We start from the raw sequence: 72,089 nt of genomic DNA on the forward strand, positions 1-72,089 counted from the left end.
GGGGGAGGGGCGGGGGAGGGGCGGGGGTCGCTGACCTAAGGTCACAAGATTCTACGACATACAGAGTGATGGATGGAATCTTAAGATCGCATCGCCGTCAGGAGAGTAGGTGTCAGGTACAGACACACATTGGTCTGTCACTATCAGGCAGGTTTTTGTCTGTGTCACCACCAGACTTTGTCTCACCACAAGTCAGGCTTTTGTTCGTGCCACCACCAGTGACTTTGTATCACCACAAGAAATTCTTAAACACAAATGACCGTCCAGAAACATCACAAACGTCCGCTTAAAAATGAGGCTGAAAAAAAAACTTTTTTTTTTGTGGTGCAACATCCGCTGTTTCATGTCAACTATCTAGAAACTGAAAAGAAAATTCCGTTAGTTTCCATCAGCTGTGCTCGAATTTGTTTTTCTCTAAACCCGGTCAAATAAATCAAACAAAAAAAAAACTGGCGTCTGTTTTTGGCCGGGCTAATCAAGGATAGCCTTGACTAACCAATGTAGTCAGCCTTAATCCCAGCGCCACTGGGCTAATCTGCGGGCAGCCCACGTCCGCTCATCCCCGCCCTGAGCGGTCGTGTGATCGTGACCACAAGTGATACACGGCGGACCCACGGGCCCGCTGATTTACCGCCCTACGCCCCAGCGGGTGGCACGGAAATCCCCGATATGATCGTACATCTGCCTGCTTGAGTCCTGGGACGAGGGAAAACCACGCTAATACACAGACAGACGACTGGGTGGTTCTATCTACACAATCCGGCTAATCTGACCCCCCACCCCCTCACCCCCACCCCCCGACTCATGTGGACTAATGGTCTACGTCAGAGCTTACCGCCGGTCATTAACCAGATCATATTTTTGTCCACCTCGGCTAGGTTGTTGTGTCCAGATCTCAGCGGCCGTTAAAGCCATTGATTACTCAATCAGGCCAAAAAGCCATGTGCTGTGGGGGGGGGGGGGGTGAGACGAGGGGGGGGGGGACTACTCCAGGGACGCGCCGGGATAGTACGTTGATTTAGTTTTATCCAATCAGATCTGTGCACGCTGTAGTTAACATACCCAGAGTTGGTAAACAAGATCAAAATAGCTGGGACATGTGGGGGACAGGGGTCAAGAGGGGTTAATTTTAGAAGGTGGGTGGGGGACAGGGGTCAGGAGGGGTTAATGCAGATGGGTGGGGGACAGGGGTCAAGAGGGGTTAATTTAGAAGGTGGGTGGGGGACAGGGGTCAAGAGGGGTTCATTCAGAAGGTGGGTGGGGGACAGGGGTCAAGAGGGGTTAATTTAGAAGGTGGGTGGGGGACAGGGGTCAAGAGGGGTTAATTTAGAAGGTGGGTGGGGGACAGGGGTCAAGAGGGGTTAATTTAGAAGGTGGGTGGGGGACAGGGGGGTTAATTCAGAAGGTGGGTGGGGGACAGGGGGGTTAATTCAGAAGGTGGGTGGGGGACAGGGGGTTAATTCAGAAGGTGGGTGGGGGACAGGGGGATTAATGCAGAAGGTGGGTGGGGGACAGGGGGATTAATGCAGAAGGTGGGTGGGGGACAGGGGGATTAATGCAGAAAGTGGGTGGGGGACAGGGGGATTAATGCAGAAGGTGGGTGGGGGACAGGGATCAATGGGGGGGGGGGGGGAATTCAGAAGGTGGGGACAGGGGCCAAGAGGGGTTAATGCAGGTGGGTGTTGAGTTATGGTTACAGATATTTCTAGTGTTGAAACCAGTCGGGTGGGATAGGTTTATCTACTCCAGTACTGTTACAGAATTCACAACTCGTTGTTTGACTTGAACGGTGGCAAAAACTGAGCAGAAGTAATTGTATACGTATGGAGGGGAATACAGGTGAGTGTAATGATAGGACTTTGTAGAGCTACTTCACTAATCTAAACATTAAACTTTGCCCAGTAGACCGTACACCAAACACCCGTCTCGTCACTCGACCAAACACCACCCCACCAACCCCCACCCCACCAACCCCCACCCCACCAACCCCCACCCCACCAACCCCCACCCCACCAACCCCCACCCCACCAACCCCCACCCCACCAACCCCCACCCCACCAACCCCCACCCCACCAACCCCCACCCCACCAACCCCCACCCCACCAACCACCACCCCACCAACCACCACCCCAGCACAGAACGTTTGCCACTGTGCATCAATCAGACACTAGGCCACGGAGGGTGTGAGGACGTAGTGAGCAGGTGTCACATGTTGATTACCCCACCTGTTCCATCAACGACTGCCGGCTTTGTGTTCTTTTATCTCCGTCAACAGACCGCTCACAGCTTCCGCCGTTCATTGGCTAGCTTTTACTGGCTACCTTCATCGTAGCTTCGTGCTGCTACGTTAGTGGTAGCCTTATTTTACCAACTTGATGGTAACTTCATAACAGCTACATCGATAGTAGCCCTATTTTATTTCTTTAACGGTAACGTCCTGTACCTAAATGGTAGCTTTATTTTATTTCCTTTACGGTAACTTCATAACTGCTAACTAAATGGTAGCTTCAATTTGCCATCTTATTAATAACTACATAACAACGATCTACAAAATAAAACTTATACCGTAAACACTGTTATAAATGCAATCGCGAGAAAAGCCATCAAAACAAAACCTAACTATCAAAACTCTATCAAACCAAAACAAATGGGCTTTACTTAAAGGCTGAGCAGGAACAATAAACACTTTTAAAACAAAAACCTACAACCATAAACTGATGCTGGCTGAAATGTGTGGCTAGCTGCAGTGTGTGGCTAGCTGCAGTGTGTGGCTAGCTGCAGTGTGTGGCTAGCTGCAATGTGTGGCTAGCTGCAATGTGTGGCTAGCTGCAATGTGTGGCTAGCTGCAGTGTGTGGCTAGCTGCAGTGTGTGGCTAGCTGCAATGTGTGGCTAGCTGCAATGTGTGGCTAGCTGCAGTGTGTGGCTAACTGCAGTGTGTGGCTAGCTGCAGTGTGTGGCTAGCTGCAATGTGTGGCTAGCTGCAATGTGTGGCTAGCTGCAATGTGTGGCTAGCTGCAATGTGTGGCTAGCTGCAATGTGTGGCTAGCTGCAGTGTGTGGCTAACTGCAGTGTGTGGCTAGCTGCAGTGTGTGGCTAGCTGCAGTGTGTGGCTAGCTGCAGTGTGTGGCTAGCTGCAATGTGTGGCTAGCTGCAATGTGTGGCTAGCTGCAATGTGTGGCTAGCTGCAGTGTGTGGCTAGCTGCAGGTGTGGCTAGCTGCAGTGTGTGGCTAGCTGCAGTGTGTGGCTAGCTGCAGTGTGTGGCTAGCTGCAATGTGTGGCTAGCTGCAATGTGTGGCTAGCTGCAATGTGTGGCTAGCTGCAATGTGTGGCTAGCTGCAATGTGTGGCTAGCTGCAATGTGTGGCTAGCTGCAATGTGTGGCTAGCTGCAATGTGTGGCTAGCTGCAATGTGTGGCTAGCTGCAGTGTGTGGCTAGCTGCAATGTGTGGCTAGCTGCAGTGTGTGGCTAGCTGCAATGTGTGGCTAGCTGCAATGTGTGGCTAGCTGCAGTGTGTGGCTAGCTGCAGTGTGTGGCTAGCTGCAGTGTGTGGCTAGCTGCAGTGTGTGGCTAGCTGCAATGTGTGGCTAGCTGCAATGTGTGGCTAGCTGCAATGTGTGGCTAGCTGCAGTGTGTGGCTAGCTGCAGTGTGTGGCTAGCTGCAGTGTGTGGCTAGCTGCAATGTGTGGCTAGCTGCAATGTGTGGCTAGCTGCAATGTGTGGCTAGCTGCAATGTGTGGCTAGCTGCAGTGTGTGGCTAGCTGCAATGTGTGGCTAGCTGCAATGTGTGGCTAGCTGCAATGTGTGGCTAGCTGCAATGTGTGGCCAACACTCAGACAATCTACATGCTGATGACGTCACGTGTCCAGCCTTTCAAGCCCCCGACAACTCCTTATAAATATTAAAACCACAGCTCACATATCAGAAGACATACACAGCTACAGATTGAGGTTTAATAGACGAAACAAGCTCGGGATCAAATCATACTTAAATATTGACAGCGATAAGCTGGACTCAAAAATAAAGAGCATTTTAAGACCGCCTACGTTGAAGGAAACTTCTAGATTGATTAATGAAACCACTTTAGATAGATTAATGAAACCACTAGATAGATTAATGAAACTATTTCTAGATAGATTAATAAAACCATTTCAGGGGGATTAATGAAACCACTTCTAGATAGATTGAGATAACCACTTCTAGATAGAATAATGTAACCACCTCTAGATAGATTAATGAAAACACTTTAGATGGATTATTGAAACCACTTTAGATAGATTAATGAAAACACTTTAGATGGATTATTGAAACCACTTTAGATAGATTAATGAAACCACTTTAGATAGATTAATGAAACCACTTTAGATGGATTAATGAAACCACTTTCGATGATTAATGAAACAACTTCTAGACAGATTAATGAAACCACTTCTAGAGAGATTCATGAAACCCCTTTAGATAGATTAATGAAACCACTTCTAGATGGCTTAATTACACCACTTCTAGAGACATTAATTAAACCACTTCTTGACCGATTCATCAAACAGCCAGTAGTTTTGAACCCGCCAAGCCGTCATTTTGTACAATAATACCCTTGTACAAGACTTTTAGACCACCGCGCAAACAAAATACACGTTGCACACACGTTTTTTTTTCCTTTGATGGTACATTGACCATTTGTGGGATTAATTAATTCACTTCTAGGCGGATTAATTAAACGATTACTATAGTGATTTATAACACCTCTATTACTAAAGTAATAAATGAAGCCACCTCTAGATTAAGAGACAACATAAAGAGAGAACCATGAGACCACGCTACCATCCCAAAGCGTCATTTGAAAAAAACGAATTACCTTCTCTAGACCTGCAGCCCCACATTATACTTCAGTTGGCGGACCATGTCGTTGGAACCAAGCCTCAAGTCATTAATTCATGCAACTGTTTACTCTTTCATTACCCGTTTTCCTGGACTTAATCCAATAATCTCCTACTGATGTTTTTAATCTTCATGTAACTGAAGTTATTGTACAATGTTTAAAGAACCGTGCATGGGTTGTAGGTTGCCCTCCCCCCATCTACACCCGCCCCTAAATAAACATGTAAACGACCAGAGAAACAACGGGACTATGAAGTTAATCTATTTAATTTGGGATAATCTACTTAATTACACTGGGATACTGCTAATTGAATAAACTAATAGGTTGTTGTAATTGAATAGGGAGTGGACAGGTTCTTCTCATTATTCTGAAGCAGTGGTGATATGTGTCAGGGCATTGTTCGTACCTGTGACAAGGCATTGGTCATGTGGCAGGGCATTGGTCATGTGGCAGGGCATTGGTCATGTGGCAGGGCATTGGTCATGTGGCAGGGCATTGGTCATGTGGCAGGGCATCAGCTATACAGACATCAGCTATACAGCCAGGCATCAAACCAGCCAGCCAGCTAGCCATCAGCTGGTGCAGTAATTTTCCCCGTTTAAACCGACAAGAAACGCCGTATTGTGTCCAACATCCTTTCACCCTCCGTCTGGCCTGTCTATGTCTATAGCAGCGATCACTTCCCTTTCTCACAGAGGAACCATTTTGTGTCTCTCGCTGTGGCATCTTTTGAAGTTCTGCGTCCATCACAGTACAATCGTCTGTCACCACCCTACCCACACTCACGTGCGTTTACAGCACATTTAGTCTCAGTTGCTTTTGGGGGAGTTGTCGAATGGTATTTCGCTGTAAGATGTGCTTTGGTTGAGGGCTCTTTTGTGTGGTTTGGTTAAGGGCTCCTTTGTGTGGTTTGTGGTAGAGGGCGCTAGTGTGTGGTTTGTGGTTTGGTTGAAGGCTCCTTTGTGTGGTTTGTGGTAGAGGGCGCTAGTGTGTGGTTTGTGGTTTGGTTGAAGGCTCCTTTGTGTGGTTTGTGGTTGAAGGCTCCTTTGTGTGGTTTGTGGTTGAAGTCGCTATAGTGTGGTTTGTGGTTGAAGGCGCTATAGTGTGGTTTGTGGTTGAAGGCTCCTTTGTGTGGTTTGTGGTTGAAGGCGCAATAGTGTGGTTTGTGGTTTGGTTGAAGGCTCCTTTGTGTGGTTTGTGGTTGAAGGCTCCTTTGTGTGGTTTGTGGTTGAAGGCGCAATAGTGTGGTTTGTGGTTTGGTTGAAGGCTCCTTTGTGTGGTTTGTGGTTGAAGGCGCTATAGTGTGGTTTGGTTGAAGGCTCCTTTGTGTGGTTTGTGGTTGAAGTCGCTATAGTGTGGTTCGTGTCACTTACTGTGTGGGTACTATGTAATACTACATACCTCCAGTACTCTCTTGAGTATCGTGTATTTGGGTATTAATTCTAAGGGCCCTATATCTATCCATAGACGGTCTCCATATTGTCACAGGACTCTTAGACAAGTTAGACACTGATTCTAAACGGGGTAACTACGGAAGACCGTTTGGGTCAAGTGTTGGGCCTACTGTCTTTGTCACTTTTCAGCCAACACTTTTTATAATTGCTTTACTAGATTTCTATATCTCGAAACGTATAGAAGATTTTCGTAAAATATATTCTCAGACAAAGCTCACGTAGATATAAAGAGCCTCAAGGTTTCTTTCATGTATCGCTTCGGAGGGGGGGGGGGGGGCTGGGGCTAAGTGCGTCACATAAAACCTCACATCAGTACTAGAACCCGCACAAACTTCACATCAGCACTAACCCCCTCCCACACACACACACACACACAAACCTCACATTAGCACTAGACCCCCACACAAACCTCTTTAAACTTCAATGACTCCCCCCATCGTATACCACGAAATGTAATTCAATCTGCCGTCTTAATTAGCTGGAGCCAGCAATCAGCCAGCACGTGAAATGACCAGGTCCACGTGCTAAAACCCGCTCCTGTGGCTCGCATGTCCACGTTTTGATGGCCTTTACCCCTGAGTAAAAGCCATGTTTACACCTATCATAAACAGCCCCGGTTTTACGCCTACCCGGCGCTTGATTGCCTGATAAATCCAGGTTTCATCCAGCCAATCAAATCCTTTAAACGCATCAAGTTACACATTTGATATTCCGTCACATCTCCCCCCCCCCCCCCCCATCCATGTCAAACGAGGTGCTTTAAATAACTTTAAATATGCTTGTGTCCTACATATCCTAGATGTTTTTTGTCCGACATTTCTTCGCCTTTATACTAGCTTACAGTGCAGTCGTCTAAAACCCCATTTACTTATGGTGGTCAAGTGGGCCATCTAAAACCCCATTTACTTGTGGTGGTCAAGTGGGCCATCTAAAATCCCCATTTACTTGTGGTGGTCAAGTGGGCCATCTAAAACCCCATTTACTTGTGGTGACTCCAGCGGCCCTGTTGTGGCTCTGTTGAGCCGTCGTCAAATCCCTTTGACAACCTCCTCAGTAATCTGTTCCTTGCAACGCCGGGCGGGGGAGACAACCCAGTCAACCCACTTTCCTCCCGTAGATTGATAACGGCGCTCAAGTAGTCAGGCGCTATTTACACGTACCCCGCTACACGGAGTTTTCTTCTATACGGAGTCCACCACCAGACTAGAGACATACGCAATCAACAACAACATAGAGACATACACAAGCAACATCATCAACTTACGTACCCAATCATCATCATCAACATACAGACATACGCAATCATCATCAACATACAGACATACACAAGCAACATCATCAATATACGTACACAATCATCATCATCAACATACAGACATACGCAATCAACATCAACATACAGACATACACAAGCAACATCATTAATAAAAGTACACAATCATCATTATCATCAATATACAGACATACATTATCAGCATCAGCATCAACATACAGACCATACTCAACATCATCATCAACATACAGACCTACATACTCAACATCATCATCAACATATAGACATATATGTATCCAACATACGCAGTTAATTTAAGTACCAGCATACACGCATACAACATCATAAAGGCATACAAGCAATCAACACACAGCACGCACAAAATAAAAACACACACGCGTCAAACAAACAAGTGTACACGCACTGAATAAGCATGAATTTTTACACTCGTATTTGCACGCACTAGGGGCAAAATGATGTATACACATAAAAAAAAATACAAAATTAAATTTGGTCTATTTTGATCTTTCGTCGTTAAACAGAGGTCAGGGCCGTTGGACATGCTCAACAGACGAGGCAATAGGGAAACGTTTACAGTTAGGGGTGTACACAACACGGGGCATTGGATTTCTTCTCGATCTTTCCGGCGCCCTGAGTACTATAGGCCAGACATGAGAATTGGGTAAGGAATGTGATTTCTGGATACTTGTATACTTCTGGCTATGATAGTAGGGTCAGAAATATACAAAATTAAACGAAATATCGTTTATCGAGTTTGAAACATACAATTTTGATCCCAATGTCGACATTAAACCCTCATCTAACAACCAACACAGATACATAACACCCAGACATAACACACACATAACACACACATAACACACAGACGTTACACAGACATAACACACAGACACAACACACAGACACAACACACAGACACAACACACAGACACAACACACAGACGAAGCAAACACATTTTTCTACTTCCTCTCTAAACGTTTTTTAACTTTAATAAACTCGTGTTTTATTGCAGCTTTTAAAAGACAAAAACATGAGGAGAATATCGTCATGACGCTTGTGATTGAAAAAATGTTACGCCCTCGCTTGTTGGTTTGTTTTGTTTGTGTTGTGAATGTCGCGATGTGAGTTGAAGCTACACGGTGACGTGCGATCTTAAATCTTCAGCAACAGGAGCCTGCTGTGGAAATATACTGGGGTGGAGGGTGGGGGGGGGGGGGATTAGAGTGACAGCAATATCACGATAAAATAATTACAACAAGACGGTTGGTTTTAAAGTGTACACTGGAGTAGGCCTATATATATATATATATATATATATATATATATATATATATATATATATATATATATATATATATCACTGACTGCTGCCGCTCAAGCAACCCTCACGTGACACCATCCCACACACCACCCGACACTCCAACCCGTGACACCATCCCACACACCACCCGACACTCTAACCCGTGACACCATCCCACACACCACCCGACACTCCAACCCGTGACATCATCCCACACACCACCCGACACTCCAACCCGTGACACCATCCCACACACCACCCGACACTCCAACCCGTGACACCATCCCACACACCACCCGACACTCCAACCCGTGACACCATCCCACACACCACCCGACACTCCAACCCGTGACACCATCCCACACACCACCCGACACTCCAACCCGTGACATCATCCACACACCACCCGACACTCCAACCCGTGACACCATCCCACACACCACCCGACACTCCAACCCGTGACACCATCCCACACACCACCCGACACTCCAACCCGTGACACCATACCACACACCACCCGACACTCCAACCCGTGACACCATCCCACACACCACCCGACACTCCAACCCGTGACACCATCCCACACACCACCCGACACTCCAACCCGTGACACCAACCCACACACCACCCGACACTCCAACCCGTGACACCATCCCACACACCACCCGACACTCCAACCCGTGACACCAACCCACACACCACCCGACACTCCAATGGTCGAGAAAAAAAAACGAGAGCGGACAGCGCTCTTGTGAGTCGGGTATCAAATAAAGTTCACTGAGAGACACACACCATTCCAATCTATTAAAACACCAGTATCAGACAGAAAACCTTAGACAATGAAGTAAAAACGGGGACGGTGTTAGAAAAAAGTGACCTGATATAGATATCTACCGAGGCAAGATGGCGGATTTTGTTGATGTACTTTAGCAGCGCATTAGCCTATTAAATGTATTTAAATGTATTTATGTTAGTTGGCCGAAAACAAAGATGAGGCTTTACTGCACGTCATCAAGTCTTGCAATAAATAGCAGCTATTGTTTCTTACAGTTGATCAAGTAGCAAGAATTGTTCCTTTCAAGTCAATTAGTAGCAAGAATTTATTCTCTCAAGTCGTAATAGTAGCAAGAATTTATTCTCTAAAGTCAATTAGTAGCAATAATTGTTCCTCTCAAGTCAATTGATTCTCTCGAGTCAATTAGTAGCAAGAATTGATTCTCTCAAGTCAACAAGTAGCAAGAATTGATTCTCTCAAGTCAATTAGTAGCAAGAATTGATTCTCTCAAGTCAATTAGTAGCAAGAATTGATTCTCTCAAGTCAACAAGTAGCAAGAATTGATTCTCTCAAGTCAATAAGTAGCAAGAATTGATTCTCTCAAGTCAACAAGTAGCAAGAATTGATTCTCTCAAGTCAATTAGTAGCAAGAATTGATTCTCTCAAGTCAACAAGTAGCAAGAATTGATTCTCTCAAGTCAATTAGTAGCAAGAATTGATTCTCTCAAGTCAATTAGTAGCAAGAATTGATTCTCTCAAGTCAACAAGTAGCAAGAATTGATTCTCTCAAGTCAACAAGTAGCAAGAATTGATTCTCTCAAGTCAACAAGTAGCAAGAATTGATTCTCTTAAGTCAACAAGTAGCAAGAATTTATTCTCTAACGTCAATTAGTAGCAAGAATTGATCCTCTCAAGTCAATTAGTAGCAAGAATTGATTCTCTCAAGTCAATTAGTTGCAAGAATTGTTCCTCTCAAGTCAATTTGTAGCAAGATTTGATTCTCTCAAGTCAACAAGTAGAAAGAATTGATTATCTCAAGTCAATTAGTAGCAAGAATTGATTCTCTCAAGTCAACAAGTAGCAAGAATTGTTCCTTGCAAGTCAAGAAATAGCAGGCATTGTTTCTTACAGTCGATCGAATAGCAAGAATTGTTTTTGCAAGTTAACAAATAGTGTAAAGCGATATCCTTATCAGAAGCTGGTTATTTAAAGCTATAGCGTGAATCATGTGATGGTGGCGGTGAAGCCATGTATGTGATATGTAATACCATGTATGTGATATGTAATACTATGTATGTGATATGTAATACTATGTATGTGATATGTAATGCCATGTATGTAAAATGTAAGCTACGCGACAGAGGTGTTAGTTACGGCCACCTGTATAGAGACTGGTACAATTCATATGGCCATCGACAAGGGGCCCAGGTTGAATTATCCCGTGAGTATTTCAAGTGAGTGATACGGTATTTCACGTGAGTGATACGACGATTACTGTACTACGCCAGGTGACGCGTCGCTTTACCAATTGTACGGTGGGACCTCTCGAACATCAAGACAATCTGTGTATCGGGCTGCCATTATATAAAAAAAAAAGTAAAGCACCCTTTCGAACCTGACGATCCACGGAGTTGGTGAAGTAGAGTTCGACTGTTTCAGTGACCTCGGCAATGAAGGGATATTATGGTCAGCACTATACCCAGCCGCCGTTATTTTTCCTAAACAAAATTGGGTACCCATAAGAGCTGGGTGGGCTCGGGGAAAAACGAGACTTTTAGGTTTGAGAAGAACCCGAGATTTTCAGGTTAGCAGGCGAAGACTCTACCATTCGACCAGTCCCCCCAGAAATTATGTACACACTCTATCAGGTTGTGAATTGGGACAGTACCGATCCTAAAAAAAACAACCTCTGCTGTGTACGGGCTGGGTCTAGTTTAATGTTTTCTGGTATGTTCGTAGCTTTAAAACAATTGGAACGCCAGCATTTAAAAAAAACAATGTCTGCGTCAATGTAACAAATCCTCGCATGTTGCCTTGGCTGGCTACCTCCAACAAACAAAAAAAAACCCACCATCGAGACTGATAGATCTAGCTGCTAGCTGAGCTTGTCATTCCTGGCTTGTAAGTTCAAACAGCCATGCCATTTCTTATCAATTCGCTGTTGTTTTTACCTACACCCCTGCTGAGGTACCCACACTTTAACAAGGGCAGCAACTGTTGTTGGCAACTGTTGGCGACGCACGAGCGACAACTCTTGACGCTCGTCATTTCTGCGCCGTTTGAAAATTTTAAAACGGTTTCTTTGCTTGATGGGTTTTACTGTAAATCTTCGTCTATTTCTGGCTAACATTTGCCGAAAAATACATATTTTTCTCATGTTTATGTGAGTTTTCTGTAACATAATCTACACTATTTCTTTCTAGTTGATATGAGATTTCTATAACATGATTAACACAATTTCTCTCTAATTATCATGAGGTTTTTGTAACGTGGTTACACCATTTCTCTTAAGTTTATATGAGATTTATGATACAAGATTTACACCATTAGTCTCTAGTTTATATGAAATTTATGATACAAGATTTACACCATTTCTCTCTAGTTTATATGAGATTTATGATACAAGATTTACACCATTTCTCTCTAGTTGATATTTATGATACAAGATTTACACCATTTCTCTCTAGTTGATATGAGATTTCTAACATAAAACTTTCACAACCTGCAAAGCTTCAGAAAACAAAGGGAATGAACTTGAGACGAACAAAGGGGACGAACCGCTTTGTCTTACCGTTTCTGTGTCAGACAAAGAGACTACAATTAAAATCGAGATGTAGACCGGCTCTAATGACACTATTGTCTGAGAGAGTACATTAACCCCCCCCCCCCACCCACCGACCCCCCCCCCCCCCCCCCCACACACACACACAGACAGACATAGGTACAAAACAGATGCATTCTATCGCTCAGTCCCCCAGGTGTAACGCTAACCAATCATCATCCATCTCACAACCCAAGCAGCCAATCAAGAGCGTGCTTACATCAGCAAGTACTCCCTGCTGAAGACGTCAACAACAACAAAAAAACGAACCCCTGAGTTTGACGAAGCTACTTACTGGAATAATAATGAAAGGGGGGGGGGGGGGGGGGTGTAGGGGTGAAAAAGTAAGGGGGGGGGGGGGGGCATGCCCACTAGAACAACTGACTATAAGTTACACATTAGGACCTGGTAAGCGAAATCTTTCTCGCTGGTCTAAAGAGTTAAGACTAACAACACGGTTCTAATGCGGGTCAGGGGATATTTTTTTTTTAGCATAAAAAATGTACTTGGTAACAACTAGTAATCTAACAAAAGGTATTATAAATCTTACGGGATTAAACACAAACGTGTTAATTTAAATGTTGTCACTTCTATTAACTTAACCAACTCTAATGGAATTAAATACATACTTGTCTATTTCATTTGTGGTTGAATTATTTTTAAAGTGTCACTTTTATTCACTTAACCAATTTTAATGAAATCAAATACAAACTTGTCATTTTAATTGGTTGTCAAATTATTTTTAATTTTGTCATTTCACTCCCTGAACCAACGACATGGAGCAGTGCTTGAAGCTGTACAGGGGGTAATTGGTTGTTTTTACTGGAGCCGGAGTCGAAGCTGGTAAAAAAAAACGTCTACAGCTGCAAGCTCAAGTAAAGAGAAATCATCCAACTTTTGCGTGAAGCTGTCTGTTTGTTTTTTATAAAGATGATCCATTTTTAGATTTCTTTAAAAATTTTATGAGTATTTCATCACAAAAAGTAGCGCCCATTTCTTGATGACTCTTTCATGTTTTGAAACTAGCAGACATATCCTTTCACTAAACATTCTGTTTGTTTGTTTTCTGTTTAAGCAGACTACAACTTTATTTTTAACGGCAATATTTAGAGATTACACTTACATCTTACAAGTGTTACTCGAGTAAACTGCGTGAGGCGGTTAAAGTAATGCCAGTAAAAAGTGGGGATAACGTCGGGCTGAGAAACGTCTATCTACCGCCACATCAAACAGCTCCATCCAACAGAGTTGTGTCAGGAGGACTTACATACAGGGAGTAAAACATTACTCTCATCTCTACTTGTTAACACTATTAATGATTGCGGGGGGGGGGGTCGTTTTTTTTTTAATCCTTCACCTGGATCTGTATACCTGGTCTTCATGAGAATTTATTTAACAAAGAAATTTTGTTTCTGAACTATTTGTACTCGGTCGAATTTAATACCATTTAATTACAAAGTATAATAATATAAAATAAATAATAATTATTAGTGTATGTTTACTCATGCTTACTCATTCTCTTCAGAATTCCACAATATTTCAGAGTCCGATTGCAAAATAATTATCATTAAAAAAGTTTTAAAAAACCCACGTTTTCTGATTGAACTAAAGGGTAGAAAATAAATGCTATACATCACAATAATGCAAGCGATCACTCTACTATAAGCTATGAAAAACGTGGGGCGCCGAAGTTAAAGTTTTTTATCGGTCATTGTTAATATAAGATGTAAAAGTTATATTACTATTGATTAAATAATACTATTGACTTTTATTAGGGAGCTTGTAGAGAGTCAACAGTATTAGAAACTGTAAGAAAATCACTGCGCCCCACGTTTTGCATCGCAGTTGTTACGTTCCGGTTGTTTGTACACAAACACCGCGTGACCACTACTGAGTAAGCCAAAAGAGGGAGAGTACCGAACCTTGTTTTCATCAAATTACAATTACTGGGTTATGTCCCCTTTTCCCACGTTTTTTGTACAAATATATAGAGGGTCTAAAATGATCAATAAAATGTTTCCATGGATCAATTTAGTAATAATAACAATTGAATATTCTATTGTCATCGGAAACAAAGCTTCCCTGAAAATTTCAGCGCGCTAGCTAACTGGGAAGTGCCCGAAATTTCGATCGCAAGATTTGATTGGAGAACCAAACAAACAAACAAACAAACAAACAAACAAACAAACAGACGCGAAAGCAAGTTAAAGAAAACATGGGGAAAAAGTTAAAAAGCTATTTTTATATTTTTTAATTACTTAATAGCCTTTATCCACAATAAGTATGTAGCAATGACCTGTGTTACGTATACTATTCAATCAATTCCTTTTGAGAATAATATAAATGTAAATAAAATACTTCGGCTTGCTTTATAGAATCATGGTCTATTAATTCAATAACATTCAACTCAAAATTAACCATCGAATACTCTAGTTGAATACGAGCTTCACATCAGCTGTACAATATGATTCATTGAAACAACGCGTCTTGTAAATGAAAAACACGACAAATACAAAGAAACATTGCAAAATAATACACATTTAAAAGGTGTTTTATACGAGCATTTGGAAGAAGAAATAAAAAAATATATGTATAACAACACAGCCAATCAACAACACGGATAAAAATAAAAATAATGTTTATAAAAATTAAAATAAAAACAAACAAGAACACCAGAAATGTGTCCATGACGTAGCTCTAAACATACGGGTTCCAGCCCCGTGATAGCACTTCCCCAACCCTGCCTATATTACAATCTGACCAATCAAAGGTGTGTAAAACCAACCTAGTAGATTATCGTACTTCTACTGAAGCTGCCTGCAACAAAAGTAGAGCCCACAAAACATGATAGCACTTCCCCTGCCTACATTACAATCTGACCAATCAAAGGTGCGTAAAACCAACCTAGTAGATTATCGTACTTCTACTGAAGCTGCCTGCAGCTAAAGTAGTGCCCACAAAACATGATAGCACTTCCCCAACCCTGCCTACATTACAATCTGACCAAAGTAGTAGATTTTCTACTGAAGCTGCCTGCAACTAAAGTAGTGCCCACAAAACACTATGTACGTAAAAACAGTATATGGGAACATATTCGTGATTCTTGCCAACAGATGTGACTGTTGTTTCTATGACGGGAGTATGTGGAGGGAGGAGAGTAGGATTTCGAACAAACGGGAGTGAGAATCTAGCGGAACTGACGTCATGTATCAGATAAACAGAGCCGGTTGGGATGCTTTAAAACCATCTCCCACATTGGTTTATTTATTGTGAACAAAGCGTCCGCTGTAAACGATACAAAACTTCACCAAAAGCGACACCTTCTGGGCATGTTTTGATTGATCAAAAAATGTGCTCAAATACCCAGGAATCCACGTGTCAAACTCTATTTGTTTTAGTGATACAAATATAAAAAAAATCTACAAATACAAAACTAAAAAAACAACATATTGCAGAGGGTGAACAGAGAACACCAGAGAAGTATTTGTGTGTGTTTCATTTGGACGCAACATGGCGCACTGACATATCGGCAGGCAGTTGGTGAAAACTGAACCTGGACTCGACAGAAGATACAAGTGTATTTGTTTAGGTACAGTAAGGTAAGGAAGATCTAAAGATATATGGTGACCATCAGGTAGAATATATATATATATATATATATATATATATATATATATATATATATATATATATATATATATATATATACACACACACACACACGGTAAAAAATCAAAATGACATAGTGGGTAAATGTATTTATATATTGTCAAATACTTGTAGTAATATTTATACCAGATACTATAAAGTTAAGCAAAAAGTACATGACACACTCTTATGTTAGTAGAATCAAATTCTAGTCATTAGTCATAGTCAAAAGCCTGGTTTAATTACAATGTTTATTTTTTTTATAGAACTTTGAAGTCAGTTTCCAGTTTGATGAGTTGTACATGCAACATCAAGAAATTTTTAAAATAACATACAGAGCATTTAAAGAAAAATCATGTTGTATATAGAAGCTAAAACTGTACTATAGAAAAGCTAGGGGAGGGCCGAACAATTTCGGTGGTATCGTACACAGTGTCGCCCCTAACATGAGTACTGGGGTGGAAGGGGAACAATGACAGGCATGAAATTGATGCTTGAAAAGCTAACAGTAAAAAGCACTAGGTAATATTGCCAGCCCGTCTAGGGAACAGTGCGCACCAACTCGCACTTTGTGCGGCATAAAGCTCGCACTTTGCGCGGCATAAAGCCCCCATTGACGAGCGGCGTTTGTTGTGTTGGGGTAACTTTTGCTTTGGCGTCATGACGGGAAATAGGAGAAATGTTGGGTTTTTTTGGTTCAGTTTTTTTTTACTTGTAGAACTATCACTAAAGTTTTAGAGTAATAAACTGGAGCGACAGGGGAATAGTGTCTCAATATTTGAAGGAGGGGAGGGTGGAGAGGGGAGAAGAGAGAAGAGAGAAACTAAAATGTAGTCTGAAGTAAGGGAGCTGGGTGGCGCGCTACGTGTAAGATGGATGTGTTGGGAGAGACGTGGAGAGACAGATACACGATCCGGGGTAGTTAAGGTTCCACATCGACAACAACATGACACACGTCTACGCCAGGAGACTAACTAGGCTGGGTGTATGTTCCAATAGAGTCGAGTACCGTCTACTACAGCGGAATCGTTCAACATAGACATACACAATAGTGCACATCAGTCGGGTTGGTAACCTGCAGCTTGTAATAAGGCATACAATTATAGTCTACTACAGCGGAATCGTTCAACATAGACATACACAATAGTGCACATCTGTCGGGTTGGTAGCCTACAACTTCCTAAGTGCTTGCACTACAGACCACCCCCCCCCTCCTCCTTACACACACACCCTTAAAGTACTTAAGTATTTAATTTGATAGTTAGACAGCACCATCAAAATTTAATTATCTTCATAATTCAGTGGTATTTGTGATATCTCAGAATATTGAATAGAGAGAATCCACTCAGGTCATAATAAAAATTGTCGACCTACGCCGCAGTATCTTGTTACAGTACAAGAGAAGGGGAAGGGGGGGGGGGGGTCTTTTTAACATACACACATACACATACACACACAAACAGAAACACACATACAGCTCTAACAAGAGAAAGGTGGTCTTTTTTTACACACACACACACACACACACACACACACACACACACAAACAAACAAACACACGTATGGCTATAGTTGTAACAAAACGAAGAACAAAATCGACCCCTCATTTTGCCAGAAGTTGAAAATAAAAATTCAAAACAAATTTCCGAGCTTATTGATCTAAAACAAAACTATTTTTTCCTCAACGAAAAAAAAAATGGCTAAGCTAAAATTAATTTTAAAACTAAAAAGAAACGAGTTTTTTTTTCCAAAGTAATTTGAAGGGGAGAAAGTATTTTTTATTACTGCACTAATCGACAAAACTCATTAGAACTACAGCGGATGATTGCGTAATGAGCTGACAGCCTCGTAAGTCATGCCACACGCACACAAGGATAGATTGTTGTAGATCTAAATATAATAACCAAATACTTGGCAACTGATTCAGGCATCGCTGCTAGAATCGGGCTCAATTATTTTTTGTTATAGTCAAGCGATGAAGACATGGAAATCAAGAGATGTTTACAACTGGTGTATTGGTCTTACATCAAGTGGTAATCTGCTTACAACAGGTATATTAGTCTAACATCCAGTGGTAATCCGTCAACAACAGGTAAATGATGTGTGGTTTAGAAGTGGTAAAGTGGGATTTGTAATTTACAACAAATAAACGGGGATTTGTTGATTAGGTAAATTATGATTTATTTAGAGTTCGTATTGATTTGTTATTTATAGCAGGGTAATTTATTATTCACTGCAGGTATTTAGTGATTTGTTATTTACAATAGGTAAAAACTGATGTATTTTCATCAGATAATTATTTGTGGTTTACAAAAAGTGAATAGTAATTTATGTAAAACAGGTAAAGAATTATTTGTTGTTCACAACAGGTAAATAATAATTTATTTACAACAGGTAAAAAACGTGCAAGGATGACAGTAATTTACACCAGGTAAATATGGGTCCTGATTTACGAGTTGTCTGATTGCAACCAGGTAGAGGTCGATCTAAGGTAGGCAAGCAGTGGTCTACGAGAGGACAGTAAGTACTGCTTTACAACAAGGAGATAGACTCGGCATCGATTTACATCAAGTAAATATATCCCTACAGCAGGTAACTAGATTTACACCAGATATTAGTCAGGATGTCCAGTTTGTATCACGGACAGGTAAACCTGCCGATGTATCAGGTAAGTTTACCTGTCTGTTTGTGTCAGAGCAACAGGCCCACAAAAGGCATCTTCCGTGCGCACTAGCGCGCTGATGAAAAGATGGCGCATAATGAAAGGGACGTGGAACACAAAAAAACCAGCCCAAGCCTTATTATATACGGCTTGCTACAGAAGGACATTGTCATCAAGGATCCTTGTTAGTTTTCTTATTTAAAGCGGCCGCGAGATTTTTTTTAAATGAGATTATTAGCTTTGCCATCAATTTTAAAGATCTCTTTTATCGATTGGGTGTTTAAAAAATAACTTTAAAAAAAAAGTTGTTTCATCTTTTGTTTCGTTATATTCCCAACAAAGTTTCAAACTTAATTGGAATTTAAAAACGCGCGGATTATTAAGGCATGCCACCCACATGGGAAGGGAAGTAACTGCTTTTGAATGGCTTATTACTTCCCTTGGCTAAAGATGGAGTACATTTAATGACTTATTTAAATTAAGTTTTCATCTGATAATAGCTGATTATTTTTCTAAGCAAAAGTAAGCTTGTGGTCAAGAGTTGATGTGAGTTTAGTCTTAATTAATTTTGTTGGAAAATATGTAGTTAATTAGTTATAGGATCGAGTCAATAGCATTTCCGCAATAAGGTGATTTTTAGAAGGGGGGGGGGGGGGTCCGCAGAGATGGTTAATGACTTATGAGGAGTGTAAATAGAAATTTCTTAAGGGAATGAAGTTTGGTGACTAAGGGATTAAGGGGATCAAGTTTGGTGATTTAGAAGAACTTAAGGGAATGAAGGTTGGTGACTAAGGGATTAAGGGAATGAAGATTGGTGACTAAGGGATTAAGGGAATGAAGGTTGGTGACTTAGAAGGACTTAAGGGAATGAAGGTTGGTGACTTAGGGATTAAGGGAATTAAGGTTGGTGTCTTAGGGATTAAGGAATGAAGTTTGGTGACTTAGAAGGACTGAATAAAATGAAGGTTGGTGTCTTAGGGATTAAAAGAATGAAGGTTGGTGATTTATAAGGACTTAAGTGAATGAAGATTGGTGACTTAGGGATTAAGGGAATTAAGTTTGGTGATTTAGGGATTAAGGGAATGAAGATTGGTGATTTAGAAGGACTTAAGGGAATGAAGGTTGGTGTCCTACAGACAGGACATACCTGTATGTTGTTCCCTTGATTGCTAAGTCCCAAAGAGAAGAAAGGACTATGTCCTAGGGACATAAGAGGGTGATGTCATAGAGAATGAAGAGGGTGGTGGGCTAGAAACAGAAGAGGATGGTGGGCTAGAAACAGAAGAGGATGATGTCCCTAAGAGAGGAAAGGACTAATGTCCTAGAGAGAGGAAAGGACTAATGTCCAAGAGACAGAAGAGGATGATGTCCTAAAGAGAGGAAAGGACTATGTCCTAGAAAGAGAGAAGAGGGTGATGTCCTACCTCCAGAAGATGTGCAGCCACGGGCCTCCACAGGACCTCAACACGTCCGAGGTTGACCAGTCCACTCTCCAACAGCTTGGCCACGGCAAAAAGCGAGGGCTCCTGCAGAAGGACACCAGCAAATTAATACCACACGTCAATCAACATCAGGCCCTCACCACAAAAAGTCATGTGACCTTTCCTCACAAAAATTACACCCAATTTAATTAACCCCGGCATCTATTTTCTTTTGTTTTTAAGCTCCCTGGTTTTTTTTTTAGCTCCCGTTTTTAGCTCCCTGTTTTTAAATACCGCCATAGACGATCAGAAGGAACAACCCGTTAATTAAATAGTTCATTATTCTTGACAAAGAGGTGTATTGCGTCCCTTTATGAGTATTGCGTCCCTTTCTGAAATAAGTTTTAATGAACAATGAATAAAACCTTAGCTTGGGACACGCTTATGGGTCTATTTGTGCAATCGTTATCAAATCTAAAGGGGTAGGGAGGTAGGAATTCTCTACTATCGTTATAAACTCTCCTTTATGATAATGTTGTATTGTATCAAAGTGAGCAAGATTTGATTTGATGATTCTCCCATAGCCTACATTAAATTTTGTTCTCAATGCACTCGTCAATTGTGTTAAAGCCTCATCCAACAAACAGATTACAGACACAATGTATCGACTGAGATACTTGAGCCTCGACAGTTTTTGGATGTTCTAATGAGTGTAATGCACTCCAGAACTAATTACAGTCTGCACTCTATAGATGAAACACACGTGATATAAAGTGTGTATACACTTTATATAAAGGGTGGGTGGGCCGTCACGAGTCACGACTGCCCGGGGTATCAACACTGGGGGTGGGGGCGGGCTTCGTTTGATGGAGAATCGGAGAACATTGTAACAATAGTCGAACAGAGTACACTGTAATGGCAGTGAGGTTTTGTACACAATAATGGCAGTCATATATTGTACACAATAATGGCAGTCATGTCTTGTACACAATAAAGACAGTCAAGTCTTGTACACAATACAGACAGTCATATCATGTATTCGATAATGGTAGTAGGGTCTTGGACACAATAATGGTAGTCATTTTATATACGCAATAATCAGTCACAATATGTACACAATGTCAGTCGGACCTAGTACACAGTAACAGCAGTCACGTAATGTACACACAGAGGACGGTCGTGCAAATGAACCAATTATGACAGTCAACAAAGATAAGGGTGAGCACCAAACACTCACTGACGCCAACACAAACGTTCTCAACAAGTGGGTTCAAGCCCCGCTCATTTTATGACGTCTATAAAGAATCTCCAAGATAATTTGTGCACACAGTAGAACTGGGCCCATCAATAATGAACGGGTCCAAATCTGATACAGATGTCATAGGGAAAACCGGGCTGTTTGATTGTCAACAGGGCGCCGGATTGTGGAAAAGGCGTTTAATGGTGGAGAGGGCGTTTGGTTGTGTACAGGGTGCCTGCTTGTGTAAGGGCGCCTGATTGTAAAAAAGGAGCCTGCCTAAAGATGGGCCTGATTGTAAAGAGAGAGCCTGCCTAAAGATGGGCCTGATTGTAAAGAGAGAGTCTGCCTAAAGATGGGCCTGATTGTAAAGAGAGAGCCTGCCTAAAGATGGGCCTGATTGTAAAGAGAGAGTCTGCCTAAAGATGGGCCTGATTGTAAAGAGAGAGCCTGCCTAAAGATGGGCCTGATTGTAAAGAGAGAGCCTGCCTAAAGATGGGCCTGATTGTAAAGAGAGAGCCTGCCTAAAGATGGGCCTGATTGTATTTTGCCATAGGTGCCTGTATTTTGCCATAGGTGCCTGTATGTATTCTGCAAGAGGTGTCTGTATGTATGTAGCAAGAGGTCCCTGTGTGTATTTCGCATCCGTTTCTGTATGTATTCTGCAAGAGGTGTCTGTATGTATTCTGCAAGAGGTGTCTGTATGTATTCTGCAAGAGGTGTCTGTATGTATTCTGCAAGAGGTGTCTGTATGTATTTAGCAGAGTTCCAATCACTGTGTAAACACGTAAGTTTCCACTCCAGAAACAACATCTTAGACGCACCTACTCTTAAAAAAACATAACTAGATCTAGGTGAGTCGGCTGGTAAAAAAACAAAAGTCTACAAAACGAAACTTGGTGAGTCTGTTGATAGAACGTCTACGAAACCCAAAAATTAGGGACGTCGCGTGGGATTATCCGGTGGTGTTATGTAACGAGGGATTATCCGGTGGTGTTATGTAACGATGCCAGACACGGTGTGAGTCCTGATAAGATAAGTCGAGGAATTTGGTTTGTGATAAGTAAAAGCAACAGATCTGTCCAGAAAGGGATAAGAGAGGCTGGACGACATTGGCCATGTTAGTTGGAGATTTAAGAGATATCAGACGGAATAACATCTGCCTTGTGGGTTAGAGATTTAAGAGATAGGGGACGTAAAAAATATCTGGCTTGTTGGTTGGAGATTAACCAATATATTAAAATGGAAAAGGAACTAACAGATTTGTTAGGACATGCTTTACTAGCCAACAAACAGCCGATAGTTGCCGTGGTTTGAAGGGGTCATACACAAGACCCCAAAATTAGCAGATAGTTGCCGGGGTTTGAAGGGGTCGTACAAAAAAACCCAAGTTTAACAGATAGTTCACGTGGTTTGAAGGGATAACCCCACCAACCCAAAGACTAGCTGGCCCATTAGGGTTGTAGACAAAAGGAAACCCAAGCAGATAAATATCCCAACAGCATTCTTTCAATTTTTGGCAACCAAGAAAAAATTCATCGTTTAGCTACCCTCTTTGTCCTATTGCTTTTTTTTTTGAAACCCAAAAAAATTCAATTTTAAATTATGCTTTAGCGCAAGACCGTACTAGAACAATAATAAAAAATGGAAATGAAAAGTTAACATTTTAACATGCATGTACAGCACCTTAACTAGTCCGTCACTTGAAGACGACCCGTGTCCCGAGAGCTGCTAACATACAATGCTAGTTGGTCTCAGTTCAAACATATTGTTCTGGCCACTTGAGTTCCAAGTCAATTGGGTCCACTGTTTTCTTGTATTGTATACGACAATTATAGCATACACAAGCTGCATTTAAGGCTTTCTTCACGCTAATTCATCGTTTTGACATGTTTAAGCGCTGACACGTATTTTGTTGACAAAAATAGACTGGATCAGATGTCGATATCAATTGTATTACGTTGTTTTATCTCTAGATGGGCACGGGAGGATTGATTTTTTGTGTTTACATTGTGTATACATTTCTCTTCTATACGCACAAGCCATAAATATAACACCATACATTATCCTACACAAATAATGACGACACACTTTCGTATACGAACCTAAACGTCAAACTACCCTATACAAACATACACGACACACTACCCCATTCAAACATACACGACACACTACCCATTATAAACATACACGACACACTACCTTACAAAAACCTACACGACACACTTCACCATACAAACATACACGACACACTACCTTATACAAACCTACACGACACACTACCCCAAACAAACCTACACGACACACTACCCCATATAATCATACACGACACACTACCCCATATAATCATACACGACACACTACCCCATATAATCATACACGACACACTACCCCATATAAACATACACGACACACTACCCCATATAAACATACACGACACACTACCCTATACAAACATACACGACACACTACCCATTATAAACATACACGACACATTCTTTGACTCATGCCTACACCACACCTATCCTACAATAACCTGCACAACACACCAACACGACACACAACCCACCACGACATCCCCACACACACCAGCCGAACAGACCCTCACACTAAAGTTTGCTACAGGAAAAGATTTAAACAAAACGCATTAAAACCCTAAAACAAAAAGCATTAAAACCCCCATAGACTGAACCAATGCGAGTATCAAATGACCGCACGCATTGTCCGTCACACAACAACCCACACTCCACCACCTCATTATCTACCACTGCTTGTTAAAAATAGCCGGCAACAACAGGCTCCAATAAAGTACACGCAAAGTACGGGCTGCTCCAAAACTTCAACCATCTTAATTATTTAAATCGTGTAAATGTCGACTGTCAAATTATCGCCCTTGTTTCAAGATCTCCCAGATTGTAGAGCAGAAAAACGCAGCGTTTCCTGAAGTCGGAGACCGGCTTTGTAAAACTTAGTTACTGTACGTAGCCGATGGCGTTTTTTTGTCGTCAACAATTAAACTTGAATAAATAGGAAGGTATCGCGTTTCGTAGAAGTCTAATATAGCCTAGCATTTAACGTCAATCAGTGACATTTAATTTGAAGTAAGCCATTTTTTTTTTAATTTGAAGCAAGCCAGTTCTCACATTGTACTTGATAGAATCCAGTTTTCATATCACTGTTTCGTTGCATAGTTAACATTACATAGTTTCTTTCATTGAAATAAGCTTTAAGCCGAAATGACTTCGTGAATACGGTGGAGGATTATGGGATTCACTGGGCGTTTTTGTTTCGTTATTTTAATCTAAAATATGATACCTCGTATTCTTGTTTACCAAAACTAAATACAAACTTAATTTAGACATTATTTTATTATTTCAACTTTGCCAGAACTTAATTTAAACATTGGCACAACTTTATTTTAACTTCACCAGAACTTAATTTAAACGTCATTATAACGTAATTTAAAAGCTACAAGAGCTAATTTAAACGTCACCAAAATATCATTTTAACGTTATCATAATCTAAGGGTTACCTAGACCCTACACTGAATAACACTACTAGTTAATTATACAGAGATATTCAAAGATTGAACACCATACATTCAGCGAACTCTGCTAGCTGCTAGACAAATTGGAAATGTGATGACCACTAACTTTAAAACCCACGCGACATACAAGAAATTTGATGACCACAGATTTCGATTACCCAATTAAAAAAATTAGAAACGTAATTGTTAACAAATATTTTAATCAACACTTGACAAATTACAATCGTGATGATTAACAATTTGAGTTAACGCATGACAAATTAGAAATGTGCTGACTTAGAAATTAGATTACCCAAAAGACCTTTCCCTTTTATATTAATAATCAAATGTTCTTATCATTTTGAATAGAAATACTCTCACATATAGTCAAAGACTATTTATAGTCTACATGTTTTGAGTTCATAAAAGTAAATAACATGTACATTTCAGTAAGAAAGAAAACAAGTAGGCCCTAATTAAAAAAAGTCTAGAGACAATTTTAGCGCAATTTCCTTATGTTATCTAAAAATAGCTCTGTCGTAGCGTAAATCAAGAGCAGCGTTAGTAAAACCATTGGTTAGTTATTAAAACGTTTTTTATTAATTTTTTTTTCAGTATTTTATATGTTTTATTTACAATAGAGTAACATGACTAAAAACCATTGCGCGCCTAGCTACCGAACGTGATGTCGCAGCCACTGAACGTGATGGCGCAGCTATTGAACGTGATGACGCGTGTGGTGTGGTTGGATAAAATGCCTACTAATTCGGTCCAAATTTTAATTAATTCAAAAAAAAAATTTGTGACCGAACGAAAGGATATTTTTTAAAGCTTGTTTCGGCAATATTGTTCTAAATTATGGTAGGAATCGATTGGTACATGTTTCAAGTCGCTAAGTAGTCTCTTTGCCGAGATATTGGCCAAAAACTGAATTTTGTCGAGGTTTTTTGGCTTTTCCGGGAAATCCATGAAAGAAACCCGGAATTTTTTTTGGCCTATGTTCATCCTGGTAACTTGCTTAACATATTTGCTTGTGTAACTAGTCCTCGATATTGCTTCGTTGAGGAGGAGATACGACTTAAAGCTGCGGACACACATCCATTCCCAGAAAAGACGAGTTAATAAACGCAATTCTCCAGAATGGAAATTGCGCTAAAAACTCGAAGACTGACTGTCTGTACACCATCCCTACATGCGGTCACCTGTCCGTACACCATCTCTACATGCGGTGACCTGTCCGTACACCATCCCTACATACGGTGACCTGTCCGTACACCATCCCTACATACGGTGACCTGTCCGTACACCATCCCTACATACGGTCACCTTCACGTACACCATCCCTACATACGGTCACCTTCACGTACACCATCCCTACATGCGGTCACCTGTCCGTACACCATCCGTACACTGTCCGTACACCATCCCTACATGCGGTCATCTATCCGTACACCATCCCTACATGCGGTCACATGTCCGTACACCATCCCTACATACGGTGACCTGTCCGTACACCATCCATACATGTGGTCATCTGTCCGTACACCATCCCTATAGGCGGTCACCTGTCCGTACACCATCCCTACATGCGGTGACCTGTCCGTACACCATCCCTACATGTGGTGACCTGTCCGTACACCATCCCTACATGCGGTGACCTATCCGTACACCATCCCTACATGTGGTCACCTGTCCGTACACCATCCCTACATGTGGTGACCTGTCCGTACACCATCCCTACATGCGGTGACCTATCCGTACACCATCCCTACATGTGGTCACCTGTCCGTACACCATCCCTACATGTGGTGACCTGTCCGTACACCATCCCTACATGCGGTGACCTATCCGTACGCTACCCATAGGGGTGCTAACTATCGTAATGTAACCAGCGTCCCTCTTTAATCAAGGAGCTAATCAATCTCTGCACAAAACGTCTTCAGCTCAGCGCGTTTAATTAAAAGCATATCAGCAAGGCCTGACCACACAATACACGTTTCAGACTTGTCCACACAATGCACGTGCAATACCTGACCCCCACACAATGCACGTGCAAGACCTGACCCCCACACAATGCACGTGCAAGACCTGAACCCCACACAATGCACGTGCAAGACCTGACCCCCACACAATGCACGTGCAAGACCTGACCCCCCACACAATGCACGTGCAAGACCTGACCACACAATGCACGTGCAAGACCTGACCCCCACACAATGCACGTGCAAGACCTGACCACACAATGCACGTGCAAGACCTGACCCCCACACAATGCACGTGATAGACCTGACCCCCACACAATGCACGTGCAAGACCTGACCACACAATGCACGTGCAAGACTTGACCACACAATGCACGTGCAAGAACCCACCACACCCATACTAAGAATCAAATCAGACACTATCAGACACACATACAACTATATAAACTCTTATTATCGTTCTAAAAATTAAGCCTATCTACCTATCACAGTCTGATCCAATACAATGTCTTCGTATTGGCTCCCCTTACGAACGGAACATGTTTGAAGAATGAGGCAAGCAGTTTTATACCGATCGATCTAGCTAGTGCACAATGACTACCCAAGTGTAGACTTAAGTTGCTGTACGTACATCTTACGTTAATGTACATCTAAAATCTATATCATGAGTGTAGGCCAGGGGTCGGCAACCTGCGGCTCGCGAGCCGCATACGCCTCTTTTGATATCAAGATGCGGCTCTCCAGCTCCTTGAACAAATACTAATAATCTTAATAAAAAAATAAAATATTTGAAATAAAAAAAAGGTTGCCGACCCCTGGTGTAGGCCGATGTTAGTGTACGAATATCATACTTAAAGGGTTAACGTAAATCTAAAATCTATAACATGGGTGTAGGCTGATGTTAGTGTACGAATATCATACTTAAAGGGTTAATGTAAATCTAAAATCTATAACATGAGTGTAGGCTGATGTTAGTGTACGAATATCATACTTAAAGGGTTAATGTAAATCTAAAATCTATAACATGAGTGTAGGCTGATGTTATTGTTTAGAGATCATACAATCATCTAAATCCCTTCTATTACTCATTACGCAACGCTTATCTTAGATAACCCGATGCTATCTTTAATCTAGGATATCTATTTCAATACATTCCCAAAACAAATGAATGTTTTCTCTTCATCTTAGGTTGTAACTTTGAGGTCGAACAATTGCCTTCTAAAATATAACAAATATAAATCAAAAACGTTTTTTTTAAAAACAAGTTTTTTATATATTTTATTTACTTGAATCAAAAATAGTTTGCGGAACTAATTTAAACCATGCCTATTAAGCCTAATTAAATATTAATTTGAAATTATTCTAGCATGATTTGGTGTCATTTATTAACAACAGGCTCTGATTCATCTAAATAAAACAAAACACGAAACTTCCTTGTTCACCTTGCTTTAAACTGTCCGAAACTAATTATAATTCCAAACAAACATACAAAAAACTCCGACCATCGTTAATTTGTCTTAAAAATAAACATCTCTGATGGTAATTCCATCATCACGAACGGTAACTCGACGTCGTGTATGAGTCGGATTTCACTCCCCTTGTGAGTCAATGGAAAAACTCAGATTAAATTTCGAGTAAGATTGTTTTTTTTCCCCCAACCCTTCGAACAAATCGCGTAGAACACAGTTCCTAACAAACAATGACAAAAAAATATTGTTTAATTAAATAAATGAAGTTTCATTTTTATGGTGGTAAAAAGTTTTGAGTAAAAGGGGGCGGAGGGAGGTTAAGTAAACAGTAAGATAAGTAAATCTAGAGCTTCAGTGGCGTCAGTATATTTTTTAAAAAATGTAAAGCTGTATTAAGTAAGTTTCTCAAAAGGTAATTCAATATTAAACATTGGATTGAAGATAAAATACATTTTTTATATTTATAACCTACTGTGTGTTGGTTGAAAGAGTGAAAGTTTTCTGGGCAACAATTTAGTTTGAAATGTATTCGAATAATTGTAATGTTAGCATTATTTAGGTAGGAGTGAAAGGGAAATAACTCCCATCTTAGAGTGTATATTGTGTTACCTCCCTTGAATACTACCGAGAAGTGTGGACTGGCAAGACGACCCACGTGACGTGGACCGTTCATTGAATATTTCATACTGTAGCGTAGCTTTGTCTATATAGGGATGACGGTACACGTGACTGGACTAAACGTTATTGACGACAAAGAAAGTTGAATTGAGGAAGTTGTAGGGCTAGATAATAATTACACTAGACAGTATAAATAGGTTAGAGAGGATCTGCTGTCTTTTTACTTTCTCCTATATACGAAGTATAGAGAAAGTCTTGTAATCGTGCAAAAAAAAAAATCGAGATTTTTGCAAATCTCGACGTTTTACAGCTCCCTGAGTCGGAAAAACATAGTTTTGCAATCTTGTCCGTATGTCTGTGTGTGTGTATGTGTCTGTGTGTCTGTAAACACGATAACTTGAGTACCGTTACAGCTAGGTTGATGAAATTTCATATATAAGTATTTTATCAAAATCGTAGATCCGTATCAACTTTTAAGCGATTTCCGATAAGCGGAAGTGGAACTTTTTCTACTTTGAATTTTTCAAAAGCCTATAACTTGAGTACTATTTCAGATAGATAAATGAAATTTCACATGTACGTAAAAGATCTAATTCTCTACCTTCTATCAAATTTTGAGTAATTTCTGTTGACCGGAAGTAGTAATTTACGCTATTTCCGATTTCTCAAAAAAACGCATGTGAATTTATTAAGTAGGCTACTAATAATATTCTATTATGCACATTTTATTTGGCGTTCACTTGGTGTGCAATTCTTTTTTCTACGAGATTTTATTCTATTTTAAAAAGTTTAAGTATTTAAAATGGATTAAAACATCAGGTCTATATCCCGAGTTCCAATCCCCTGTTGTTTTATATAAGAATATTCGAGAAAGTTTAGGGGAGATCACTCCTGGTTTATTTTTTTGTTGTGATTGAAAATGTGTAGTGTGAGTATGACCAGAGTTAATTTCAGGCATCTTTTCGGGCGGGTCTGCCCCATAGAAACGTTTACCGTTAGTTGGTAGGCAAGGATTAGACAGGAAGCGTTGGTTTTAGTCTTGACGGTAGACTAGAAAATGACAGAAAAATTCATTTAGGTTGTATATTCCCAATGAATACTGAATGTACAAGAACTGTCTTCGTGTGTATTTATCGAACACGCGGAGATATGTTCGATCCCGTCCTCAATGATTATATCAAAATATAAATATTTTATTGTATGAAAAATGTATAGCACAGACCCCCAACCGTCAAACCTACACACCTCATATTTGACCCCACCCCTCCTGCTCTTAAAAAGCCCCAGCAACAAGTACAACGAGAGAACCCTATTCCCCTTAAAAAAAAAAAAATCGAGTCTACTATCCGATTGAGCAGGCCCTTAAGCTAGCGAGGAAATGATTTCCTACTCCCTTTCTCTCAGAGAGTATTAATATGTCGCTATTTCAAGAGAACGGCCGACACTCAAGTGAAATACAATATGTATTTCTATCTCGCTTAATACGATTTGTACAGGAAGCTGGGTTAAGGTGGGGAGGGGGCTACAAGGGGGAGATGTGGGGTGTAGTGGCTCAACAAGGGAGGGGTGGAGAGCGGCTACCCCGGGCAATAGCCCTCAGTGCGCTTTAAATAGTTAGAAAATATATTGATATATGAAATACATGACTGGGAAATTAAATGTGATTTACTGTTAAAAAGTTTGTAATGCAGCTAAGCAGTTAATGTAGAAAGGCGAATGGTTTATATACAAACAAATTATAGAAAACTTCAAAATTGACGGGTGTTATCTACGTGCGAATGATGGTCCAGGATATGATGTCAAGTCAAGACTAAGTGTCAAGTCAAGAACTATGACACAACAACAGCCAATAGACAGGAACATTATTCCCGCAATTAGGAATGGATAGGGCGTACATTGAGAAGGCGGGAGGATAACATCGTGGAGAAAGCGCTAGACTGGAACCCCCCAGAGGAAGAGGAGGGTAGTCCGGCCAAGGGGGACATTAGAAGAAGAAACAAGGACTGTCGGCCTTACGTGGGCGAAACTAAAGAGAACCGCTCAGAGTCTGGTGGGGAAGTGTGGCTGCAGCCCTCTCATATCCAGGCGCCATAAAGAAAGAAGACGAAGACTGTGGTGGATGTGATGGTGGATGTGATATATATATATATATATATATATATATATATATATATATATATATATATATATATATATATATATATATATATATATATATATATATATATATATATATATATATATATTCTGCTGATTTACATGAAACAGTATGGTGACTACTATTATAACTAATTATTCAACTATACACATGTGAGGAGGACACTAATTAACGATATCAACAACCAGAGTTTCTTCCAGGCATCTCTTTGGACGGGGGGGGGGGAAAGAAAGTCTAACCCCCCCCCCCCCCCCCCCCCGAACGAGATGGAATTTAAATAGAAGACATATACTTTTAACAGTGACCCCCCCCCCCCCGGAAATTTTAGTCCGCCCACCGAAAATTTCAAGTTTTTCCATAAAGTTGCGCCTCTCTCCATTACACGTTACACCAATCAAATTTTCACTTATTTTAATGTGTATTTTTTATAATGAAAATTACACTTGTTTCCGTTAAAAATTACACTAAAAATGAATATTTATAAACGATATATATTTTTGTAATTAAACTTCCCCTACAAATTGCACTAATACAATAAACACTTCTTTCCATTATAAATTATACTAATAAAATGTGCCCTTCTCTCCATTATATTTTTATAACAAATTAGATAACCCGGTCGTTTTAATGTACAATGTCACCCCAAACACCTCCCCGCCCCAACACACACTTCTTATCATATCTACCCTAATATCAGCGTAACCCCCCCCTCCCACTCCCCAACTACTCCCTTTCTAAACATACGCCTATCTACCACGCTTAATATTCTCCATCCCCCAAAACTGCAACTCGTTACTATCGTTACTGTGTTAAATCACTTCTATCGTTAATAATTAAGTTGTAGATCCAATTACCATTTCATGTATTATACTTACATTAAGTACCTGTCAGTTAGGGTAAATATGGACAGCTGGGCATAGAACTGACCATAGCATCCTTTTATACACCATGCTCACAGAAACAGGCGCACTTTGTTTCCTTTAATATTAGTAAAGGGATCCAATAGCTAATAAAGAGACCCACGCTTTTCTTAATAGTAATTTAAATAGTGCTGTATTAATATATATTTAAAGTTAATAATTTATTTTCTACTTTTAGTGCATTATTACAGCTTGGTATTAAAACGTTTTTTATGAAAAAAATTTCCGTAAATTCCGAAACAGTAACTTTATTCTCTTCCTTTACTCGAAAGAAATGCCAGTTTAAAGTAGCTGAAATGTCACAAAAATGCCATTTTACGATTAGGCGACCAAGTTATTAAAATTCAGCGCTTAAAATAAATGTAATTACTTTATTGCTTAGTGCTGTGATTATTAAATTAAAATCAGATTAGAATGTGACATTGCTGTTGCACCATTTGCAGCGTCACACTTTTTATAGCTTCACCCAATTCTTTGCGCTTCGTTTCGCAACAACGAAAAAAAAAAAAAAGAAATATAAAAAAAAATGTGTTACTGTCGCAAAAAAAGTATAAAACTCTACTTAAATTATCCGCGAATATGTTCAACTTTGAGTGGATCAAATCATTTCCCATAAGGCGATCATGAACAGAAGAGCGGGCATATTTACAGTTCGCATTAGACAATATAACTAGCATGCTCTCGGTAAGGCCCCTGTGATAAAACACGAGGACCAGTGTATGTACGAAAATTGTTCGTCTCCGTCTTGAAGGCAAATTATTCTTTAAAAAATCTTAAAACAATTGTGATATTTGCAATATATATTTTTTTTCTAATATATTTTATTAGGGATGAAAAAAAAAACTCCACCAGAATGCGATAAGTTACAGAAGGCCTATTTCATCTTAATAATTTTGCACTAGATGAAGCTGTGATCATATAAGGACATAAAGGTCACGTGGTCGACATTCTGAGAGGAAAAAAAAAAGACGAGACTCCCGATAAAAACGTGAATATAAAAATGTATGAGCGTGTATTCAATGTCCAAAATAAATGTCACCCCTGACGTCAACCCTGTCTATTGACACGCTCATTCTTTTATTCATCATCCTTCTCATTATCGTTTTATGTGTTGATATTTTAGAAACAGTTCTTAACTTGTCCAGAATACGCAGAAGCAGTGCATTTCCTTTAACGTATAATCGAAGCTTGATGCTTTGAATTTTTGAGATAGATTTTTATTTTAATGTCGTAGCCGAATGTGTGCCCAGATTCCAATGTAAAACAAGTTAATAAAAAGTCTAGTGACAATTTAAGCGCAATTTCCTTATGTTATCCATAACAATTTTTAATTTTTTGTGACCGAACGAAAGGATATTTTTTTGCGCTAAAAACAAAGACAACTATATTAACCTATATCACCGGAAATAGTTTTATTTTAACGAGTAGGCCTACACGATGCTCAGTTTAAAAAAGTAGTAAATATTTTTTTGTGACCGAACGAAAGGATATTTTTGAAAACTTTCTTCGGCAATATTGTTCTAAATTATGGCAGGAATCGATTGGTAAATGTTTCAAGTCGCTAAGTGGTCTGGTTGCCGAGATATGGACCAAAAACTGCATTTGTTCGAGATTTTTTGGCTTTTCCGGGAAATCCAGGAAGGAATTCCGGGAATTTTTTTGGCTCACAATCATCCTTGGAACTTGCTTAACATATTTGCTTTTGGAACTAGTCCTCGATATTGCTTCGTTGAGGAGGAGATACCACTTAAAGCTGCGGACACACATCCATCCATTCATACATCCAGAAATGACGAGTTAATAATCGCAATTGTCCGTATGGAAATTGCGCTAAAAACAGTACTACTGTGTAAGGACGATAAAGACAACTAGTGATCTGGTTCAGACCTTTATATACAGTTGCCTCAGGCAGGGTTTCTTTCGGGGATGTATACCCCCCCCCCCCCCCAGTGAAATAGAATAGCTATAAAAATATATACTTTTACCAGTGTCCGACCCCCATCCATCCCCCCCCCCCCCGGAGAAATAAGTCTGAAAGAAACATTGGCCTCAGGATCAGCTGGCACAACACTATCAACAACGCACACCTGTGGGGAGTGACAGGACAACTTGCTGCTGATGAAGAAATTAGGAAGAGAAGATAGGCTTGGATAAGGCACCCTACGCAAATCACAAAGTATCACTAGACAGGCACTAAAGTGGAGAATAGCACAAGACAGAGGACTCTGGAGATCTTTGATTGGCGGCTCATACCCCAGCAGGACAGAGGACTCTGGAGATCTTTGGCAGGAGAGTGATGATGATGATGATGATGATGATGATGATGATGATGATGATGATGATGATGATGATGATGATGATGATGATGATGATGATGATGATGATGATGTTGAAAGATGGCTTTACTTACGGGTATAAATCACAAAATGCCTTGAAAGAGTAATGGGGTACATTTATTTATGGCCCTTTACAAAAGTGAAAGGTTATCAAAATGTGCCTGAAATTCAAGCAGACGCCGATTTAATAAATTCTAAAATTACAAGAAATGTACTTTTCTAATACTTTTTTTTCGATTTTTTTTTGTGTATTAATTAAAACACAACGTGGCGGTAAAAATAGGATTTCATCTCAGATTATTTGGGTATAGAATTACAGATGGGCGTGAAACTTTGGATGTCACTCCCACCAATATCTTGTGATTATTCTAAAATGTCAGAAACGTCTTCAAGATGCGCCTAGATGGTCAAGGTGGACAGAGAAGAGAAGGATGGACACGGGCCAACTGGTCAGTCAAGCAAAGACATGGACGGTCGGCCGAACAGAGACATGGACGGTCAGTCAAGCACAGACATGGACGGTCGGCCGAACAGAGACATGGACGGTCAGTCAAGCACAGACATGGACGGTCGGCCGAACAGAGACATGGACGGTCAGTCAAGCAAAGATATGGACGGTCGGCCGAACAGAGACATGGACGGTCAGTCAAGCAGGGACATGGAAGGTCAACAAAAATCCGGATAATTCTCTCTACAGAACAAACAGTTCGGACAAAGGTCTAAAAACAACACAACTCTCACAATCAACACAACGCCTCAGGCCTTGTACTAAACTCAATACCCAAATTGTCTTAGATATCAAACAAATAGATCTTTGTTTTCCCTGTCTGGTTACATCATGGATAAGTTCAGTCCCACCTACCCAGGTAATGACACACAGACAGATCTACCTACGTCAGGTACCCTAAAAAGTGTGTGTTCACAGGTAACAGCCACCCCACCCCGACACCAAACCACCCGGCTACAAGGCTAAACACAACAAGGCACAAGCCAATTATTTAAACCGATCTGCTATTCTGAATCATTTTAAAAAACCACAAACTGTCGTGTTTCAAATAAAGAATTACCCCCCTAAAAACTGGCCAGATTTTTTGACATTCCAGATTTCACTGCCAAAAAAAAATTAACAAAAGACACGTCACGCAAAAAATAATTTAAAAAAGAAAAAACACAAATAATTATTATCTTTCCATCGGGGATGCTGATAGTAGGCTTGAACGAAAACATTTTGCCAGATCCTAGGGTGAAATTCAATACGAGTCAGGTAGACCAACACAGTTTTTTTTTTACCTCCCTTTCCCCCAACGGCGCATCTAGGCAGGGGTTTAAAAAAAAAGACAACGAAAATTAAACTGATTTACATTTCCGCCAGCAGAGGACTGGAAATGGAAAGTTTAACAGATGTAGATAATTGGATTGTGTCCCTTCTTGTTTTTGTAACCTTTCAATTATGTACCCAGCCATTGCTTCAAATATTCAGCAGACTACAGGGGCAGATTACTCTAGTTGACTGGCATTAGAGAACAAAGGAACGGGAAGAGCTGATTGGACTATTTCAATCCGAGGCTGTCCAATTAAATCCAGTGCAAATAGCCTTGGATATTTTCTGCATCCACACTCCCGAGCAGCCACTCAACTGGATAACAAGCATCGTGTGATTACCATAAAATTTGATTTGCCAGAATCTATCTCACACATGATGAGCGAGCTGGGACTAGGAATGTTAAATAAAGCTGAAAATAAAGCGGTCAATACATTGGAGGTAGGGTTTGTTAAGCTGATGTCAGGTAGCAGGGCTGTTGTTGATCTTGTGGGCATTAAATAATTTAACTAACTGTGAACAGAGTTTCTTTCAGGTATGTCTTGGGGTGGGGGTGCCGCCCCCCCCCCCTTCAGACGCACATCCACCGCTCCGAACCCCGAAAAGAAATAGAATTTATATACAACTTTTACCAATGCCCACACAACCAGGAAAGTCCCCCATCCTTGAAAGTTTCAAATGGCCCCCCACCCCAAACCAAATGTCTATAAGAAAGACTGAAAGTGAAATAACCATAGTTTATTAAACTGATGTAGGCTAAAATAAAATTTAGCTAAGATTTAGTTATTCTCATGAACATTACATCTTTTAACCAGGAGAGAATGACGTTCAGTATCAGGATTTGTTAAACTGATATAGGCTAAAATAAAACTTGGATAACATTTAGTTTTCTCATGAACATTACATCTTTTAACCAGCTGAGAATGACGTTTAGTATCAGGGTTTGTTAAAATGACGTAGGATAATTGATATCCTTATTTATGGAAAGTTGAGAATGCTGTAGCTGTCATTTGTTGAAAGATGCTGGCAAACCACGTAGATGAGAGTATAAACATTTTAGGTCTAGAACAATCATTGCCCTTTTCTTGCGGAAAATTAGTTTTTATTCCACAAACTGTTCAGGATCAAATTAGATCCAGGCTTATATTTCAGGTTCTATTTTAGACATTCAAGAGAACCAATATTTTTTTTTAAGTTTTTTTTTTTAGAATGTCATAGCTTTGGGTTATATTTAGCATAATGTTGTCAGAGACAAAAAAATGTAATGAGATGCCAGTTTGTGGTTAAAAAATGTAACCCTTGTGTAGGTGAGTGACCTTCTGATACCTTCAGAGAGAAACTTGGCACAGCAGGAGTTAATCAAAAGTGTCAAGTTTTTTGGGGGGGGGGGGGGGGGGGGGCACCTACCAACGGCTGAGGTGTCAAGTTTGTTTTTTTTTTGGGGGGGGGGGGGGGGGGGGGGGTGAAAACTTTAACTTTGTTGTAGGTCAAATCCATAGTGTGTGTATGTGAGTATGTACATGTGTGTGTAAGTGTTGGGTAAAAACTAACCCTGAGTGTGTGTTGGTGTGTGTGTGTGTGTAGGTCTAGATGTAAAAACTCACCCTATTGTTGTAGGCCAGCTCCACTCTATGTGTGTAGGTGTGTATGTGTGTTGGTGTGTGTGTATGTAGTGGTGTATGTTTGTGTGTGTGTGTGTAGGTCTAGATGTAAAAACTCACCCTATTGTTGTAGGCCAGCTCCACTCTATGTGTGTAGGTGTGTATGTGTGTTGGTGTGTGTGTATGTAGTGGTGTATGTTTGTGTGTGTGTGTAGGTCTAGATGTAAAGACTCACCCTATTATTGTAGGCCAGCTCCACTCTATGTGTGTGTTGGTGTGTGTATGTAGGGGTGTGTGTGTTGGTGTGTGTAGATGTCAAGACTCACCCTGTTGTTGTAGGCCAGCTCCATAGACTCTGACGACAGCTTACACAGGGCATCAATCAGGTGGTGGAGTGCCACGTCATCCAGGTACCTACAAGGCCAAGGTCACAGCATTACAGACATATGACAGGAAATGCCACCCTGCCCACCCCCTTTTTTAAAGTGAGGTTCATACTTGAATAGCATCATGACCCTTTGATTGCAACCCATCTCCCCGACTATAAAATATTCATAACCCTAACATATACAGTAACATGATTTATATCAATTTGGGCATGAACCACTAAAATTTAAAACCTCATTATAAATATTTAAAAACATAATCGAGGAACAATCTAATTTGAAGTTTGAAATGGCAGGATCAAGCCAGTTCACTTCTTGCAACACCTGAAACTTGTTTTAAAATTATCTTTTAAAACTATAGATTGGAATAAATATAAAAAATTATGACTGATTAATTGATGGAACAAAATCAAACATTATGGCTTTTGGTTTAAAATCTGCTGACAGATAATTTACTGGGAGCACTCAAACGGCCTAGATAAAGGGCAGATAACTCACTGGGAGCACTCACACAGCCTAGATAAAGGGCAGATAACTCACTGGGAGCACTCAAACAGCCTAGATAAAGGGCAGATAACTGAGCTCTCAAACAGCCTAGATAAAGGGCAGATAACTCAGTGTGAGCCCTCAAACAGCCTAGATAAAGGGCAGATAACTCAGTGTGAGCCCTCAAACAGCCTAGATAAAGGGCAGATAACTGAGCTCTCAAACAGCCTAGATAAAGGGCAGATAACTCAATGGGAGCTCTCAAACAGCCTAGATAAAGGGCAGATAACTCACTGTGAGCTCTCAAACAGCCTAGATAAAGGGCAGATAACTCACTGGGAGCCCTCAAACAGCCTAGATAAAGGGCAGATAACTCACTGGGAGCCCTCAAACAGCCTAGATAAAGGGCAGATAACTCACTGGAAGCCCTCAAACAGCCTAGATAAAGGGCAGATAACTCACTGGAAGCCCTCAAACAGCCTAGATAAAGGGCAGATAACTCACTGGAAGCCCTCAAACAGCCTAGATAAAGGGCAGATAACTCACTGGGAGCACTCAAACAGCCTAGATAAAGGGCAGATAACTGAGCTCTCAAACAGCCTAGATAAAGGGCAGATAACTCAATGTGAGCCCTCAAACAGCCTAGATAAAGGGCAGATAACTCACTGGGAGCACTCAAACAGCCTAGATAAAGGGCAGATAACTGAGCTCTCAAACAGCCTAGATAAAGGGCAGATAACTCAATGGGAGCTCTCAAACAGCCTAGATAAAGGGCAGATAACTCACTGTGAGCTCTCAAACAACCTAGATAAAGGGCAGATAACTCACTGGAAGCCCTCAAACAGCCTAGATAAAGGGCAGATAACTCACTGGGAGCACTCAATCAACCTAGATAAAGGGCAGATAACTCACTGTGAGCTCTCAAACAGCCTAGATAAAGGGCAGATAACTCACTGGGAGCTCTCAAAGAGCCTAGATAAAGGGCAGATAACTCACTGTGAGCTCTCAAAGAGCCTAGATAAAGGGCAGATAACTCACTGTGAGCTCTCAAACAGCCTAGATAAAGGGCAGATAACTCACTGTGAGCTCTCAAAGAGCCTAGATAAAGGGCAGATAACTCACTGTGAGCTCTCAAACAGCCTAGATAAAGGGCAGATAACTCACTGTGAGCTCTCAAAGAGCCTAGATAAAGGGCAGATAACTCACTGGGAGCTCTCAAAGAGCCTAGATAAAGGGCAGATAACTCACTGTGAGCTCTCAAAGAGCCTAGATAAAGGGCAGATAACTCACTGTGAGCTCTCAAACAGCCTAGATAAAGGGCAGATAACTCACTGTGAGCTCTCAAAGAGCCTAGATAAAGGGCAGATAACTCACTGTGAGCTCTCAAACAGCCTAGATAAAGGGCAGATAACTCACTGTGAGCTCTCAAACAGCCTAGATAAAGGGCAGATAACTCACTGTGAGCTCTCAAACAGCCTAGATAAAGGGCAGATAACTCACTGTGAGCTCTCAAACAGCCTAGATAACATGGCAGACAGCACAGGGAGGTCAGCCATGGCTGCTGTTGTTATGACGCTGCTGCTTGCGTCGTTGATCTGCTGGCCGGCCTTCAAGCTGCCTCCTGCTGATGGTTTCAGACCCAAGATCCACACAAGGTGCTGTCAATAGATGGGTGAGATGGACAAATAATTGTGTGGATAGGCGAGGTGGACAAATAGTTGTGTGTATAGGCTAGGTGGACAAATAATTGTGTGTATAGGTGAGGTGGACAAATAATTGTGTGGATAGGTGAGGTGGACAAATAATTGTGTGGATAGGTGAGATGGACAAATAATTGTGTGTGGACAAATAATTGTGTGTATAGGTTAGGTGGACAAAAAATTGTGTGTATAGGCTAGGTGGACAAATAATTGTGTGTATACGCTAGGTGGACAAATAATTGTGTGTTTAGTCTAGGTGGTCAAATAATTGTATGTGGACAAATAATTGTGTGTATAGGTTAGGTGGACAAATAATTGTGTGTATAGGCTAGGTGGACAAATAATTGTGTGTTTAGTCTAGGTGGTCAAATAATTGTATGTGGACCAATAATTGTGTGTATAGGTTAGGTGGACAAATAATTGTGTGTGGACAAATAATTGTGTGTATAGGTTAGGTGGACAAATAAACAAAAAGGGCATATAAACAAAAAGGGCATTCGTCAAAGTGTAACTGATGAGTAATGATGTTGAAACAAGGACATTTGTAATGATAAATGATCCCATATAAAATATCTGTTGCCTTATACAAACAGGGGATGGTAGAGCGCTGACTGTTAACCCTAAAGTCTCGAATTCGAATCTAGCTTCAAGTCAGTGAAACATTCCTAAGTTCACCCAGCTCTGATGGGTACCTAACTCACATTTGGGAAAGTGAATGTGGCTGGGCAAAGTGCTGACCCTTCAAATGCCAATGTCACAGAAACAGGGGAACTCTACTTCACTTTCTCAGTGGACCGTTGAGTTCAAAAAGGGAACTTTACTTTTGTCAAAATAAGGGAGCAAATTCAAGATGGGTAAGAATAAAAAGAACAACTCTTTGTTGAGGTCAATGAAGTTTTTATGTGCCCTCTCATAAATAACTTACACACTCTTTAGAAAGTGTACATTTGAATCAGGATGGATTAAAAAAGTTATTTGAAATGACCCAGACTGGAATTAATTATTGAAAAGCTCTATTTGACAAAAACAATGGTGATGTCTCAACTGTACTAAGATTTGCTTTGAAGTCAGATGTAACACAAGATACCCTGAAACCTGTGGTAACTGAACACTGGCTAGCTTCAAACAAAACACATTATTTTTAAAACCCTTAGTACACAAGGTGCGGAAGTTAGGATGGTGAAATCTGCTTTATGTAGAATACTATATTAGCTGTGACTGGTGCCACCAACACATTCCCCCCCCCCCCCCCCCCCCCACCCCACAAAAAATATACCTTAGCCACCTTTCTCACCTAATAAAGAGAGACAACTTGCTAAATTTTTATAAAAGGAAAAGGAAAAAATGTTATCTCCCTTAAATTAGAATTTTTAAACTCTGTGTAATATAGATTAATTTTTTACTTGTAGTTGTAGTCATCAATCTTAATTTTTTAAATTATTTATTTTTAATTATTTAGCACACAAAGTTTTTTTTAATTTCAAAATAAAGATTAAATTTTGTTGCGCTCTCACCTGAAGTGTGGTTAAGACTAGATGCCAGGCAGAGCCTAAAATATCACCATGACAATGGGCAAGACTCAAAAGTGCCCTCATAACTTGAATGTTTTTGGCTGTCAACTGAGGAGGTAAAAGAAAATAATTAATGAGGATTAGATAAAAATTAGGAAAGATGAACGAAAAGGTGTCAATTCTACAAATAAAGTCAATACTATAATCAATTAGCTTGATCTGTGAAGTCAGAGTAAACCTTTTAATTGACAACAATTTTTAACTTAACAAATCTTTTAAATATAAGAAATCTATTCATCTTGTATAAAACACTATTTTATGCAAAATAAGCAGATTATAATACTGAGATTTTTTTAAAATACGTTATTGTTGTGGCTCATGGTTTAAAATCAATATAGCAGGGTAGGGTGGAGGTAAAATATGGTTTTAATATAACTTGTCAATGTTTTCACAAGCAAAGTACTAAATACAAAAGAGACCTTTTTAGGTGCACAGTTTAATATGTAAAACTTTAAATCTTACAGGCTTTGGTATATGAGATTATGTGTATGATTTAATGTGTGTAATTTAGTGACATACAAAGACCTGACTTTGGAATATGAAATTAAGTGTATGATTTAATGTGTGAAATTTTGTAAGACGTACAGAGACTTGACTGGAATATGATATTATGTGTATGATTTAATGTGTCAAATTTAGTAAGACGTACAGAGACTTGACTGTGGTATATGAGATACGTACAGAGACTTGACTTTGGTATATGAGATACGTACAGAGACTTGACTTTGGCATATGAGATACGTACAGAGACTTGACTTTGGTGAGAGCCAGCAGGCAGTGAGGCTGTGGGCAGGGCTGTTCCTATGGCAACCACCTGGCTTCTCTCTACTGTGTCACTGGCAGATTCTTGACTGGCTGTTCTGTTCAGCACTGCTGTACAATAGGACAGGGGTCATCAAAGTCATAACAATGTTGTCAATAATATAGGCATTATAAGAAGGTATGTTGATTGTTGCTGTACAACAGGACAGTGGTCATCAAAGTCAAAACAATTAATTTTAAATATTATATGCATTATAAGAAGTTATGTTGATTGTTGCTGTACAACAGGACAGCAGTCATCAAAGTCAAAACAATTAATTTTAAATATTATATGCATTATAAGAAGTTATGTTGATTGTTGCTGTACAACAGGACAGCAGTCATCAAAGTCAAAACAATTAATTTTAAATATTATATGCATTATAAGAAGTTATGTTGACTGTTGCTGTACAACAGGACAGTAGTCATCAAAGTCAAAACAATTAATTTTAAATATTATATGCATTATAAGAAGTTATGTTGACTGTTGCTGTACAACAGGACAGTAGTCATCAAAGTCAAAACAATTATTTTTAAATATTATATGCATTATAAGAAGTTATGTTGATTGTTGCTGTACAACAGGACAGTGGTCATCAAAGTCAAAACAATTAATTTTAAATATTATATGCATTATAAGAAGTTATGTTGATTGTTGCTGTACAACAGGACAGCAGTCATCAAAGTCAAAACAATTAATTTTAAATATTATATGCATTATAAGAAGTTATGTTGATTGTTGCTGTACAACAGGACAGCAGTCATCAAAGTCAAAACAATTAATTTTAAATATTATATGCATTATAAGAAGTTATGTTGACTGTTGCTGTACAACAGGACAGTAGTCATCAAAGTCAAAACAATTAATTTTAAATATTATATGCATTATAAGAAGTTATGTTGACTGTTGCTGTACAACAGGACAGTAGTCATCAAAGTCAAAACAATTATTTTTAAATATTATAGGCATTATAAGAAGTTATGTGGATTGTTGCTGTTCAATAGGACAGTAGTCATCAAAGTCAAAACAATTAATTTTAAATAATATAGGCATTATAAGAAGTTATGTGCATTGTTGCTGTTCATTAGGTCAGTAGTCATCAAAGTCAAAACAATTAATTTTAAATATTATAGGCATTATAAGAAGTTATGTTGACTGTTGCTGTTCAATAAGACAGTAGTCATCAAAGTCAAAACAATTAATTTTAAACATTATATGCATTTTAAGAAGTTATGTTGACTGTTGCTGTACAACAGGACAGTAGTCATCAAAGTCAAAACAATTAATTTTAAATATTATATGCATTATAAGAAGTTATGCTGATTGTTGCTGTTCATTAGGTCAGCAGTCATCAAAGTCAAAACAATTAATTTTAAATATTATATGCAATATAAGAAGTTGTGTTGACTGTTGCTGTTCAATAGGACAGTAGTCATCAAAGTCATAACAATTATTTTTTAAATCATAAGCGTTAAAACAAAAAAATATCAACTTAACTAGGGTATAGCTGTTTAGTCATTTTTAATTTCATTAACATTATAATACTTAAAACCTAAAATATTCATCAATGTTTTGAGAATACTATTTTTTAAATAATATATTTTGTAAACAAAAATGTAGATGCTAATTAAAGGTAAATGTTCAATTTCTCTGCTTTAAAATTTTGAATAGTTATACTGTCACAAAAGTTATGGAACATGAATGCCTTTTATAAATGTCCTAGCAGAAAGTCAGGTGTAAAAAGTGCGAGGCCCACCTTTGTATCCAGAGCTGGAGTTGGCGTGAGAGTTGAGGATGGTCAGGGTGTAGTGGGGTGGGAGCGAGGCCTTACACAGGGCCGTGATGAAGGCATCCCTGGGGGTGGCCATGTTCAGGTGGCCGCACATGTTGGCGTAGGCTTCTTGGGCCTTCAGGATCATTTCAGTGGCTGACTCGTCAGTGCTTCAGACAAATGGCATCGCTTTAGTACAACTTTAAGGCTATTACAGGTTATTTCCCCTGACAAAAAAAAAGTCTACAAAAAAGTATATTCTTCAGGCAGATGATGAGATAGACTCCTTTTATTGCATCTGTTTATTTTAGCTTATTTCCCCTGATACGAAAGTTAACAGAATTTGGTATGCTGGGAACTGATTATTTTATTACATTATGATTGGTATCGCAAGTTACTCCTTCTATCCCCCAAACAAAAAAATGTTCTACTAAAATTAAAGACTGTTATATATGCAAAGTATTTTTATTATTGTTTAATTAAATGTGCATACAAAAGATGTTTTTAAAAAAAAATATCTTCTCTTAGAAGTTGTGGGTTAGGGCACAATAAAATGAATAATAAAGCAAATTACATCTGTTAAACATGTGTTTTTTTCCGTTTCTAACCATTTTTGTTTGGTAAATAACAAAAAATGATTAGAAATGTTTGAAAAGTATTCAATAAATAATTTTATAAAAATAGGACTTAAAAATAAAAAAATATTTCTCCCAGCACCTATGTACAACAAATAATATTTGTTTAAATGGTCAAAAATTGAAAATAAATGGATTGTATTGTCCATGTTTTTAAGAAATTGTGGATAATGGAAGAAATAGCATAGGCTATGATTAAGGATGTCCAGCTTTGCATGTCTTAAATAAACCAACAGTTGAGAGCAGTGTCTCTCAACTCATTATTTTACATGTGATGGTTTCAGCAGTAAAGAATGTAAATTACATTACAACAGAACACATGAGAGGTATGATAATTGATAATGGAAGCTTGGAGGTGGATGCCTAGCTTCTAAAAATGAAGAACCCACAATTTTTATTTCTATGGAATGGGAGATGACAGCTAGAGCCAGTAAACAGGATTATTTCTTAGCTTTCACTGACTGAGTTGTGTAACAAAGTTAGAAAAGAAACAGTGCTATCTGAAACTACAATGTAATCTTAACCAGATGATGAATTAACTATGCTGCAAAAAAGTTGAATCTTATACAAGATAATACAGTTAATTAATGAAATATTGGCTGGTGATTCTTTTTAAAATGCATAAAAAACGTAAGGTTAATGGAAATTTGATTTTTCAAGATTTTTTAAGCTGTAATTAAATTGTGAAATAACATTCATAGCACAGAAAGACATTAATTAATTTTTTAAAGATAATGTGATTTTAATAAAAAAAAAATTCTGTAAAAAGTTGCATTGAAAAAATAATTTTAAAATACGTGTATGGAATTACACAATTAAAGGTGAACTATATACTTTAACATGGCAGTCACATAGAACGTTCACAGTAACAAAGATTGTGACATGTGGTGTCACTTCTCTAATACATCACAGCCATATAAAACATAAACAGCAACACAATTTTTAGCAGTAAATAAGTAATGAGTAAAAATTAAGCATAAGAAAATAGAAATTCAAAACATACCGGGATAAGCCACAATAATTTTCAAAACTACAAACATCAGAGGAAATGACAGAAATTTTTTTTTAAATGAGAGATAAAATAAGTTACCTAGAACTAGAGCTTATATACACTAACAAAACCTAAGTTGCACTAAAATTCTATTTATGAAACCATTTGGAGGATAGAAACAATTTTGTAATTCAAATTAGGTCAAGAATTTGCCTTTACTGAGTTGCCTGGGATAACCTATCTAAGGCTTGCTACTAACTGTTGCTGTTTGTTTTGTCGTCAAGAATTGCATGATGTCATGAAATCTGGCGTCTAACAAAAGGTGAAATGTCATGTGTCATGTGAGGTCAGTGACCTGGCGTCTAACAAAAGGTGAAATGTCATGTGTCGTGTGAGGTCAGTTACCTGGCGTCTAACAAAAGGTGAAATGTCATGTGTCATGTGAGGTCAGTTACCTGGCGTCCAGCAGAAGTGAGAGTGCAGCCAGCATGCCACACCAGGAGGAGTTGATCAGCTCAATGTTCAGTTGTCTGTCTTCTTCAGCTGAAACACAGGGAGTACACATTTAGGTACACATGTTGTGTACACACATTCACATCACACTGTATACACATTCACATCACACTGTGTACACACATTCACATCACACTGTATACACATTCACATCACACTGTATACACATTCACATCACACTGTATACACATTCACATCACACTGTATACACATTCACATCACACTGTATGCACATTCAAATTTAACACATTCAAACCAAACTTTGTGTACACGCACTCAAATCACACTTTTTGTACACATTTTAAATAACACTTCCTGTACACATAATTCAAATAACATTTTTGAACACACATTCAAATAACATTTTTGAACACACATTCAAATAACATTTTTGTACACACATTCAAAAAACAAACAATAAAATTACACTTTCTGCACACAATCAAATAACACTTTTGTATATACATTAACATAACACATTTTTACACAAAAGTCCTTACATGATTCTGTCACATCCACCTCCCTCTTTGCCTTGAGCTCCCCCTCCTCCCCTTCCCCCATGACCAGGACCTGGACTGTCTTGGTCATCTCCATCAAGTTGCGGAAGGCCAGAGAGACACCGTAGCCATCAGGTACAGCTGGGGGCTCTGTCTTGTCCAGCAGCTCCAGGCTACAACATGTACACACGTCACATGAGTTGGGGGAGAGATGGCTGGACCCACAGTAGGTGTGTGAGGGTGGGGTCTGTGAGGGAGGGTGTTGTCTGTGTGGGAGGGTGTTGTCTGTGTGGGAGGATGTGTGTGGGAGGGTGTTGTCTGAGTGGGAGGGTGTGTGTGGGAGGGTGTTGTCTGTGTGGGAGGGTGTGTGTGGGAGGGTGTGTGTGAGAGGCTGTAGTCTGTGTCAGAGGGTGAGGTCTGTGTGGGAGGGTGTTGTCTGTGTGGGAGGGTGTTGTTTGTGGGGGGAGGGTGTTGTCTGTGTGGGAGGGTGTGTGTGGGAGGGTGTTGTCTGTTTGGGTGGGTGTTGTCTGTGTGGGAGGGTGTTGTCTGTGTGGGAGGGTGTGTGTGGGAGGGTGTTGTCTGAGTGGGAGGGTGTTGTCTGTGTGGGAGGGTGTGGTCTGTGTGGGAGGGTGTGTGTGGGAGGGTGTGTGTGGGAGGGTGTGTGTGGGAGGGTGTGTGTGGGAGGGTGTGTGTGGGAGGGTGTTGTCTGTGTGGGAGGGTATTGTCTGTGTGGGAGGGTGTTGTCTGTGTGGGAGGGTGTTGTCTGTGTGGGGGGGGGGTGTTGTCTGTGTGGGAGGGTGTGTGTGGGAGGGTGTGTGTGGGAGGGTGTGGTCTGTGTGGGAGGGTGTTGTCTGTGTGGGAGGGTGTGTGTGGGAGGGTGTGTGTGGGAGGGTGTGGTCTGTGTGGGGGGAGTGTTGTCTGTGTGGGAGGGTGTTGTCTGTGTGGGAGGGTGTGTGTGGGAGGGTGTGGTCTGTGTGGGAGGGTGTTGTCTGTGTGGGGGGTGTTGTCTGTGTGGGAGGGTGTTGTCTGTGTGGGAGGGTGTTGTCTGTATGGGAGGGTGTTGTCTGTGTGGGAGGGTGTTGTCTGTGTGGGAGGGTGTTGTCTGTGTGGGAGGGTGTGTGTAGGAGGGTGTTGTCTGTGTGGGAGGGTGTTATGTGTGTGGGAGGGTGTTGTCTGTGTGGGAGGGTGTGTGTGGGAGGGTGTTGTCTGTGTGGGAGGATGTGTGAGAGGCTGTAGTCTGTGTCAGAGGGTGTGGTCTGTGTGGGAGGGTGTTGTCTGTGTGGGAGGGTGTTGTCTGTGTGGGAGGGTGTGTGTGGGAGGGTGTTGTCTGTGTGGGGGGTGTTGTCTGTGTGGGAGGGTGTTGTCTGTGTGGGAGGGTGTTGTCTGTATGGGAGGGTGTTGTCTGTGTGGGAGGGTGTTGTCTGTGTGGGAGGGTGTGTGTAGGAGGGTGTTGTCTGTGTGGGAGGGTGTTATGTGTGTGGGAGGGTGTTGTCTGTGTGGGAGGGTGTGTGGGAGGGTGTGTGTGGGAGAGTGTTGTCTGTGTGGGAGGATGTGTGAGAGGCTGTAGTCTGTGTCAGAGGGTGTGGTCTGTGTGGGAGGGTGTTGTCTGTGTGGGAGGGTGTATTCTGTGTGGGAGGGTGTGTGTGGGAGGGTGTGTGTGGGAGGCTATTGTTGGTAGTGTGTGTGAGAGGCTGTAGTCGGTGTCAGAGGGTGTTGTCTGTGTGGGAGGGTGTGTGTGGGAGGCTGTTGTTGGTAGTGTGTGTGGGAGGCTGTTGTTGGTAGTGTGTGTGAGAGGCTGTTGTTGGTAGTGTGTGTGGGAGGCTGTTGTTGGTAGTGTGTGTGGGAGGCTGTTGTTGGTAGTGTTTGTGGGAGGCTGTTGTTGGTAGTGTTTGTGGGAGGCTGTTGTTAGTACTGTGTGTGGGAGGCTGTTGTTGGTAGTGTGTGTGGGAGGCTGTTGTTGGTAGTGTGTGTGGGAGGCTGTTGTTAGTAGTGTGTGTGGGAGGCTGTTGTTAGTAGTGTGTGTGGGAGGCTGTTGTTGGTAGTGTGTGTGGGAGGCTGTTGTTGGTAGTGTGTGTGGGAGGCTGTTGTTGGTAGTGTGTGTGGGAGGCTGTTGTTGGTAGTGTGTGCGGGAGGCTGTTGTTGGTAGTGTGTGTGGGAGGCTGTTGTTGGTAGTGTTTGTGAGAGGCTGTTGTTGGTAGTGTGTGTGGGAGGCTGTTGTTAGTAGTGTGTGTGGGAGGCTGTTGTTGGTAGTGTGTGTGAGAGGCTGTTGTTGGTAGTGTGTGTGGGAGGCTGTTGTTGGTAGTGTGTGTGAGAGGCTGTTGTTGGTAGTGTGTGCGGGAGGCTGTTGTTGGTAGTGTGTGTGAGAGGCTGTTGTTGGTAGTGTGTGCGGGAGGCTGTTGTTGGTAGTGTGTGTGAGAGGCTGTTGTTGGTAGTGTGACTAGGTCGAGTATTATTATAGTAAGATTGCATTATAAAGTAAGAAAAATGAATTGCTATCTCTAAGCTAAACACAGGACTATAAGGATAACAATGATGATTGGGAAAAATGAGAATAATTATTCTTGATAATTAGATTTATAAGCATAATTATAACAAGTCTGGATAATAAGAATTATAATAATCAGGACAGTAAGGATAATAAAAATAATACTGAAGTGACTCACAATCCAGCCTTGACCTGCCCCTGTGGTATGTTGGTCAACAAGGGTATCCACACCCCTCTGTAGATGAAAGCTGGCTGCGGACTCACACCCCCACCCACAGGCATACCCCCCACAATAGCTGGGGGAGTGCCCTGTGTGTCTGGAAGCTTCACACCTGTAACAAAATATAAAGCATAAGAACTGTACAACTTTTTCCTTTAGTTCCTAATGTCCACTTGCCTGTCTGTATGTTGGTTTGTGGTCAAATCAATTATGTATCTTTTGAGACAATAAAGAATTAAATATTTTGTTATATAAGCTTTTATTTTTAACTATTTTTATATTATTATAGCTAAATAAAATAGAGGTAATTTAGTACACTAAAAAGAAGTAACAATGAACTCTCCTCTATCCTACCATTGTATTAAAAGTACACTAATCATACTAGTATTTGAATGGACACAACAATTCTATCCTCATCAGTACACACACAGTACACACACAGTACACACAGAACACACACAGAACTCACACAGTACACACAGTATACACACGGTACACACACAGTACACACACATTTCTTAAAGCAAGGTTAACTCACCACCTTGGGTGACTGGCCCACCCAATGGATTCATAAACAAAGATTGAATGAAGGCTCCCAGAGCGTTGATTATGTCTCTGAAAATCTTGGTTGAGTGTGGCTTCATGTCATACGACTGACAGAAACTCCTACAAAGAAAGTGAGTAGATTTTTCAACTCTTTTCTACACACTGTATTATTTCTTATTTATAAAATAATTATTTAATATATTTCTATACACAAATCTGAGAAGATAATTATTTTGTTTAGTATTTTAATTTTTAAAAATTAAATGTGTGATGTTGTACTTCATTATTTAGGATTAGGTTATGTGATTTGAGTTATTTAGTGAATTAACCATTCACTCACTTTATAAGCCCAGGCTGTACAGATAATTTGTGGAGAACTTCTAATGAGAGACATCTTTGCCAGATTGGCTTTTCTGGATCCAAAAATTTGACCAAAAGTGAAAGGAAAATTTCACATTCAGTTACCTGGAGTTGTTTAAAAATAATTCATTGCATAAAAGTATTAGTGTGTTTGACATCAAATCTAATATCTGTAAAATATCTCACTAAATCCCACCAGAACAATAAAGAAGCAAAAAATGTGTCTAGTAAGTTTGCATTTCATAAATTTGATTGCTAATGTAATAGTCCGTAAATGTTGTGTAAAAGGAAAAAAAAAATAAGTTCAGATGTAGTAGGTTCATGTTTCTTTACCTTTATCATATGAAGAGATTGAGTGGTCAGCACTATGACTACTCACCTTTACTTGATTTGAGTCAAGAGCTTAGTAAACATAAAAATGTACTATACTTAAAATTCCCAACCAGTAATTCAAGACCGTGGGTTTTCTGTGCAATCGCCAACTAAAACAGTTAACTAAACCAATATTAACTATAATCCTATTTCAAGTTTTAGCTGTATTAAAGATATCTTTTTAAAATTATATTAGAGTCACTGATCACTAGCTTTAAAAAAATTGGTGGCCAGCTGAAAAAAGGTTGGGAACCTTTTTTCTATAATCAAGCCAGGTCTAGAGATTCAGACTTCTGACAACAGTTGACAGACACAACACAGTAACAACTCACCAGCAAGGGGTAGTAGAATCTGATGAGAACAGCTACAATCCGCAACAGCCTCATGACTATAGGGAAATAAGGTTTCTCCACCAGGGCTGGGGAGGGAGCAGGGGGGAGGCCCTGGCGGTACTTCAGGCTGGGTGAGAACAGTTTGATGACCAGTGGGCAGACTTTTTCTTTCAGCATGAAGCTAAACTCATGATGCTGTACAGGGGGAATAACTTGTAGTTAGTTTTTTGTTAAATTACACAACAAATATCTACAAGAATTCTTTTCATAAGTACACTGGTCCTTTTTATGTTGCATGTAAAATGAAATAAAAATATTCTTTTTAATAACGATTTAGAGAAATTTTGAAGATTTTATGTTGAAAAACACTAAAGAAATGGGCATTTGTCTTTCTGCACCAAGTTGTCTTAGTAAGATATCTTTTTTTTCCTAAGAAAATACCAGCAATTAAATTTCAGAAAAAATTAAAGTCCGTTTGTGTATGATCTGAAGGTGACATAATGAAATCTACATGTGTATGATCTGAAGATGACAATGAAATCTACCTGTGTATGATCTAAAGGTGACAAAACATACCTGTGAGAAGGTACTAGGGTAGCTGGTCAGCACAGACTCCAGAAGTTCCAGACCAAAAGTTCTGGTCATCTCAGTCATGCCGGTCAACCAGAATGGCTGGTCAGCATTGACTAGCTGGCATAGGTCCTGCAATAAAAACTTGTACATTAGCAACATGTCTTCAAGTTTAGAAAGTTATAACATTTATTTATAACTGTTTTTGGTTGTTTTTTTAAGGTGATGACACATGTAAAATAAAGAAAAACAGGACAGATTCTTCATTCATGACATAAAATTTTTAACATTGTTTAAAAAGTAGGCAGGTATTATAATCATTAAAAAATGGAATTATATTTTGGTGTTTCCAATATCATCTAGCTATAACCTAGACTGTATGACTGTTTTGCCTGTATCATACTTATCTACCTGGGTCTTATGTTAGCTCTAGCCTACACTATACAGGCTGATCATCTTTACCTGAAACAAGAGGTAGGCATCCCCTGCACAGGGTCTTAAAGACTTGGGTGGTGACTTGCTGCCAGCTTTTAATTCTTCTATGTTGATTGGCTCTTTAGGTTCTGGAAACAACCAATCAGATATAAGATAAACATTTTTAAATTTTTCTAAATGTCAAGCTAAACAAAAACTGTATTACTCATGGTGGGCAGTTTGTCCTCTATGACTTACCCATGGTGGGCAGTTTGTCCTCTATGACTTACCCATGGTGGGCAGTTTGTCCTCTATGACTTACCCATGGTGGGCAGTTTGTCCTCTATGACTTACCCATGGTGGGCAGCTTGTCCTCTATGACTTACCCATGGTGGGCAGCTTGTCCTTACCCATGGTGGGCAGTTTGTCCTCTATGACTTACCCATGGTGGGCAGCTTGTCTATGACTTACCCATGGTGGGCAGCTTGTCCTTACCCATGGTGGGCAGTTTGTCCTCTATGACTTACCCATGGTGGGCAGCTTGTCCTCTATGACTTACCCATGGTGGGCAGCTTGTCCTCTATGACTTACCCATGGTGGGCAGTTTGTCCTCTATGACTTACCCATGGTGGGCAGCTTGTCCTCTATGACTTACCCATGGTGGGCAGTTTGTCCTCTATGACTTACCCATGGTGGGCAGCTTGTCCTCTATGACTTACCCATGGTGGGCAGTTTGTCTATGACTTACCCATGGTGGGCAGTTTGTCCTCTATGACTTACCCATGGTGGGCAGTTTGTCCTCTATGACTTACCCATGGTGGGCAGTTTGTCCTTACCCATGGTGGGCAGTTTGTCCTCTATGACTTACCCATGGTGGGCAGTTTGTCCTTACCCATAGTAGGCAGTTTGTCCTTACCCATGGTGGGCAGCTTGTCCTCTATTACTTACCCATGGTGGGCAGTTTGTCCTCTATGACTTACCCATGGTGGGCAGTTTGTCCTCTATGACTTAACCATGGTGGGCAGTTTGTCGTCTATGACTTACCCATGGTGGGCAGTTTGTCCTCTATGACTTACCCATGGTGGGCAGTTTGTCCTCTATGACTTAACCATGGTGGGCAGTTTGTCGTCTATGACTTACCCATGGTGGGCAGCTTGTCCTCTATGACTTACCCATGGTGGGCAGTTTGTCCTCTATAACTTACCCATGGTGGGCAGTTTGTCCTCTATGACTTACCCATAGTGGGCAGTTTGTCCTTACCCATGATGGGCAGCTTGTCCTCTATGACTTACCCATGGTGGGCAGTTTGTCCTCTATAACTTACCCATGGTGGGCAGCTTGTCCTCTATGACTTACCCATGGTGGGCAGTTTGTCCTCTATGACTTACCCATGGTGGGCAGTTTGTCCTCTATGACTTACCCATAGTGGGCAGTTTGTCCTCTATGACTTACCCATGGTGGGCAGTTTGTCCTCTATGACTTAGCCATGGTGGGCAGCTTGTCCTTACCCATGGTGGGCAGTTTGTCCTTACCCATGGTGGGCAGCTTGTCCTCTATGACTTACCCATAGTGGGCAGTTTGTCCTCTATGACTTACCCATGGTGGGCAGTTTGTCCTCTATGACTTACCCATGGTGGGCAGTTTGTCCTTACCCATGGTGGGCAGTTTGTCCTTACCCATGGTGGGCAGTTTGTCCTTACCCATGGTGGGCAGTTTGTCCTCTATGACTTACCCATGGTGGGCAGCTTGTCCTCTATAACTTACCCATGGTAGGCAGCTTGTCCTCTAAGACTTACCCATGGTGGGCAGTTTGTCCTCTATGACTTACCCGTGGTGGGCAGTTTGTCCTCTATGACTTACCTATGGTGGGCAGTTTGTCCTTACCCATGGTGGGCAGCTTGTCCTTACCCATGGTGGGCAGCTTGTCCTTACCCATGGTGGGCAGTTTGTCCTCTATGACTTACCCATGGTGGGCAGCTTGTCCTCTATAACTTACCCATGGTGGGCAGTTTGTCCTCTATAACTTACCCATGGTGGGCAGCTTGTCCTCTATAACTTACCCATGGTGGGCAGTTTGTCCTCTATGACTTACCCATGGTGGGCAGCTTGTCCTTACCCATGGTGGGCAGTTTGTCCTCTATGACTTACCCATGGTGGGCAGCTTGTCCTTACCCATGGTGGGCAGTTTGTCTCTATAACTTACCCATGGTGGGCAGCTTGTCCTCTATGACTTACCCATGGTGGGCAGTTTGTCCTCTATGACTTACCCATGGTGGGCAGTTTGTCCTCTATGACTTACAGGTGGTGGGCAGTTTGTCCTTACCCATGATGGGCAGTTTGTCCTCTATGACTTACCCATGGTGGGCAGTTTGTCCTCTATGACTTACCCATGGTGGGCAGTTTGTCCTCTATGACTTACCCATGGTGGGCAGTTTGTCCTCTATGACTTACCCATGGTGGGCAGCTTGTCCTTACCCATGGTGGGCAGTTTGTCCTCTATGACTTACCAATGGTGGGCAGCTTGTCCTCTATGACTTACCCATGGTGGGCAGTTTGTCCTTACCCATTGTGGGCAGCTTGTCTATGACTTACCCATGGTGGGCAGTTTGTCCTTACCCATGGTGGGCAGCTTGTCCTCTATGACTTACCCATTGTGGGCAGCTTGTCCTCTATGACTTACCCATGGTGGGCAGTTTGTCCTCTATGACTTACCCATGGTGGGCAGTTTGTCCTCTATGACTTACCCATGGTGGGCAGTTTGTCCTCTATGACTTACCCATGGTGGGCAGCTTGTCCTCTATGACTTACCCATGGTGGGCAGCTTGTCTATGACTTACCCATGGTGGGCAGCTTGTCCTCTATGACTTACCCATGGTGGGCAGCTTGTCCTCTATGACCACCCTATCAAAGATGGCAGAGACCAGCTGTTTGATGGCTGCTGCCGCTGTGTTGATGGTTGTACTGTCTTTGGTGAAGTGAAGGCGAAAACAAAGCACAAGGGCCTGGGGAGGTGAGGGTCAGGGTAAATACAATCAAAATACAGGATATGAAACATAGCTAAGTGTATGGCTGATTGTATGAGGTTGTATGGCCGACTATATAGCTGTTGGTATGGCATGTTATTGAGCTAGTTATCAACTTAATGTAATCTGCAATTGTTTTCTATATATTCAACAACAGTATTCCAGAATTATTTACCTACTTACCCCCTCCCCCTACCTAAATTAAAGAAAGCAACTCGTTCCTAAATATCTCAATAGCAGTATTAAACATGATTGACATTATTGGTGACAAGCCTCACCTACCTTTAATGTTAAATGACAAGCCCCACCCATCTTTGATGTCAATTTTATTAGCTCCGCCCACCTTTGATACTGACAAGCCCCCCCCCCCCCTCCTCGCCTACCTTTGATTGTTGTCTGAAAAGCCTGACCCACCATTTGAGTTGACTGACATGCCCCACCCACCTTTGATGTTGACTGACAAGCCCCACCCACCTTTGATGTTGACTGACAAGCCCCACCCACCTTTGATGTTGACTGACAAGCCCCATCCACCATTGATGGTAACTGACGAGCCCCACCCACCTTTGATGTTGACTGACAAGCCCCACCCACCTTTGATGTTGACTGACAAGCCCCACCCACCTTTGATGTTGACTGACAAGCCCCACCCACCTTTGATGTTGACTGACAAGCCCCACCCACCTTTAATGTTGACTGACAAGCTCCACCCACCTTTGATGTTGACTGACAAGCCCCACCCACCTTTGATGTAGACTGACAAGCCCCACCCACCTTTGATGTTGACTGACAAGCCCCACCCATTTTTGATGTTGACTGACAAGCCCCACCCACCTTTGCTAGAGACTCATGCTGTACCACAGAGTTGATGGTGAGAAGTAAAATGGCCGTCTGCAGCAGTTTCAGCTCCTCCATCCCCACCTCCATTAGACGCCACAACATTCCAATAATAGAATCTGCTGCAGCCTGAAATAGTTATTATAAAATATGTTGAGAGACGCCACATCATTTAATTAATAGAATCTGCTGCAGCCTGCAAGGGTTATTTAAAAAAATGTTGACAGACGCCACAACATTCCAATAATAGAATCTGCTGCAGCCTGAAATGGTTAGCACAAAATATGTTGAGAGACGCCACAATATTCCAATAATGGGATATTTTTCACAAATTTGTTAAGCAAACAGGCTACTTCAGTCCCCGTAACAACATAATAAGCTTTAAATTTTAGAAATAATATACAGCAAGCTTTTGTTTTTATTTAGTGGTCACTTCAAATCACTTAATAGAAAATGAATTAACATAGCTGCCTGCCAATACAAAGCTATCAACAGATTAATTATAAAGACAAATAAATATTTGTAAAGAAGCACATATTCTGTAAATATTGGTCATGGTAGCAAATGAATGAGCAACTCACAGTGTTGAAAAGGATTGAATATAACAGAAGCACAGGTAGAAATAGAGAAATAAATGAGCAACTACACAGTGTTGAAAAGGATTGAATATAACAGAAGCACAGGTAGAAATAGAGAAATAAATGAGTAACTCACAGTGGAGACAGCCTCATGGGAGATCATCCTCTGTACAGCCACCAGGCACTGAGGCACCAGCTTGGGGTTTTTGGTGTCACAGCCCAGCACAAAAGGCTGGATCACGTCACTGCTCATAGACAGGAGACCTAGGTGCAAAAACAATAGTAACAGCGAAAAAAAAAAAGAGAAAATAATTTTTGGGGATTTTTAAAAAGTCATTAGTAGCTAGAGGTATTTAACTTCTTCACTTGCCTGCAATGATATCCTCATTTTTAGCTGATACTGTCCTTAACTTGACCTGCACCATTTCAGCACACTGCAACACAATAATAAATTTATACTTTTTGATGTTTGAAAGTATTTAAAGTTATACCATCAACTAGCAATATTTTTTTAAAATATATCTTATTTAGTCCAGTAAGTTAGAACTTATAATGTATATAATTATATGGGTGCGTATCAAATATGAAATAATTGTAATCATTTCCACTTGTTCATCAAGTTTCATTAAAATGTCAGTAGGCTTACCTCTTTGACTTCAGGATGTTTTCTTTTACATTCCGCAGACAGCATTCGTAAATCATTCTGCATGCTGTCCAAAAGTTTTTTAGCAAGAACAGGGTTGTTCTGACCATGAGTTCCCATGATGGCGATTTTGCACAAACCCTCAATCAATTTCAAGTCTTAATAAATGACCATAAAAACAGACAGAGAAGATTTCTGCAAAAAAATGTAAGCCTAATAAAATTGACAGTTATAAATTCAATATGGTATTAACAGTAAAATACTATTTCTATTAACTTTTTTTACTAGAAATATACATTAGGGGTCATCCATTTATGACGTCCACAAATTTTTTGGATTTTGGACCCCCCCCCCCCTCCACAAAAATCCACTTATTTCCCTTATGTAAGTCCATACGCGTCCGCAAAAGTCCATTTTCTTCTGACACCCCCCCCCCCCCGCGTGTGGACGTCATAAATGGATGACCCCTTGCTGATTGAGAGATGATGATTTATCATGTGAGAAATACTGGTTAAACTGTATCAAATCATCAAAATTTAATATTGCTGTATCTAACAGAACCTCACTTTAGCTCGCACAGAAAATATAACATTGCTGTAAATGAAAAAAAATGTCTCTAGTATGGTCCAAAGGAGAAATACTGATAGAATTTGATTTTGCTGAACTATGGTGGATTTTAGTTTTAATTCTAATGGCCTAGTTAAAAAAAAAAATAAAAACCTAGAAATAGAGAGGCTTAATGAAAACACATCAAAATGTAAAAACAGCGGGACACCATAACTATTAGATTAGATATTAGAATTATTTTTTTCAATTAGTAAGATAACTAGGCCTTATATTTGGTATGAGTAAAGTTAAAGCCTTAACGCACAAATATCCAAAATCTGCCGATTTTCTGAACACTATAGTATAGACTATAAATCTACTTACTAGTAATACTAGTTCACAAGTATACTAGCAGACTACAGAGGAAATCATTCTAACTAATCTTAATCTAACTCTAGTTACCTCATCTAACACTATTACTAGATCTAGAATAATCTAGATCTAGATCTACTACTGTACTCTAGTCTCTAGTCAAGTCTAGTCACTGTACTGTAGTTTTACTGTAGTCAGACTGTCGGTAGTCAGTCACAGTCTACTTCAGTCTAGTCTAGTCTAGTTAAAACGAAAATAAAAGCCTTTTAAGTTTTTTTTACGTTTTAGTAAGCTAACCTACTCAATTCAATTTAATATTAGATCTAGATCTGGATATATTTTAAAATTAAAATCTTTATTGTATCATTTCTTTGAAGTTTGAGAGAAGATACTCATTCTGACCATTTGTTTATTTATTAAAATTATTAAAAAAAAACTACAGCAGACAGAACTTCCCGTATTTTTGTGGGCGGGGTCCACAGCTGTTATTAAACTCTTCGTTGTATTATATCATAATATACTTACATTCACTAACACAATGTACCACACAGTATAATTTCAAATGGAAACTCCGACGATTTATTGAAAAGCTAGAAAAGCATTACTCAGTTACTATGTTGTAAATTTTTACAGGAGGCTGCCATGTTGAAGTTGTGACGATACCAACAAAGGGGAGATTAATCTGATTTGTTTTGATCGAGTGCGCTGAACTTATATCAAATTTTATAAAAATAAAAGATCTATTTAGACCTAGTATTTAGGTAGACCAACAGTCTATGTTATAACAAAATTTTAACGCCCTTTAGATCTAAATATATATCTTATATTTTAAAAATAGTATTTATGTAGATCTAATTAGTTATACGGATTTGTGTCATGATATTAGGCCTATGACTAAAATATTTCTAGACAACTATCTAGTTGAACTAGGCTACAACTAGTGGCGCTTTAGAGTTTATAGTTTAGAGGTATTCTCATTCTTTTTTATTTTTGACTAAGCACCCTCCACTCCACACAGCAGAAAAAAATATAGCAAACGTGTCAAAATGTGTTTTGAAATTATTTGTGTTCGAACTCAGCTTTTAGTATGCCAATATGCGATATCAAGGGGTCGTCCATAAATGACGTCACACTCGTAGGGTGGAGGGGGTCCGTAATTTTGTGACGGTGTATGATGAGGGGGAGGGGGAGGGGGGGCTCAGATGGTGCGACGTCACACTTTAGCATTATAAAAAAGCATTGTTAGAAAATGAATTTTAGACGTTATTTTGCGTTTAAGAAAACTGTTTTAATAAATTTAAATAGGAATTGATTAAAATACTATATTTTGGCAGTTCAGACAAGATTTTATAAAAGATTAAATAAATTTATTTCTAATTTTTATTTGTATTCTTTTTTTTTTGGGGGGGGGGGTCGGACTAAAATCTCAGGGGATGGGGGACGGACACTGTTAAAAGTTAATATTTTCTGTATAAATTCTATTTCGTTCGGGTGGCGGTAAGTGAGCTCCCCACCCCCCCCCCCCTCTCCACCCCAACCCTTTTCAAAGTGATACCTTTAAGAAACTCTACAAAGCAACAACATGTACTTAGTGTTGACCGATTAAAAAGTACAACTCCAACATTTTGAAACTATGTTCGAACCTCAACGTGTGATTAAACTATAATGGAGTCAAGTCAGTCGTTAAAATCAATGTTGGCCTCATCTACAGCTGATGCACACAAAAGTTAGTTGTAATCCAACCTACGCAACATCTTCATCTGATATACGACCTTACCCAACATCTTCATCTGATATACGACCTTACCCAACATCTTCATCTGATTTACGACGTTACCCAACATCTTCATCTGATATACGACCTTACCCAACATCTTCATCTGATTTACGACGTTACCCAACATCTTCATCTGATATACGACGTTACCCAACATCTTCATCTGATAACGACCATACGCTGTTTATGCTTCCCAGAGATATTGTTATTTGATGTCCACCCCCCCCCCCCCTTCCCCTTCCCCCATCTAACCGCCCAGCCTAGCACATAATAAATTATTCTAAAACCGCTAACTTCTACGAGGTTGTGTGAACAAACAGTATCAGTGGCGTCGCCTAGGTGGGCCGGGGTGCCCCCAGTAATATTTTTATATTCATAGCATAACACCACCCCTAACCTCGCTACGCTTATGACCTACAACACGCAAGTAAAAAATAAAAATATAGCCGGTACGTAATTAATTATTATGTGTAGGGCAGTTAATGACAGTTCTCTATGACTAACACACAGCTGTCCCTGTGCTGCACTACACAGTCCACAGCTTGTATGGTAATGTATGTGATCGTGTTTCGTTCTCGACCAGCCCCAACACAGACATACGTGTGCGGCGTCGTAGGAGACCTATGCAGACATACGTGTGCCGTGTCGTGTATGAGACGTATGCCCGGATCGTGACTCGTGTCAGTGGACTTGGAATTTAGTCACGCGTTTAACAGTCAGCTGATTGTTTAAACAATTCCCAATATTATGATTAGTGGCTCTTTCTTCTATTGCCTGAACTGACCAACACAGTATGTATATAATCGAGCGGAAGCCCATTAGTAGCGATACAGATCAATGTCAGTACATCTTGCTGCGAGACACGGGATTAAACTATTGTTAGAAAAATGTTATATTCGACTTGGTTAATTAACACCACTATTTTAGTTGTACACGCAGATAAACAAAACCTCTCTACACACAAAAAAAATAAACAGAAAAGAAAATAATAAACTGTTATCGTTGAGTAATAAAATAAGTTGACTAAGAAAAAGTTATGCAAAAAAAACAAAAAACAATGGCCAGTGTGGGGATCGAACCCACGACATTCGCGTTATTAGCACGACGCTCTAACCAACTGAGCTAACCGGCCTGTTGAACGAAAAATTCATATATGCTATATATTCATTTTCAAAATAATCAACAATATTTTTTTAAAAATAATTCCAGCTATTAATAATATAATCATGTTAAAATATCTATAATAAACAGAAATTAAAAGTCAATTGAAAGTACTGAATTATCTTTTATATATTATAGACTACGAACACTTTTCCATTATATAAAAACTGAATAAAAAGTAGGTTATTTGTAAGGGGCGCTACTCTTAAAAATGATATTGCTGTTTTCCGTCGGATTTACCTTTCTTTATTTTGATGGCTTGAAACCGCTCTCGAATTCCTATATCTGAGTATATCTAGATCTAGTTTCGAGTTTATTTTGATTGAATTAACACTTCTGATCATGTAACTAGTGATACTAATACTGTGTTTCTCTATACTATTTCTAGATCTATACGCTATTCAGATTTACAGTTTAGGCGACATGATAAGAATAATAAGATTCATCTAAAACTAGAGTTTACTAGACCACTTTTTGAACGTAAAATAAATAAATTGATTAATTGAATAATTCCTGATCCAAAATATAAAAATTAGAGCATTTATTTTTTGTATGTGATACTATATGAGTGTAGGTCTAGTTACCAGAGTTTCTTCCAGGCATCTCTTCGCCCCCCCCCCCCCCCCCCCCGAAAAAAGTCAACCGCCCCAGAAAATTTCAAGTGCCCCCACGGAGAAAAAAGTCTGGAATAAACACTGCTAGTTACTAGAATCTATAGATCTAGTTAGTAAGATCTAGATCTATAAGATCTAGATTATAGAATAACCTAGATTTAAACCTATGTATATTTACGTATATTCTCTAGATTCTCGCAAACTAGGCCTCTATTTCAGTAAAATTTGTAATTTGATTCATTTTTACTAATTTATTACTATTAGTAATTTAGGAAAATCTACTCGTCCATTAGCCATTACCATTGTTATGTCATTGTATTATTAGATGATTAGACTAGGACAGGGGTCGGCAACCTTCGGCTCGCGAGCCGCATGCGGCTCTTTTGATGTCAGGATGCGGCTCGCCAGTTTCATAATATTGTGCGAAACATGTGTGTTTTTATATGAATATAATTATTATTTCTTACTTAAACCAATTTATTTTAAATGTATATAGTCTACCTAATTGTAATCAAGTACCATAATATTAAAAAAATATAATTCTAAGTGGATCTTTAAAAGCTGGGAGATTTTGTAAATTGTAACTTTTGGCTCTCCCGCCTCAAAAGGTTGCCGACCCCTTGACTAGGACGTCACTATGAGTATTTATATGAATCTATGGTTTTCTCTGCGAATTTCATCATGTCGTTTCCGAAAGAGCTGCTGAGACCATCACGTTTTGTCCATCTTGTGTACAACTCCTTTTGTAGTTAGAATCTAGATCTAGTTGTTGTTATAAACTACGTCTCTTCTTCGTCGCTTAGGCTGGGCCATAGCATTAGCAGCTGACATTTAAGCAATCCTTTACTTTCATACAAGTAGAGGAAAGATGTATTGGTAGATGGTGGGTTGTTAGTGGTTGGATATTCAGTTATAACGCAAACATTTAATTCCATGTCTTTTTCTTTCCTTTTGTCATTCATCCATTTTTCAGATGTTTTATTAATACGCCCCAAAATAAAGGCTAAGAATACGTGTAGATTACTCTATCTTCTTTTTTTTTCTTCTTCTTCTTTATTGTGTAGTCATAATTTCAGGCATTTCTTACCCCGGGGAAGGGGGGGGGGGGGCTAACTCCTCAGACGAGAAAAAAAAGTATAAAATATATATTCTTTAACCAGCGTCCACCCCCTCCCACCCCTAGCAGTTTCAAGTGCACCCACCCCATTGAAATATGTCTGACATAAAACTTCTACAGAACAGAAGAAACGAGCAAATGCTCGACGTGTTTGAGACAATTTTATTCCCAAAAATACGACCCAAAACATTGGTTATCGACAAAATGGTCTTTAAAATATTGTCGGTGTTCAGTGATGTGTCGGCTTAATGTCAGAGTGTGTGATGTAATGTCTACAGGGATGAACTTACTCCTACACACCATATTAATATTCTTATGTGACCTTCCACCCTGTGTAGCCGTCTATCCTGTGTGGCCGTCCACCCTTTGTGGCCGTCCATCCTGTGCGGCCGTCTACCCTGTGCTGCCGTCCATTCTGTGCGGCCGTCCACCCGGTGTGGCCGTCCATCCTTTGTGGGCGTCCATCCTGTGTGGCCGTCTATCCTGTGCCGCCGTCCATTCTGTGCGGCCGTCCACCCGGTGTGGTACATAGCCCTAATATTCTCATGTGACCGTCCATCCTGTGTGGGCGTCCATCCTGTGCGGCCGTCTATCCTGTGTCGCCGTCCATTCTGTGCGGCCGTCCACCCGGTGTGGTACATAGCCCTAATATTCTCATGTGACCGTCCATCCTGTGTCGCCGTCCATTCTGTGCGGCCGTCCACCCGGTGTGGCCGTCCATCCTGTGTGGCCGTCTATCCTGTGCGGCCGTTCACACGGTGTGGTACATAGCCCTAATATTCTCATGTGACCGTCCATCCTGTGTGGCTGTCCATCCTGTGTGGCCGTCTGTCCTGTGCCGCCGTCCATTCTGTGCGGCCGTCCACCCGGTGTGGCCGTCCATCCTGTGTGGGCGTCCATCCTGTGTGGCCGTCTATCCTGTGCGGCCGTCCACACGGTGTGGTACATAGCCCTAATATTCTCATGTGACCGTCCATCCTGTGCGGCCGTCCACCCGGTGTGGTGCATAGCCCTAATATTCCTATGTGACCGTCCATCCTGTGTGGCCGTCCATCCTGTGCCACCGTCCATCCTGTGCGGCCGTCCACCCGGTGTGGTACGTAGCCCTAATATTCCTATGTGACCGTCCATCCTGTGTGGCCGTCCATCCTGTGTGGCCGTCCACCCTGTACATGTGTGTTAGCTACTGTAATCAAAAGAGCCACACCAGTTTCTCCCGAAGTACTCACGCCACCGGTCAGACATTTGAATCTCAGCCCCCCCCCCCCCTCCCCCCAAATTAATTTCGCCACGATCCCCCATATAAGCTTTATCCGTCCCTGGAGGGGCAGGGATGGGGTTTTAATCATGACTACAAAAACTTTGTACGCCGTATGTAAATTAGAACGTGGCTATAGGTCTACAAGGACAGTCATTCTTTTTTATGAAGACCCCCCCCCCCCCTACATTGAGGACACTAATTATAGCTCTGCAATAGTTTCAGGTGGTATTTAAATATTCTGACTCATCCACCCCCTGAAATTAAACAACTTAATGATTTATATCATTTATAAGTGAATATTAATGTATCTTTACAGATTAGGCAATGGTTTGGTTAATAATAGGTGTGCTCTAAACTAGCGTGTGTTCTACAGGCCAACTGGTGTGTTGAATGCCATCTGGTGTGTTGAAGGCTAACTGGTGTGTTGAAGGCTAACTGGTGTGTTGAAGGCTAACTGGTGTGTTGAAGGCTAACTGGTGTGTTGAAGGCTAACTGGTGTGTTGAAGGCTAACTGGTGTGTTGAAGGCTAACTGGTGTGCTGAAGGCTAACTGGTGTGTTGAAGGCTAACTGATGTGTTGAAGGCTAACTGGTGTGTTGAAGGTCAACTGTTGTGTTGAAGGCTAACTGGTGTGCTGAAGGCCAACTGGTGTGTTGAAGGCTAACTGGTGTGTTGAAGGCTAACTGGTGTTTTGAAGGTCAACTGGTGTGTTGAAGGTCAACTGGTGTGTTGAAGGTCAACTGGTGTGTTGAAGGCTAACTGGTGTGTTGAAGGCCAACTGGTGTGTTGAAGGCTAACTGGTGTGCTACAGGCCAAGTGGTGTGTTGAAGGCCAACTGGTGTGTTGAAGGCTAACTGGTGTGCTACAGGCCAAGTGGTGTGTTGAAGGTCAACTGGTGTGTTGAAGGCTGACGTGTGTACTACAGCCGTGTTGCAGTCATGTCCAACAGTACCATCCAGTGGCCAATAAAGCAGATGATTCAGAATGGCAATGACAGGTACAACCCTTCTCTTCTATAGCTCAACTTGCTTTGTATAACTTTCAAACACCCAGCCAAAGACAGCATCGGCTACACATTGTTTCCAGCGTAGTGGTGGAAACATCTGAAACACTTAAGGCACTACAGCAGCACAGTTTTGGGGTGTAGCCTGGCTCCCTCCGGCCGACTCACCACGGACAACTCTACACACACCCCCCATAGCCCCCCTTACCAAACAAAATGGCTATAGCGACCATCCTCGTGAAGTACCCCCCCCCGGTACCTTAATATAGAGCCCTGTCTGTACAACAGCCTGTGTTTTGGTAGAGCCCTGCCTGTCCTGTAAAACAGCCCATGTTTTGATAGAGCCCTACCTGTCCTGTACAACAGCCCATGTTTTGGTAGAGCCCTGCCTGTACAACAGCCCGTGTTTTGGTAGAGCCCTGCCTGTCCTGTACAACAGCCCATGTTTTGGTAGAGCCCTGCCTGTCCTGTACAACAGCCCGTGTTTTGGTAGAGCCCTGCCTGTACAACAGCCCATGTTTTGGTAGAGCCCTGCCTGTCCTGTACAACAGCCCATGTTTTGGTAGAGCCCTGCCTGTACAACAGCCCGTGTTTTGGTAGAGCCCTGCCTGTACAACAGCCCATGTTTTGGTAGAGCCCTGCCTGTCCTGTACAACAGCCCATGTTTTGGTAGAGCCCTGCCTGTACAACAGCCCATGTTTTGGTAGAGCCCTGCCTGTACAACAGCCCATGTTTTGGTAGAGCCCTACCTGTCCTGTACAACAGCCCATGTTTTGGTAGAGCCCTGCCTGTACAACAGCCCATGTTTTGGTAGAGCCCTACCTGTCCTGTACAACAGCCCGTGTTTTGGTAGAGCCCTGCCTGTACAACAGCCCGTGTTTTGGTAGAGCCCTGCCTGTACAACAGCCCATGTTTTGGTAGAGCCCTGCCTGTACAACAGCCCATGTTTTGTTAGAGCCCTGTCTGTCCTGTACAACAGCCCATGTTTTGGTAGAGCCCTGCCTGTCCTGTACAACAGCCCATGTTTTGGTAGAGCCCTGCCTGTCCTGTACAACAGCCCATGTTTTGGTAGAGCCCTGCCTGTCCTGTACAACAGCCCATGTTTTGGTAGAGCCCTGCCTGTACAACAGCCCATGTTTTGGTAGAGCCCTGCCTGTCCTGTACAACAGCCCATGTTTTGGTAGAGCCCTGCCTGTCCTGTACAACAGCCCATGTTTTGGTAGAGCCCTGCCTGTACAACAGCCCATGTTTTGGTAGAGCCTTGCCTGTACAACAGCCCATGTTTTGGTAGAGCCCTGCCTGTACAACAGCCCGTGTTTTGGTAGAGCCCTGCCTGTACAACAGCCCATGTTTTGGTAGAGCCTTGCCTGTACAACAGCCCATGTTTTGGTAGAGCCCTGCCTGTCCTGTACAACAGCCCATGTTTTGGTAGAGCCCTGCCTGTACAACAGCCCATGTTTTGGTAGAGCCCTGCCTGTACAACAGCCCGTGTTTTGGTAGAGCCCTGCCTGTACAACAGCCCGTGTTTTGGTAGAGCCCTGCCTGTACAACAGCCCATGTTTTGGTAGAGCCTTGCCTGTACAACAGCCCGTGTTTTGGTAGAGCCCTGCCTGTCCTGTACAACAGCCCGTGTTTTGGTAGAGCCCTGCCTGTACAACAGCCCATGTTTTGGTAGAGCCCTGCCTGTACAACAGCCCATGTTTTGGTAGAGCCCTGCCTGTCCTGTACAACAGCCCATGTTTTGGTAGAGCCCTGCCTGTACAACAGCCCATGTTTTGGTAGAGCCCTGCCTGTACAACAGCCCGTGTTTTGGTAGAGCCCTGCCTGTCCTGTACAACAGCCCGTGTTTTGGTAGAGCCCTGCCTGTACAACAGCCCATGTTTTGGTAGAGCCCTGCCTGTCCTGTACAACAGCCCATGTTTTGGTAGAGCCCTGCCTGTACAACAGCCCATGTTTTGGTAGAGCCCTGCCTGTACAACAGCCCATGTTTTGGTAGAGCCCTGCCTGTACAACAGCCCATGTTTTGGTAGAGCCCTGCCTGTACAACAGCCCGTGTTTTGGTAGAGCCCTGCCTGTACAACAGCCCATGTTTTGGTAGAGCCCTGCCTGTACAACAGCCCGTGTTTTGGTAGAGCCCTGCCTGTACAACAGCCCATGTTTTGGTAGAGCCCTGCCTGTCCTGTACAACAGCCCATGTTTTGGTAGAGCCCTGCCTGTCCTGTACAACAGCCCATGTTTTGGTAGAGCCCTGCCTGTACAACAGCCCATGTTTTGGTAGAGCCCTGCCTGTCCTGTACAACAGCCCATGTTTTGGTAGAGCCCTGCCTGTACAACAGCCCATGTTTTGGTAGAGCCCTGCCTGTACAACAGCCCATGTTTTGGTAGAGCCCTGCCTGTCCTGTACAACAGCCCATGTTTTGGTAGAGCCCTGCCTGTACAACAGCCCATGTTTTGGTAGAGCCCTGCCTGTACAACAGCCCATGTTTTGGTAGAGCCCTGCCTGTACAACAGCCCATGTTTTGGTAGAGCCCTGCCTGTACAACAGCCCATGTTTTGGTAGAGCCCTGCCTGTCCTGTACAACAGCCCATGTTTTGGTAGAGCCCTGCCTGTCCTGTACAACAGCCCATGTTTTGGTAGATCCCTGCCTCTCCTGTACAACAGCCCATGTTTTGGTAGAGCCCTGCCTGTACAACAGCCCATGTTTTGGTATCCCCCACAGGAGCAACGCCCTGCGGATCATCCACCTGAACTTCCCCACCAAGTCTCTCCGCTCCTCCATCCTTCTGTTACTGGTGCTGGCCGCACTCGTCATCTATCACGTGCTCATGCACGTCTTTAAGTAAGTGCTTGTTTTATGTACGTCTTTAAGTAAGCACTTGTTTTATGTACGTCTTTAAGTAAGTGCTTGTTTTATGTACGTCTTTAAGTAAGTGCTTGTCTCGTGCACGTCTTTAAGTAAGTGCTTGTATTATGTACGTCTGTAAGTGCTTGTATTATGTACGTCTGTAAGTAAATGCTTGTATTATGTACGTCTGTAAGTCATGATATTGTCCATGCATGTTTTCGCGTGAGACGACGTTAGATGGGGTCAGCGTTAAGCCAGGTGCGGTGGATTGATGCCTCTATTAAACGTCACCTCACGTTGTAGACCCCAGATAACGTCGCCTCACGCTGTAGATCCCACATAACGTCGCCTCACGCTGTAGATCCCACATAACGTCGCCTCACGCTGTAAACTCCACATAACGTCGCCTCACGCTGTAAACTCCACATAACGTCGCCTCCACATAACGTCGCCTCACGCTGTAGATCCCACATAACGTCGCCTCACGCTGTAAACTCCACATAACGTCGCCTCACGCTGTAAACTCCACATAACGTCGCCTCCACATAACGTCGCCTCACCCTGTAAACCCCACATAACGTCGCCTCACGCTGTAAACTCCACATAACGTCGCCTCACGCTGTAAACTCCACATAACGTCGCCTCCACATAACGTCGCCTCACGCTGTAAAGCCCACATAACGTCGCCTCCACATAACGTCGCCTCACGCTGTAGACCCTACATAACGTCGCCTCACGCTGTAAACCCCACATAACGTCGCCGCCACATAACGTCACCTCACGCTGTAGACCCCACATAACGTCGCCTCCACATAACGTCGCCTCACGCTGTAGACCCCACATAACGTCGCCTCACGCTGTAAAGCCCACATAACGTCGCCTCCACATAACGTCGCCTCACGCTGTAGACCCTACATAACGTCGCCTCACGCTGTAAACTCCACATAACGTCACCCCCACATAACGTCGTCTCACCCTGTAAACCCCATATAACGTCGCCTCACGCTGTAAACCCCACATAACGTCGCCTCCACATAACGTCGCCTCACGCCGCAAAGTTCCGCCTGCTAACAATCATTACCTCATGGGGTATTGATTTCCAGCCCATAGTTGGTCGCCTTATCGATTTAACCATCCGCGCGAATTAATTCTCTTTGGCTTAGTAATCATTTCAGTATTTGAAAAAAAAATAGGTATTAGAAGAAAATAATTAAAACCTAATCAAGGCGGATTGACTTTTGTCTGTTTTGACAAGACATCATCCGTTGGAAACCAGTCCTCGACTATCTAGACTAGCGCTCTTCTTAACCTGAACTTCTCAACTATGTTAGGATCAATGCTAAATACATTTTACCTTGGTGGTCAAATGTGTTAACGCTCTGAAGAAGAGTTTTATTCTGTAGATGTTTATATTGTGCGGAAATGTTTACATTGTGGGGGAAAATATCTTTTAGAAAAATCTATCTTGTAGGGGGTGGGGGGAATATGTTTTTCTTGTGAGAATTTTTTTAATGTTGTGAAAGAAATGTTTATCTTGTGAAAGAAATGTTAAAGTCTGGAAATAAAATGTTAATCTTTTAGATACACTTGTGTTTAGTCAGGTGGCGTTTAACCGGGGACAAACTTTCAATTTGCACCCCCCCCCCTCAAACTTTTGATTTGCACCCCCCCCCCCCCTCAAACTTTCAAATTGTTTTTCCAACCCATTTTGGCGCCCCCTAAGGTCGGCGCCCGGGGACATATGCCGCCTGTACGTTTAACAAATGACATCAGTTTTTATTTTTTTACAAAAAAAAAAACATTTTTTTTTTAAAAAAAAAACGACATTTATTAAATGTAGAAATTTAATCCTATGTCGACTTATTATGAGCTGCAATTGACCCAATGACGCCGTTTGTTTTTTAGACTGATCATGGAGGTGCGGAGAATGGCCCTGGAGCTGAGCCAACCCTTGAGCCAGAGCCGCTCCGTCAAGAACTTGGAGGCCCAGCACGGCACGTCTTCCCCAGAGTACTCCGGTGAATACAAGAACTCGGACCAGCCGAGTCAAACGGCCATTGGCTAATCTGGTCATGTGACCGGCGTGTGTGGGATAGCTAAGTCACGTGGTCAGCACAGTCCAGCAGCTATTGGCCAGCCAAGTCAGGTGACCAGCACAGTCCAGCAGCCATTTGTTATGACCCCAGTCATCCAGAAAGCAGACATACAATCCACCCCTGTATTTCCCTGATGTGACGTGGAGAGAGCGATGATGAAGATACCCAGCCCCAACCTAACCTGCCTTCCCCCCCCCCCCCCACCTGACGCGACCCCACCCTCCGTCCATCGTTACAATCTTGTGTGGCCTTGTTTTGTGCTAGTCTAGGGAGAGGAATCTGCACATCATGTGTCCGTAAGTGCGTTGGTCCCCCCCCCTCCTGACGTCTGTTTTAGCCTGCTGCTGGCTGCTGTCAGACACGTACTTACCCATGCATATCTACATACACACACATAACAATGACTGCATCAATTGTGTTGATTAACTAATTAAATTTGTTGGTTTTCTTTTTTCTTGTTTTTTTTTTTTTACTCAAACTGTTTTTTAAAATTGCACTAGATCTAGCACTTATCGGTAGTGATGATACTTGTGTTTTATTAAAATTTAATCAAATATTTTAACTGATAAAATGATTGTTCTTGTGTTTTTTGTTGGTTTTTTATTATTGTATTTTTAAGTTGATGTCTAAAACAGTTGTCATCTTAGTTAATTTTTTAAATTTATGCCCAGAGAATCGTAGCGTCACATGGCGTGGTGGGGTGCCGACTGTACCGGGTGACTGGAAACAAAGTCTAGCTAATTTTAATTTGACGAGAAACTCGGATCTTGCCCAGTTAAATATCAAAATTACACGAGCCTACGTCTTTTGTATTTCTTTCAGACTTTTTTTCTCCGGGAGGGGGGGGGGGGGGGCGGTCATTTTCTATATGATTCCAACATCCTTTCACTTTCTGTATAAATTCCAGTGTACGCGTAGGGTGTGGATAACGAGATAATTAGTACAGCTAAGGGAGCGTCCATAACCGGCGTTACACTCTGTGAAAACGATTGTTTTACCAACAATTTAAACAGGTAGAAAGAACATACCTAAAACAGGCAATGATAGCATACCTGCAACAAGAACATAAAACAGGCAATAATGGCATACCTGCAACAAGAACATAAAACAGGCAATAAGAACATACCTGCAACAAGAACATAAAACAGGCAATAAGAACATACCTGCAACAAGAACATAAAACAGGCAATAAGAACATACCTGCAACAAGAACATAAAACAGGCAATAAGAACATACCTAAAACAGGCAATAAGAGACAAACCAAAAAAAACGCCCAGTTCATAAAGGCTACAGAACTAATGTATTGGTTTGTGAGACCACGTGACCCAGAGTTCTGGCACCCGAGTTGTTCCAGTCTATTATCTGTTCCATCCAACCGTACGCCCAGGTAATGAGGGGGGGGGGGGTACAAAATCTCTGTTGCTTTTACTCTGCTCACCAAAGGGGGGAGGGTACCAAATCTCTGTTGCTTTTACTCTTCTCACCAAATGGGGGGGGGGGGGGTGATGCTATCCTAGTCAAATCGCTGTTACATTTATCCAGTGCACACAAAAAGGGCTGTTTCTTTCATCGTGCGGACCAAATTCCCAGCTATTAAGGCGAGCTGTGTGGCACTTGATTAAAGGCTGGGATTAGAAGCCGGAGGTCGCTAGGGCGCGGATATGGGGGGGGGGGGCAATGAGGTTGGTCACTTGGGTTGTGTATGACGGACATGACAAAAGGGAAATAAAAAATCTATAAGCTGTGGGGGAGGGATCTTTTATGTAGAGAGGCGGGGGTTCTCATTTGATTATGTAGGCTAGAGGCAAGGGCGTCACTGTTTTGATTCCAACGAAGAACATCTGACAGAAATGAATTTACGAAGCATGAAATAATTCGCAGGATGATCCGGGGGGGGGGGGGGGGGGGGGTTCTCTATGCCTGACCTGCTCGAGGCTGATCTGTAGTCAGGTCCCATCGATAAAGCCGATTAGACCCGCGCCCTATAATCAATCAACCTGTTTAGTGGGCGGTATCCTGCCGTCATGCGTGATTGTTAGTCACGTGACTTGGATCAACCAGTTTAAAAAACCGGGGGTGGGGGGGGGGGGGGTATAATTAGCCTCACGATTTCATATCCCAGGTATGTGTACAATATGTGTT

General features: G+C 41.3%; 2 protein-coding genes and 1 non-coding gene across 3 annotated transcripts; 1 reads left to right on the forward strand and 2 right to left on the reverse strand.

The window, feature by feature from the left end:
- Positions 1 to 13,254: 13,254 nt before the first annotated feature.
- LOC131954082 (protein MON2 homolog) lies at positions 13,255 to 58,725 on the reverse strand. The gene is made up of 22 exons (XM_059317597.1): positions 58,598 to 58,725; positions 57,158 to 57,349; positions 56,882 to 56,945; positions 56,648 to 56,775; positions 55,931 to 56,062; positions 54,943 to 55,075; positions 52,122 to 52,222; positions 51,666 to 51,791; positions 51,090 to 51,284; positions 50,366 to 50,490; positions 50,018 to 50,145; positions 49,438 to 49,591; positions 46,778 to 46,947; positions 46,220 to 46,307; positions 44,124 to 44,308; positions 42,311 to 42,435; positions 41,509 to 41,613; positions 39,795 to 39,952; positions 37,749 to 37,836; positions 20,258 to 20,359; positions 19,981 to 20,033; positions 13,255 to 13,363 (listed from the first exon to the last, which is right to left on the reverse strand). Exons 2-22 carry the CDS (start codon positions 57,272 to 57,274, stop codon positions 13,255 to 13,257), a joined length of 2,586 nt encoding a protein of 861 aa, XP_059173580.1. The 5' UTR covers positions 57,275 to 57,349; positions 58,598 to 58,725.
- Positions 58,726 to 60,907: 2,182 nt separating this feature from the next.
- Trnai-aau (transfer RNA isoleucine (anticodon AAU)) lies at positions 60,908 to 60,981 on the reverse strand. The gene has a single exon. It is a non-coding gene; the product is annotated as a tRNA-Ile (tRNA).
- A 3,896-nt stretch (positions 60,982 to 64,877) lies between these two features.
- Positions 64,878 to 70,252, forward strand: LOC131954084 (uncharacterized). Its single transcript, XM_059317600.1, has 3 exons — positions 64,878 to 64,998; positions 67,725 to 67,844; positions 69,756 to 70,252. The coding sequence occupies exons 1-3, from the start codon at positions 64,940 to 64,942 to the stop codon at positions 69,913 to 69,915; spliced, it is 339 nt and encodes a 112-aa protein (XP_059173583.1). The 5' UTR covers positions 64,878 to 64,939; the 3' UTR covers positions 69,916 to 70,252.
- Positions 70,253 to 72,089: the final 1,837 nt, after the last annotated feature.

This window comes from Physella acuta, unplaced genomic scaffold, assembly GCF_028476545.2.
Source record: "Physella acuta isolate Inbredline_101_S28 unplaced genomic scaffold, ASM2847654v3 ptg000971l, whole genome shotgun sequence".
Lineage (NCBI taxonomy): Eukaryota > Metazoa > Mollusca > Gastropoda > Physidae > Physella > Physella acuta.

What these genes read in the sequence shown, in the direction of transcription:
- LOC131954082 (XM_059317597.1), bottom strand. Translation starts at nt 57,274, where the DNA reads ATGGGAACTCATGGTCAGAACAACCCTGTTCTTGCTAAAAAACTTTTG. An exon ending in AACATCCTGAAGTCAAAGAG is followed by an intron (nt 56,946 to 57,157) that starts GTAAGCCTACTG and finishes ATTGTGTTGCAG; the next exon opens with TGTGCTGAAATGGTGCAGGT. An exon ending in GGGCAGGTCAAGGCTGGATT is followed by an intron (nt 46,948 to 49,437) that starts GTGAGTCACTTC and finishes TACATGTTGTAG; the next exon opens with CCTGGAGCTGCTGGACAAGA.
- LOC131954084 (XM_059317600.1), top strand. Translation starts at nt 64,940, where the DNA reads ATGTCCAACAGTACCATCCAGTGGCCAATAAAGCAGATGATTCAGAAT. An exon ending in ATTCAGAATGGCAATGACAG is followed by an intron (nt 64,999 to 67,724) that starts GTACAACCCTTC and finishes TATCCCCCACAG; the next exon opens with GAGCAACGCCCTGCGGATCA. An exon ending in GTGCTCATGCACGTCTTTAA is followed by an intron (nt 67,845 to 69,755) that starts GTAAGTGCTTGT and finishes TTTGTTTTTTAG; the next exon opens with ACTGATCATGGAGGTGCGGA.